Source organism: Centroberyx gerrardi, chromosome 1 (assembly GCF_048128805.1).
Source record: "Centroberyx gerrardi isolate f3 chromosome 1, fCenGer3.hap1.cur.20231027, whole genome shotgun sequence".
NCBI lineage: Eukaryota > Metazoa > Chordata > Actinopteri > Beryciformes > Berycidae > Centroberyx > Centroberyx gerrardi.
Genome location: NC_135997.1, coordinates 15,820,352 through 15,892,273, shown reverse-complemented (window position 1 = coordinate 15,892,273; position 71,922 = coordinate 15,820,352). Strand labels below are relative to the sequence as shown.

General features: G+C 43.9%; 2 protein-coding genes across 3 annotated transcripts; one reads left to right on the top strand and one right to left on the bottom strand.

The window, feature by feature from the left end:
• Positions 1-41,356: 41,356 nt before the first annotated feature.
• On the bottom strand, positions 41,357-58,545 carry dhx38 (DEAH (Asp-Glu-Ala-His) box polypeptide 38). 2 transcript variants are annotated; one of them, XM_071909933.2, is made up of 27 exons: positions 58,297-58,545; positions 57,716-58,050; positions 56,970-57,184; positions 56,696-56,857; positions 55,978-56,140; positions 55,651-55,769; positions 55,485-55,561; positions 55,246-55,401; positions 54,918-55,079; positions 54,623-54,730; positions 53,978-54,102; positions 53,675-53,812; positions 53,151-53,337; positions 51,930-52,115; positions 51,577-51,717; positions 50,585-50,695; positions 49,996-50,112; positions 49,779-49,886; positions 49,546-49,658; positions 46,771-46,979; positions 45,868-46,022; positions 45,430-45,585; positions 44,874-45,008; positions 44,301-44,426; positions 44,114-44,209; positions 43,836-43,957; positions 41,357-42,271 (listed from the first exon to the last, which is right to left on the bottom strand). In XM_071909933.2, the coding sequence occupies exons 2-27, from the start codon at positions 58,045-58,047 to the stop codon at positions 42,190-42,192; spliced, it is 3,801 nt and encodes a 1,266-aa protein (XP_071766034.2). In that variant the 5' UTR covers positions 58,048-58,050; positions 58,297-58,545; the 3' UTR covers positions 41,357-42,189. The 2 variants fall into 2 exon arrangements, with proteins under 2 accessions (XP_071766034.2, XP_078138452.1); XM_078282326.1 differs by having other exon boundaries at positions 56,970-57,181.
• Positions 58,546-61,135: 2,590 nt separating this feature from the next.
• On the top strand, positions 61,136-68,005 carry cyb5b (cytochrome b5 type B). Its single transcript, XM_071909936.2, has 5 exons — positions 61,136-61,512; positions 62,096-62,224; positions 65,756-65,782; positions 66,032-66,063; positions 66,175-68,005. The coding sequence occupies exons 1-5, from the start codon at positions 61,312-61,314 to the stop codon at positions 66,263-66,265; spliced, it is 480 nt and encodes a 159-aa protein (XP_071766037.1). The 5' UTR covers positions 61,136-61,311; the 3' UTR covers positions 66,266-68,005.
• Positions 68,006-71,922: the final 3,917 nt, after the last annotated feature.

The following is a 71,922-nucleotide window of genomic DNA, read 5'->3' as shown; positions in this document are numbered from 1 at the left end:
GAGTCAACAGCCATCCTTTTGCACACTCATTTGTCCTTTAATGTGTCTTCTTACTGAGTTTCGAGGCAATCAGTAATGACCAGAGGTCTTGTATTGTTTGGTCCTCCAGTGTGTGTTTTGTTTGGGCTGAGGAGCTTTCGGTGATGAATTTCACCCATCACATTCTCCACTGTGGTTGACCAATGAGTTTTGTGAAAGCATGGCCTGTGGTGTTTTTCTTTAATAAGTCCAGAGGTGAGGCAAAGCAAGCAGGTGATCAGTCATCCTGTCATGATCTTACCCTCTGATTATCCCAGTATATTATTGGGGATATTTGACCTGCCACAGTCGCCTGTGTCATGGACCAGTCTTATGCGCCGTGTAATGGCTTTTTTTAGTTAGTCAAAAAGTAATATTCGTGGCCTATTGCCAATCTAGTTTGTTTATCAGATACTTCCTTTATGAGAAGCTGAAAAACACCACTGTCTTTGTGGTGGTATTTTCAGTGTTGGCTGACGATAAGGTGAGGTGAGTAGACATACCAAAATACCAGTCACCAATAAGAGCGTACTGTATTCTGCCATGTGGCCGGTTTTATCGTGATGACATAACGGAAGTTTCTAGAAGACAATTGAATGTGTCTATTTTGGGTTTCTGTGTTGACAGTATCTCACCAATCCTAGATGATCCAGGGCCCTGTAGACCTTAAGCCTCCTCACACGTTTCCTCCTTTGCTCCCTGGCTTCCCTGGTCCCGTGATCCAGACAGTTGTGTGTCCAAGCCAGCGCAGCCTGGGCCAACGTGAACAGTGGCACTCTCCCCTTTGGGCCTCCGTTACACACCTCAGAATGGATCTTTATTTACAGCACAGAACTCGGAAACAGCTGGTCAATCCATTTAGCCTAAGGCCACTGATTTGTTCGTATTTACTACAACAGCCAAAGAAAAGCCAGGGTATTTTTTCCTCTCTCCTTCCTATTGATCCGGCGCTTAGAAAATCTGCCCTGCTGTCTAAACACTATTGATCCCTCCCTCTCGACGGCAGGCTCTCGCACCAGTGTATAAAGGGACTGGATGAATTGAAATTTCATTTCCGACAACTTGTTCCTGTTATTTTTACCCTTTTTTCAATAGTAGGGAACATGCGCTGGCGGGCCGCCACTCACAGAGAGTCGATCGGCGGTTGGCTGAGGGAGGAGAAGAGGGGTGAGACGGTTCAGATCACCCCCAACCAGGTCTCACTACCGCTGCACCATAGACAGGTCGGCCCCACACTGTCTCAGTCGGGGAAGGCCTCCTCTTTTACTAAGATCCCAGTGATCATTAAGGGCCATTAGGGCATGTTCACAGCCAGCATGGATCTTTGAGCTTTCACAGTGGGCAGCTGATGAATGGGCAGGCAGGACTGGAGGTATCTTTCTCCCAGATACATTACAGGGCTGGTCAGAGTCAGCGAGAGGGCCCTCGGCACCAGTGGCCAGACTCACCAGTCACCATGGCCCCAGCTTCAGCTCCTTGCAATGTGATGCTGTTGAGGGATCCAACATGTCATAATCTTAATCTGTTGTGTTCCCCACGCTGTCACCAGATCACTTGTTTATGTGGTCGTCTTGCGTTTTTTTTGTGTTTTTTTTTTCTCCTAGCTTGAGGGCAGGGAAGCGAAGCAGCAGCGGGCCCAGACGGCCACAGCTGAGCTACATGAGAGAGAGAGGGAGTTTGAGACGGAGAGAGCCGTTCTGCAAGGCCAACTGAACTGCGCCAGAGAGGAGCTCCGCAGCGCCACCCACAGGGTAAACCCACCAATAATGAATTCTGCTCCATAGCTCTCCATTGTGTCCAACTCTTACCATTATGCCAAGATAGAGTGTTACATAAAAAGGGAGGTTCTGTTTTAATTAACATCAATATTCATGTAATGACCATGAAGCCAGCCCACATTCCATTTCAAGCTCTTAATGTTAATGCATATTTTAATACATTATCATTGCCACCATCATAATTCTTATTATGATAACTGTAATTATTAGATTTATGACAGAATTATGGTTTTGTTCCCTGAAGGCATATTTTTTTTGCAGCAAATCCAATTTTTCCCCCGTGTATAACGCTCCCAGGCTTTCCCCTCCAAAATATTGAGCAGACACTGATAAAGATAAACACACAAACACCCTAGTGTGTCTGCTGCCGTGCCTGTAAAACACTCAATCTGAATTGCATATCCGCCTTGCCACCGAGCTTGTCATAAGCTGTATTAAGAAAAATGGTCACACGGTTTGACATAAATTGGAAAATGACATTTGGAAAATGGGCGCTGCTGTGGAAATTAGAGATATTAAAATTATAAATCAGTGTCTGGAAGTGCAGGGGGGTGTGGTGACTTGCCTTTTTCTCTTTTTCTGTCTCTCTGTTCATCTCTCTGTTTCTCTCTCTCTCGCTCTTTCTTTCTCTCACACACTTTGTCTTTTGCTCTTTCTCTGGAGGCAGAGTGTAGGGTTTGAGCCTAGAAGTCGGTCCAGTAAAAGTGGTTTTGATTGCAGCCAGACTTGAGTCTGCTCCACAGGGACAATCCCTCCCTCTCATTTGGCAGTAAAAAGTGGAGGACATTGTGTGTGTGTTTGTGTGTCCGTGTGTGTGTGTTTGTGCGTGTGTTTGTGTGTCTGCTGTGGCAGCATCTCGTCATCTTATTTCTAAGCTCTTATGCTGTAACCTGCTAATGGATCATTTCTGAGGTGTGATATGTATTATGCAAAAGTAAGGTGCGCCGACACCTTTACAAACAGACGGCTTCAATCCTCTGTATGCCTCACCTCTGTGCCCTAACCCCCTCTTTCTTGTGTGTGTGTGTGTGTGTGTGTGTGTGTGGGTGTGTGTGTGTGTGTTGAGCAGGGGGAGGCAAAGAGGCAGAGGGAAGAGCAGCTTTCTGAGCTACAAGTGGAAATAGACAGGCCAAAGGCACTGCTGCAGGATGAGAGACAAGAGATGCAAAGAAAGGTCAGTACCCTGCCTATTGACAGAGGGCACACACACACACACACACACACACATGTATGCGTATATCCACATAATTCTTTTCTCCAGTAAAGAGTGAATGCTCTGCCACTGCATATAAGCGCTCATGTGTACCTTTGGCTGCGCTCATGCCCCATTTTGCCTTCCCTGAGTGTTCATCCCTTCTTTTGATTGAGCTCAAAGACAAGAGCTAAAAAGGGCTGGGAGTGCTGTGGGCCTCCGTGCCTTGACACCATTGACCTCCTGCTTTTGAGGGGCCGCTATAAGAGGAGCTGCAGCTATGCCACATATGCTGCCTTTAAGATGTGGGTCAGAGGCTCTTTTCATCGGTGGTGCAGGAAGAAAACATTCAATCTTTGTGTCCTTGAAGGATGAATGTTACATTCACATACACCCTCTTTGTATTTAGAGAGAGGTCCAAAGTAATGTCTTCTTTCTTGGATGTGAAAGAGAAGAGGTCACCCATTTAAGAGCAATCACCTCAGAGTCTTACTGCGTCTCCCCCACCCCCCACAACAACACATTCACACATCCGAGAGTTTCACCCTTTCCAGATTGAAATATGCTTTCAGTTGCAGGGACAGTTCAGTATTATCTGCTGTTTACCGTTGAGGCTCCTTCATGCCTGCAGTTACCTGAGCTTAATTTCCCTAAAACTTCGGGCCCTTGGATGCCACCTCTAAGGGAAGGGCTGGTTTGGCTAGTGTTAATTAAGCCCAGGACTCCCAGAGACGAGGGGTTGGAGGAATCTACGCCAGCCTCATCCCACCACAGCGATGTAGCATTGTCACTCCCACCTGCACACACGGCTTTGCTCCCTGCCCTGCCACTCCACCGCTCCCCAGCCGACCACCAGCCTGCCCTTCAATATTTCAGCACTTTTTTTTACTCTTGCTGTAAATTTCAGTCGCACTCTCCTAATATTGAAATATTTAAAGAGGTATTCCTGAGGAGGTCAAGTAAAGAAAAGAGGCACTTTGTTTTATTAAAGTTTCAGATGCCTCTCACTGTAGGTCTAGTCGAGGAGAGGGGTTAGGTAGGAGGGGTCAGTGTTCCTGGCCTTACCGCTCATGAAAACTGAAAGGAAAAAGCTGAAAAGACTTGTCTTCCATGAACTGTGCACAGTTGGTTTGTGCACAGTTATCAACCAGATCCTGCTAGTGCATTTTCCACTCAGTTCTGTGTCTGTGTGTCTGTGTGTCTGTGTGTGTGTGTGTGTGTGTGTGTGTGCATGTGCTTCTTTGTGGGTTTGTTTCAGCTTTGTGAAGCAGAGGAACAAATGAAGAGGCTAAAGGAGGAGCAGCAGCAGCTGAAGGACAAGGTCTGGCCCTCGTCAACATGCATAGCTTATACACTCACACACACACACTCACACACACACACATGCACACACACGCATCCCTGACTGCCGCCTGTCACCTTGATGCTCTCAGAAAAGTCAGTTAAAAAGAAATACTTTTAACTAAAGTAACGCCTCTCCCTTCTGCAGTAAGGTGGCAGAAACACTGTGGATGTCTTCTGTGACCGCAGCCTTACCTTTCAATACTACAGTTTCCTATGCGGAACCCTCTTGAATTGTCGTGGATTAGCAGAATTTCTGACTACTGAAGTTGTCATGTTCTGCTATTCTTCTTAAACTCCTGTCTTTTGTGTGTGTGTGTATGTAAGCATGCAAACATTTGTGTGTGTGTATGTATTGGGAGCGAGGCGACACAGGGCATGGCCTTGATAGTCTTCATTAATGGTGAGCTCATTCTCCTGTGGGAAGAGGCTGGGAAGGACTGCCTGGTTGCATAGGGGTGGAAAAACGACAGAGTCCAGCAGCGGACTGGAACAGAGATATATACTGTATGTAAGAGTGTGAGAGCGGAGCAGAGGGCAGGAGTGGTTTAGGTGGTCTGCAGGCCCGTGCTGGATCGACGTGTGTGAGGTGTATAACCTCAGGCAAGTGTTGAGCACCGAGATGATGTGTTTTTACAGCGCAGCCTTGCTGTGCTTTGGGACGGCAATAAACCACGGCCTTCAAAGCACAGCCAAGCGCCACTTACTGCTGAGTGCTTCTCTGGTGGTTGGACGAGATTACTCTCAAAACAAAGTGCAGACAGGTTGATTAATAGAAGGGTCTGCAGAGGTGCGCGCTGCAGTATATTTTCACACCCAGCGAACACTCGTTCATTTCATTCGCATGGACTTTTATGTGCTGATCCTGTCACTGTGTGAGTTTGTCAGTTCATAAAAAATGGTCTCTCTCTTTGAGTGTCTTTTAGTGAAAACTCATCAGAGCTGTTACAGACGTGTTGTTTTAATGTCGGGGGAGCACGCTGTGACTCGGGAGGGCAACTCTGTTCGCAGACCATATTAGTCTATGGCAGAATCTGGGATGAAGAGAGCTGGCTGTGTTTCCACAAGTCTGCACTGTATACTCCACACATCTTTGTACTGATTTATATGAATGCGAATGCTGTTCATTAACTGATACTCTATGTAACCATCTGACTGACTAATGGGATTATTGAGTGATGCTGCACTCTCACTGACTGTGCCAGGACTTATGCCATTGATCACTGCTCTGCCCTGCTGTAGTAACTCTCATGCTAACCCTGGTCTTCTGCTTGTTGTTCAGGTGACTCTGGGTGAGGTGCAGGCTGAGAAGGCTGAACAGGACCTGAGGGAGGAGAGACGGCTGCGGGACGGGGAGCGGAAGGAGCGGCGCCAAGCTGCTTCTGAGGCGCTGAGGCTTTGGGAGGCCGAGCTAGAGGAGCTGCACTGGGCCAGAGACACGGCCCTCAGGAGCTGGCGTCTGCAGGAGGAGAGGAGCCTGGTGGCCCAGAATCAGGGGCTGCAGCACAGCCAGGGGGAACCGCAGGACAGGGTGAGACACAGATGAAGATTGTGAATGGAAAAGGGTCGAGGGAAGGGTAGTAGTGGAGACAGCGACAGGGTGGGACCTGCATCTGGATGGGGCCCATTTCCAAGCGGCGGGGTGGAGAAGTCCAGTCTGGGGATGTAATGAAGAGTGTAGACTCAGGGTGATTGCAGTCAGGGAGACTGTGGTGGGAGGGGGTGTGGGTGGGGAGCTGGTGGCGGCGTGCAGTGCGGTCACCCCGTCATCACATCAGATCACAGGGTTCTAATTAACTTCAGCACCACATCAGACTGCAATCAGCAGACCCACACGGGAAATGAGATTTTTTTTTTTTTGTCCACGGCGTTCAAAAGCATGGCGTTAAAATGCATATTAGCCTTGTGTTTTTAATTAACATTTTGTGCTTAGGAAGCATGTTAACAGTATCCCTTAATGAGCTTTGTGGAAAACGAGCCACACCGAGGACAAAGGGCAGCTTCCCTCTGTGTTTGCTGATGTGCTATTCTTCATTCTAATACACTGAGATTAGTAATCATTGTTTAAGGCCTCCCCATAATCCCCACCTCTGCTTCTGTAAAATAGAATTAGCTGGTGAAGGAATGAGGCCTGTATTTATTAGGAACTGCAATGGTACAATGGAGATCTGTCTAGATTTAGACTCAGTTTACTCTGCCTTTGTTGATGCTGGAATTGTCAAACATTCACCCGGACAACATTAGCCTCACGTTGCACAACCATTCTCTTTTTTATGGTTATGTATCCCTTTGTTGTTAATTGTCATATCCTAGTCAAACAAGCCCAATAACTACCTTCGCAGCTTTATACTTTATACATCCAAAAACAAATAAATGTTTTTTCTTCCTAAAACACATAAGAAAAGCTGTTTTTTAGATTTTGTTTAATTTCCACTCATTTCACAGTGACTGAATAACAGCTGTTGAAATGTTTCTATAGAAGCCCTCATTATCCAATTTGCTACAAAATGGAAAATACCAAAAAAGCGGTGTTCTTAAAATTGTACCTATTAACCCAAAACACAGAAATTGTCCTAGTCATATGGTACAGATAGTGATTAGTAATTTGGCTGACATTTCCTGTGCTTCCTTTAAATGGACAACAGCCCTTTATTGCTTTTTTTTTTATTTCTCAATCCCAGAATCCATTCTGGGATTGCTCTCTATATTTGATTTGTACATTACTGGAAGTGCTGATTGCAAGGGCCAGTGAATTGTTCTTTAAAATGTTTGCCATATAGCGTAGCCATCATATTACAGTGCAATACACACATGCTAAATTTTGACATTGCTGGTCCAAGTGTTAGAGAGCATTTTCAACCATTCCATAGATTGTTCAGCGAGAGGAGACACTTGGGGCTATCAGAGAAAAACTCCGGCTCCAAGAGAAAGACACCCACATACTGCGCCAACAACTCTCCTCCTCCCAGGATGCACTGCAGCGGGTGGTGGCAGAGCTTAGGTCTACCAGGACAGAGAGACACAAACAGGTAAGGTCATTTGAAGCTCCTTGAACTGTATTTTGTTGCATTTTGAAATCAGGATGTAGTGACCTTTCATACGCTCTGTTGCATATTGCAGGACACTAGATGTGTTGAGACAGAAGGGAAGATGGCTGAGGTCAAAGCTGATCTGGTCCAGTTACAACAGCAGTATACTACCTGCTATGCACAGGTACTTTATAGGTCATCAACCTAGAAACTTATTTTCATTATCTGGTGAGATGTTTTAGTGACAGAGAAGCCTCATAAAACACAGCCACGATAGTTCCAAACAGTCAGGACAATTGCAAGCAACATTTAGCATTATTCATACACATCTTCTCACCTATATAATACCTCATGTGCCTGACATTGACTTTACGGCATTTCCTCCCTGTGTATGTGCTTTTGTGTGTATGTGTGTGTGTATGTCTGTCTGTGTCTGCGCGTTTCTGTGTGTATATGTGTGTGTGTGTGTGTAGCTGATCCAGGAGGAGGCGGAGGTGAGCAGGCTTCGGGGGGAGTTGCAGGAGGTGAGCAGCAAGAGGTGCATGAGAGTCACAGCAGGGGCCTCAGCTCTCAGGACTTCTCTCCACATTTACTGTTGCCAATCATTTTATTGTTTACAAGTGATTTGCCGCTAGTTTTGAAAGCATTTCATGAAGTGCAACAGCAGTGATGTTGTCGTTGTGTGCCCATGCTCCCTGGTTGTCTGTTCAGGTTGCAGCCAGAGATGAGACGATGCTAAAAATGACGATGGACCAGGTAAGGCCTAGTCCTGGACAGTAAGTAAAGTTACTTACTGTCCAACAGATTTCTGTCCAGCTCTTTGTCCAACTAACTCTTTATCCTCATCACCTTTTTCTCTTTCCCTGTTACGATAAGTCAGAAAGAAAACTTGTCCAGCTGTCTCAATGGCCGTTTAACTCGCCACCCTGTTAGTGTCCGCTCTTTCCTTTACCACGGGACTGAGAACATCTTGTCTCTTTCCCTAACTGTTTGAAGTTTGCAGGTTATTTTTGAATGTATTGTATTTATTTATTATTTACCAGAAGGTGTAGTTGTGGAGAACCTGTCGATGGCCGCCAGCTTCTCTGCTGGTTTATTTATTCCTCCTTGCATCTGACTGGTCAGTTATTTGTTTTCCAGAGTGTCCTTGTGTGTTATAAATGGGACAGGCCTGTCACTTCAATGCTGAGAGGATGTTTTGAGTTCCTTGAGAGATTTTTATTTATTTAATTTTGGGTTAGAGCAGAGCGGTGAATAATGCATCTCAACCTGCTACATGTACTGTTTTTATCATTAGCATGCAGCCCGAGTTATCTGCAGAATACTTATGAGTGCCGGCGAAATGTTTGTGATGTTATTTATTTATGTTGCTCCTTTCAATTATTCATTTGTTTATTTATTCATGGAAGAACTAACTGCAATTGGAAAATTCATTTTTGCTGAAGGGCACTTGCCCCCCTCTATCCCCTCCCTACACAAAGGGAAAGGAGGGGGGGCACATCAGGCTTGTTAGTAATTGCTTTATGTGGCATTTCCTTAGACTCACAGAGAGATGTCATTTTCATCCAAGCAGACGGGTTGGTAGAGAGAGGAAGACAGACACACGGAGAGAGATTAGTGAGTGGATGTTTAGAGGTGGAAAGAGTATGGGAGAGAAAGGAGGATGTCTGTAACTTTTTTTTCTCCCAAAACTTGCAGTCAGGCTTGTTCGGAGGCTGAGCGAAGGTAACACGCAGCCATATGAGAGGAAATCAGATTCTCTCTGAACACCCAGACAGGACTCCACAGGTTGGACTGCAGGCGGAGACTCAGATAGAGAAAGAACATAATGGGCTGCGGTTGCCTTCGGTTGTATCCGTGCCTTCACGCTCCCCTGGCCTCCCCGTGTTATTGTGTGCTCGCAGTGTTTTCTTTAATTATATGGAGTGGGATTTTGTTCAATTTCACACTTGCACACACATGCAGCAATTATTCCTGATAAGTGATAACGATTCACTGAACATTAAATGAGTGTGTTTGTGTGTGTGGGCAAGCATGCATATGTGTTTGTGTCTCTGTGGCACAGACACTAGCCTTGTGTCACAAACTGCTCATAGACGTTGAATTCCAATTAGCATCAAATGTGCAAGAGATGTATTTGTGTGTCTGTGCGTGCGTTCACAATCCTCTGCCCTAAAATGTGCGTGTGGGTGCATCATGTTCACTGTTCATTTCTGCACTGTTGTGTCCTTGACCCTTTGGTTTGCCCGTCTCTCTGTTTGCGTGTGTGTAGCTGTCAGTGCAGACAGAGCAGGAATTTGCCCTGAGGGAGGAAGCGCTGACCCTGCAGGAGGAGGTGAAGAGTCTTCAGACCGGTCAGAGACAGAGAGACGAGGCCATGGAGGCAGAGTGCCAGAGAAACAGCCAGCTGCAGCAGGACAGGGACAGCCTTCTCTCACAGGTTTCACACACACTTTACCTACACATACACATACTGTTGGGACAACACAACATATGCCAAAAAGCAGTGGTTCTCAGTGAGGTACAACCTGTTCTGAGTTCTGACAGCGGGGCAGACATGTCCCCCTAAAACAAGTTCCACCAGACTAGAATTAGTAATATTCACCGTCACCTAAACCGCATTTATCTGTCATTTCATGACCGTTATGAAGCTCCAATATGAAAACATTTGGCATCATTCGAAAGATAAAGGTCTTATTTTTGTTCCTTTGTTCTACTATTTCGCTCCTTTCCCTAACCATTGTCTGTATCCTGATGGCTTTCTATTTGTTTATGCCACTGTCCTCCTCTTTGCTTATGTAATCTTGTTTCTGTGTCTTTTATTTGTCTTGATTGTAAAGCACTTTGTTTTATAAAAGTGCTATATATATATAAATATATCTTTTTATCTCTCAGTTCCTATCTTTCAGTTGCATTTCACATGCCAGATGAAAGCAAAGGTCACTGAGTTCTTGGATGTTATCCAGCCCCTATTCCTTATTTTTGTCTATTCTTTTCTCAGACCTCCTGTTCTTTCTTGTAAATTTCTTGTAAATGCTCAGAACATCACAGATAAAACACAGAAACTTCAGCAAACCCACATGTTCCACATCGAGCATAAGCAGAGCATGTAATCTCATACAAGGGAGGTGTTTTAGACATATGAAGAATAGAATATGATTTTATTTTTTTACACTTTTTCTCAAGATGTAATAGCCACAAATTATATATCATAAGCTGGAATGATTGAGTAATGTGAGGATTTCAATTACGTGCATATGCCTCCAATCATTTTACATGCACACCACTTACAATATGGATGAGTTAGAGACATCTATAGTTGATATAAGATTATACCAAAGACACAGATATGTCTTCAACATATGAAGAGTTACATTTCAAAATGCACATGGTACCTTCTGTTTCATTTTTTCTAACTCAAGTACTTGGTTGACAGAATGAAAACACTTTTGCGGACTGAAGGCCGTAGATTTTAAAAATACTCAATGATGGACGTCAGGTAAGCACTATCCAAAATGGATACAGAGCAATTTGGAATAGAACGCTTCATATGGTCTGTGCTTTCATTGTGGCAAAAGGTTTAAACCATTCACTTCACCCACAAACCAAATTTTAGCTGACGCTGACTGAATGATCAAGGGAACAAACCTTGGAAGAGTGGACCATCTGAGTGGGCCAGGCTGAAACTTTGTGCATATCTGAGAGAGAAAGAACTTTTGAAGAGCCGGTCCTCCGCTGGGCCCTGTGTACCCTCAGCCTAATGAATTCTGTTAAAGATGTGGTAGGAGTGGGTCTCATGAGGCTGGTCAGGCGTGTCACGCTCTCTTCTCCACGGTGTCAACAAACAGCGCACAGCCATGGAATGACAATTAGTATCATTTAATTAGCAGCGCGGTGCTCTCGGCACAGTTCATTTATTTTAATCTTGTTTATGCACCTTGATTGTTTCACAATATAGCTTTTTTTAATTAGCTGAGATTGATTAAATTGCATTGATTCTGTATCCTTATTAAAAATGAAGCCCCCTCCACTCTCCACTGTTATTTTTCATAATTAATGGTACAGTGTGGTGCTTGGGAGGACGTGTGGGAGGGGGGTGTATTAGTGAAAGCTTTGCACATTTTGTAATCGAAGCAATGTTTCGAATTATTTATTGTGGGGGCTGTCAAAGAGTAGCACATTGACAGGTGTTTTATGAGTTTGTGGAGGTCTAGTGTGGGGTGATGGATTCACATCGGTGACAGTGCTGCTGCTGACTTAAAGTGTCAGAAGATGAGGGAATAAGCTGAGCCCATCTGTTGCAGCTATACCGATCTTTTGTTTCAGCAGAGTTCAGATCCAGCCCATGGACCTCACCCCACCCATCCACCCAGCACTGACCTTGGTTGGTAGGCCTATTAGATGAGTGCATATATGTGTGTGTGTGTGTGGGTGCGCGCGCTCGTGTGCATGCTAGTACAGAATCTCATTCCAACCCTAGTGCTCTTTTAATTTTGATTGATGACTCCGTTTATCTTGGGGATAACAACCCTCTGATACCCCCCACCACCGCTGCGACAGCCTCCCTCTCTCCATTTCTTAGCCGCTGATTCCTCTCCCCAGCACACCCCCAGTATGAAAATGATATTAGAAACAAAATGAGATTTGAAATTTTGTGTTTGACAAGCAGCTTGATGAAAGGGTTTCATTGCTGGGCCTGATCTATGGAAATTTTATGCTAATAATACTGCTGGCCAAGCGATCTAGTTGGAAATTAATCAGGGGGCTAGAGCTGTTGGAGAGGGAGAGTGAGGGGAAGGAGGGGAGGGGAGAGGAGAGGAAGAGGGGAGGAAGAGGAGAGGGAGAAAGGTAGGCCGCTCTATAAACACCCGCCTCCCCCCTCCTTCTCCCCCCTGTTCCCTCTCTCCAGCTCTGAATCTCATCAGAAATAGCCATGGGGTGTTGTCTGTGTGATGGGGTTGGGAGAGAAATAGGGAGTTAGAAAATTACACTGCAGCTTAGCACTGATTGATGCAGTAATGTATGCAGTAATGTATGCAGCCATGCAGCGAGGTGCCGTATTATGGATTAGACCTCTCCCCTCCTCAAGCAGTCCTCCTCTGCATGAAAGAGGACACACGCACACATTTATAAACACACACACGCACCGCTCTTTAGCCATGTCTGTCCGCCTGTTATTATTCTATTTATCCTGTTCAGCTGTCTGTGCTGTCTTTGCTGCATGTGCCATTTCTTCCATTTCTGTGTGCGGTAGGCTGTGTATCTGCATGGTGATTCAACAGACAGCCTCAGTGCATTTGTTCTTTCCTCTTTCCCTTCACTCTCTCTCTCTCTCTCTCTCTCTCAGACACACACACACACCCTCTCTGTCTGTATCTCTTCCTCTTTCTCTCTAAACCCTGGGAGTCATCATTACACTGAGTCACTAATGAAGTCATTATCAGATTTCACTTGTTTAAAACAACACAATTAGTGCTGAGGCCTTAATGATGTTTGCAAGTTAAATGCAAACTAATCGCTTTTTTTCCCCATTTCCCTCTCTCTCATTTCCTCTCTCCGCTGGGTTGCTGCTCGGCTGGAATACAGAGAGTAAATGAATCACTGAAGTGTTTCATGGGTGTGGGTGTGTTTGTGGGCGCACATTTCCCAACCATGTTACAAGTCTGTGTGATTTATTATTTTCACCCCGAGAGACATCTGTTACACCATTCCTTATTTTTGTAATGCATCATCAGCCAGAGGAAAAACAATATTATCCCGTCTGGGATATTGTACTCTGGAGTCTAATAATCTAATGTACAGTAGAGCTGGTGTCATTAAAGCGCCAGTGGAGCTGTAGGGAGATGGTTGGCGCGCATCTGTCTGTCTCGGAACCCCCAGTCGGCGCTCACACTCAATCCCGCCACCCTCCCCAGCACAGATACGCACGCAGCGATGCACGATGACTACACTCACACACACACACACACAAACTCAGCCGCTCACAGACTCATTCCACTCTGTGTTGCAGCGGTCCAGCCAGCAGGAGGCAGTGGATGCGGCGCATGGAGAGCTGCAGCGTTGGCAGGCAGAGGCACGGGCGCAGCAGGAGGCCAGGGAGGAGGAGGTGGCCGGGCTGCAGGCTGAGCTCCGGGCCGCCCAGAGCAGGTTGCACCAGAGCCGGTTCACCATAGGACACCTCCGCTCGGACCTGGAGCACACCCAGAGACAGCACAAGCTGGCTGGGGAACAGGTGACATACTGACATCAACCTGTAAACCTGTTTCAGTAATACAATTATTTGGCAAAAGTTTGCCTCCTGTAGTGTTATACCATTACAGTGTGTCAGCTAAGTGAAAATACCATTCTTCTCTCTCTCTCTCTCTCTCTCTCTCTCTCTCTCTCTCTCTTTCTCTCTCTCTCTCTCTCTCTCTCCCTCTCTCTCTCTCTCTCTGTCCAGGCCTGTCAGAGGGATAGCCATATTTGGGCCCTGGAGGCTGAGCTGAACAGACTGAAGGCTGATCTGCAGGAGGCAGAGAGCAGAACAGGGGACACAGAAACCAGACTGCAGCCTCTCTCCCAGTCCCTGGAGCTCTACAGAACCAAGTACCAGGCTTGCCTCAGCAAGCTGGCCCAGCAGGACAGCACTCTGCAGGCCGTACAAGAGGACGTGAGGGAGGCCAGGGCACAGGTCAGCAGCCCACACCAGCCACGTCTAAAAGTTCTCTGAAAGTGTGTCTATGCTTTTGTGTTGCTTTGTGCTGTGTTTTTTTCTTCTACTTCACAATTTGTCCTCATTTGTTTGGTTTGTTGGTGTTTGTAGCTGGTGGAGCGTGAGGAGCAGGTGATGCGTCTGCGTGGCCAGGCGGTGGCGCTGCAGGGTGAGCTGAAGGCCCAGGCGGGTCAGCTGGAGTGCGGAGAGGAGGCACTGAGCGCCGCTAGCCACCGGCTCCGTGACACTCAGACGGAGCTGGACAGCAGCCGCAAGCACAGCCAGGAGTGTGAGCTGGTCACTGGCACCCTGCGGGAGACCAATGCCCGTCTCAGGCAGCAGGTCGGTCTGGTTTCTTAGACCCTGGTTGTCCGCTCTCCCTACATAGATAGAACCTGGCATGTCAGTCTACTTACTGCCCCAGCCCTATATGACTAGTTGTTCACCTGTTCCCGAATCAGAGGCCAATCAGGTTACAGTGTTGGTCTTTATCCATAGTTCAACTAGTTACCCTGTCAGATGACTAAAGGTTATGAGCCTCTTATACAGAGGTGAATCAGAAAGGCAGTGCCTGTCCCCTCAGTGTATAACCCTGGGGGCCGGGGACCTCACTAAGTGTTTCTACTGATTCCCATTGATCACAGACATGGCTGCCATACAGCAGGGAACATACTGAGAAAACACTGACAGTATAAAAAGCCGAGGCCGTAGTGCCTGGCAAGAGAGAGTTCTACAGAGGCAGGGAGACAAAGACGGGAAGGGGAGTTGGTGTTGTCGGAAGGCCTTGGATTATGTGGTTCGATCACTGAAGAGGAAGGGTTGATGTTTTGATAAATGGGAAGTTGTATTGATGTGTGTGTGTGTGTGTGTGACACACAAGTGTGTGAGAGAGACAAAAGGAGATGGACTCAACGCGCTGATGGACTAAAGTGGAAAGTCATGCTGAGGGAGAGATGTGAGTGTGTGAAATAATGGGTGTTGTGCCCAGCAGAGCCCAGTGGTGGAGCAGTGGAAGTGGCTGGAGGTCTGATGGGGCGCTCACCTCCATCTGTGACTGAAGTGTGGAGGTGCTGCTCCTTACTCGTTCTACTATCACACACATCTTCTGCTCCGCCATCAGTCCAGGAAACACACACACCAAATCCCCTGGTCCTCGGCCCTCGCCAGCCCTCTTCCCTCTCCAGCCCTCCAAGACCACACAGCCTGGGCCGCTCTGCTGCACTGTGGATGCCACCCTCTTATGCCAGACCTCTGTTAACAATACATAGCTTCTTAACATTCATGAGCACATCACACACACACACACACACACACACACACACATAATCCTCGGCTGGGTACACACAACCCAACCAGTTACTCATTTGTGTCTCTGACCCACAACCTATGGCCGGTCTGTCTGTTGTAATAGTGTGTGTGCGTGCGTGCGTGCGTGCGTGCGTGCGTGTGTGTGTGTGTGTCAAGAGGTGTTGTCGGACCAATGTTTCTCTACTTGATGTCTAAACGTAGTTCTAGTGTGTGTATTAGTACCTGTGTGTTTAGAGAGACACAGAGTGAGTGTGGTTATGTTTAATGAGCCAATAGCTGGGAGTGTGTTGAGAGACATCAATAGGATCTTATTTCTCAGGCTGGCTCACTCCATCTTCTTTCAGTCTGTACCGGTGTCTGGTACAGCTCTCTTTATGAGCGTGGCTAGGATGCACAGTAAAGACATCCAGCAACAACAGAGTGTCATTAGAACAGAGTCATATTCAGATAGGTCTATTGCAAACTTACAGCCCATTGGTCTTTCCTGTGATAAATCACCAACAGATATTCTGTTTCATTAGAGTAAAGTCAGCCTTTTACTGGTACTGCGGACACCAGACTAATACAGATATAAAGCCTTTCAGGGTCCAAGCCCTGTTAATCAATGTCAGGCTTCAACTGTTTTGCATTCCTGTCATTCTCCACTGTTAACCATAGAATAAAGTAGAAATGACACTAAATAATATATTCTTTTTTAAAGTGGGCATGACATTCAACAGTGTTTTTCAAAGTCTAGGTCAAGAGCCAAAGGTGAGTTTCTGCAAAAACTGAAATTCAACCGGAAAAATTGGTATCCAAAGATACTGACTGTAGAGAGGTGCACTGAATAAAGTACCTATGCTAGTAGATTAGAAGCCTCTTCAAAAACAGGATCAAATGTGTTAATTAGACTGAAAAAAAAAAATGTTGGTTACAAGAAGAATATTTTGAAGAACATGGTCTCTGAGCAAAACCACTGATTTAACATACTGTACATGCTCACCATGAGAATCAGTGATTTTAACTGTGCATTTGACTGTTTCCACCAGGTAGAGGAGCAGAAGGAGAGTATGGTGAAGATCCAGGCTGATTTCTCAGTGTACAGAGCCTCCCACATCCACTCCAACAGTGACTATGAGTGCCAGCTCTCCAACATCCAGGAATCACAACAGGTACAGTGTAAGGCCTGTAGTCAACTTTACATAACAGTTACAGTTACCATGCTCAACAATACATAGGAATGGAAGAAGCTTGGAAAGAGTTGACTAGCTGCTGAGGCTGAGCAGCGAGGGTTTGCCCTGTAGAATTAAGTTGCTGTGGATTTGCGACATCTCCTACCAGTTTACTTAGGGAATTAGGGATTTCTGGTCAGAGGGTGTCAGGTCAAAAAGGCAACCAAAGTGGCAGCTGTGAAGTGTAGCCAGTGTCTCTAGCTGAAGAGGAAGACACACACTGAAGGCCCAGGTTCAAGCACCATGAGAGCAACCGCCCTGCTGAAGTGTCCTTGAGCAAGACACTGAATCCCTACCAGCTCCAGGGCTGCTGCAGTGTAGCTGACACTGTGCTCTGAGCCTCCTGTAGGGGGAAAGTGAAAAGAGAAATTCCCTTCAGGGATCGATACAGTATTGCAAAAAAACAGAAGTCAATCTCACAGTTTGTTACTGTAGACAGCTACCGAGATGGGATTGGGTTGTCATACTCCATCCATAACTGTTGTTGATGTAGCTGTTGTTGATGTACAGTGCAAGTATTATATGATGCACAAGTATTTAGACCCTTTGACTTTTGTCATATTTTGTTGTGCTATTAAGTTATTTAGGATTTAGAATTTTTTCAGGATTGTGTGAATTTTATGCAAAGCACTCTACTCTGTCAAAAAGAAAACGAAACGGAAGAAATGTATGTCAGTGTATAAAATTAAAATAACAGAAATCGAGCATTCAACCTCTTTGCTTTGTTTGGGCTAAATTGCCACACTAAGAAATTTGCTCAACATTTTTTATCATCTGTTACTCAGATGTCATATTTAGATTATATTTAGCAGTTCTGAACAATGTTTTCCTTTCAAACTTTATCTTTCTTGCTAACAAAGCTGAGACCCGGTCCTTTCACTAGATCTTAATGGGAGCAGTTCTTGAAGTTTCAGAGAAAATACAATCATCACTGTTTGGGAAAAGTTTGGGAAGACTTTTTCCTGTCCAATTTTTCCATTGACTTCCATATAGTAAAAATTGTACTGGAAAAACACACTGAAACTGCACCTTCTGCATTTTCAATTATAGTGGTTGGAAAGGGATGATTTATATTGTCTTTTAAGTCTCAAGAACTGGACTTTATTGTCATCCATAATTGAACCATATATCCCATACTGTGCTTAAGTATTCTGATGGAGAGTCCAGCCTGCACCCTAAAAGAGTCCCATAAAGATCTAGGTCTGAAGGGACCTGGTTTCAATTTTGTTAGCGTGAAGGACAAAATAAAAAAAAGTTTGAAAGCAGAACAAACTAAATACAATCTGAATATGACATCTGAGCAACAGATGATGAGAAATGTTGGCAGTTTAGCCCAAACAAAGCAAAGGGGTTGAATACTTATGCAAAATAGATTTCTGTTATTTTAATTTTATACTTTGACATAAATTTCTTCAAATGTGTTTTTCTTTGATAGAACACAGTGCTTTGCATAGAGCTCAGACTAAAAATCCGGAATAAATGCATTTTGAAATAACTTAATAGCACATCAAAATGTGCAAAAAGTCAAGGGGTCTGAATACTTTTGCAATGCACTGTAGATACTTTTTCCTTTGACAGGATTGTTTCTTGGAGCCTGTATTACTGGGCCCATCTCATTATTATTCATTTATCTGTTATCGGTTTGGCACTAATGATACTTGTGGTCCACATTACAGGATCCACTTTGTTCACCAATGTTGAGAATGAGGTAGATGTTAGTGATGTTAGATGACAGTGTGCCCAACAAAACATAGAAAAGCTTGTGTACTTGGTTGCTGAGTACTGACATCCAATCCTCTGTATTAGTAATGAGAAAAATCATCATGACGGCCACAAATCATTGCCTCAGTCATATAATCATGAATGATAGCACTGCTACCACAGAATGTAGCTTCTTGACATCACAAAAGAATCAGGGGTGCACGGGACCTAACGTTCCTCAGCACCCAAGACAGGAAGCGAGTGCCCATCACCAGGCAGGCCCTCGGCACCCAAAGTCCATACCCACAGCAGTGACTAATTGTTTGTTATGTCAGCGCTTGTCGTGCCCGTTTGCCTTTAATGGAGTGTAGTGTGGTGATCCATCAGGCTGTCGAGCAAGCCCCATGTCAGTTGAAGTGGCTGTGTGTCAGTGGAGCGACCGTGCCGTGCAGATGTGATTTACTGCCCCGCTCGCTGCAGCGCGCTGCGCCTCGGCTCCTAGCCACGCAACGCAACCCACTCCTCTGCTCTGCTCTTCTCCCCTTTCCTCTCCTCTCACCCCAGATTGATTACCAGCGCAACTGGCTCACGACACCCGCCATCTTCTGGCAACCTTTTAGTGCCGTTTTATAGATGGTTAGCGCACCTCATTTGGCTATTTATACATCTGTAAGTGGCCATGAAATATAGATTTGTCTTGACGGGTGTCAACATTGGAGCAGTGGAAGTGGAGCCCGGTGACACCTCGTTATTTTAATGGTGTGAGATGAAGAGGCCGCGTGGCAGGACCTATTTTCCAACATGGCTAAATTATACTATTTTTATTTTCATTTAATGTTTACACTCATATTTTACTCAAAGCAATAAGCCTGTTTTCCTGCAATGTTTGATTGGTACTGAGAGAGGGAAATGGGGAGAAGGGTGACTGGGGATGGCAGGCACACCCACACACACACACACACACACACTCGCACATATACACATACTCTATACCACATGTTCTATGCGAATGTCTAGTTAGTTCAGAGTGAGAAGAACCCTCAACAGTAACATGATGTGTGACCTGTCATCCACACACACGCACACACATCGCACTCCATTCACAGGCGAGGTCTCATAGGTAATTAGGTGCTGGCACCCACTCAGTGCAGTGTGCTGGTTAATTGAATAGTTAACACATCAGAAGCAGGCCTGTGCAGATTGGAGGTGACACCTGTCAGGAAGCTGTTCTCTCCCGACCCAGGACATTTCCTTCTCTGCCTGATACATATGTCATCTTTGTGGAAATACCAAATTAGGGGCAGGCGGCTGAGTGAGTGCGGTGCAGCAGGTGTGGAGATAGCTCGGGGGCGGAGGAGGGCAGGCGCTCCTCTGCTCTGTCCTTCAAGAGGATCTGTAAAGCTTGGGGCAGCCATCCTTACTTCACCTCGGGCCATTGCCATGGGTATGTGACAGGAAAGTGACAGCTCTGTGTGTTTGCATGCTTTGTGTGTGTGTGTGTGTGTGTGTGTGTGTGTGTGTGTGTGTGTGAATGTGTGTGTGTGCATTTCCAGGCTCTCTCCCAGGCCCGGGAGCAGTGTGCCCAAGGCGTCCAGGAGTTGAGTGTGTATCAGGCGGAGGTCTGTCAGCTGAGAGACGAGGTGTCCAGACTCAACCGGCTCAAAGACAGCTGTCTGGCAGGTAGACTGGAAATGCCAAAAATTACCAGCTTATCAAACAATGCTTTTTATCCCCACCTACCGTGAAACCGTGTGAGGACACTTATGGCTCCATATGTGTCTTGACTGGGTGCTTGCGTTCTCGTGCAGAGGTGTCGCTCCTTCGGGAGGCAGGGGAGCAGCTCCAGGCAGCGGTGCTGTTAGAGGGCCGGGGCAGGCAGCAGGAGGCGGCGGCTCTGGAGCAGAAGGTTGCCAGACTGGAGCAGGACCTGGAGGCTGCCCACAGCCAAACCACCGACAGAGAGCAGGTACTGTCTGCGCCATGATCCCACATTACAGGACATTACAGTTATATGTCATTCCTACGTATGAATTATGCAATTAAGCTCACACACACACCATACTCACTATACCCCGCACTCACGTCCTCCAAGGCAGTGCAGAAAAGGGACGGGCTCCTGCGTCAGTCAGAGGCGGACCTGTTGCAGGCCCGGGACGCTGTGCGGCGCGGGGCAGCGGAGGCGGAGCGGCAGGCGGCTGCAGCCCGCGGCCTGGAGGCAGAACTGCAGCGCTGCGGGACGGAAAGCCAGCAGAGAGAGGCCCAGTGTGGCCTCCTCCTGGCCCAGCTGCTGCAGCGCACACAGGAGCTCAAGGGGGCCCAGGACCGCTGCAGGGACACCGGTAGGACAGCTTCAGGGAAACTGGGCCAGAGCGTTGTCATGGTGTGGCTCGGCGGACCGGGACATGTGCCATATTTTTGAGACGCCGTGTGTGGGGGGGGTCCAGCTTATCACTTGTGCTACACCACCCCACCCCAAGTCTCTCTCTTTCTTTCTCTCTCTCTCTCTCTCTCTATTATTATAGTATTTGCTATATGCTATATATAGTATTTGTCTCTCTCTCTTTCTTCCATCCTTCCTGTCATTCTTCTCTGTCAGATGGGGTAGAAATGCTCCTGAAATGTCCTGAAATCTTTTTAGAGAGAGAGCTGTCACATGCATTTGGTTTATTGTTCTTTTTCTGTACTGTCAGCTTCTTGTCAAGTCTTTCTCTTTTTTCCTCGTGCCTTTTAGGAGAGCCTATTCAAATTATGAAATCAAGACATGAAAAGGACAGAGTGAAACAGAGAGAGTATGATCGAAATGGTATAAGTTTGGGAGAGAGGGATGAAGGAGGGGAGTGACAGTGACAGGTTTTCAGTGTCAGGTCAGCTAGCCTCCAGTGCCGGCTGTAATACATTGCGTGAGACGGTCACCTGTGTGTGTGATGTCCCAGCTGCCTCAGCCACTCGCCTGCAATGAAACTGCCCATCAATTCACAGCCCCGGGCCTTTTGTGTGATGCGCACACATCCACACACCCTACCCGCTCACAGAAACACACTCACAAAACTATGAAAGCACGCACTTATACATATTAACAGATTCTTAACATATGCACCCACATAGAAAAAACCATACATTAAAAAGCAGATCCAAGTAAACAAAGTGGAGTCTGAGCCAGAATAAGGCCAAACAAAACACGGTAGTTAGAATTTATTCAAGTGGTAAGTCTATCCTGGCAGGAGACTGCAAAACAGGTGTGTGAATACTTTGTGAATACTTTAAGGCAACCGTTCTTTAAAGTTTCACCCCAGCACAATGGATTTACAATAAAGTGTTGCTGCAGGGACAACTGTGTGTACTGTATATGTGTGTATGTATGTGTTTTTGTACATGTTTCCTTTTATATGTGTCCGTTTACTCCCATATCCCAGCCCAGGAGCTGGCTCGACAGGAGGAAAGGGCTTTGCTGTTAGAGGGAGGGCAGCAGCAGGCGCAGGAGCAGCTGGCAGAGCGGGTGGCAGAGGTGGTGAAGGCAGAGCGGGCCCGGAGGAAGCTACAGGCAGAGCTGCAAAGGCTGAAGGAGAAGCTACACACAACTGAGCATGAGCTGCAGAGCTACAGGTGCAGTATATACTCTACAGTCCTTAGAGCTCAAAGTACTGTAGTAGTACCTTTCTGCCCAAATAAACACACCCAGAAACACCCAGAACAAAGTCCTATAAACACACTTTTGTATTCTCATAGAAATGACCTGAAATATTTGCATCTGTCAGTACTATTACCCTACTTTTAGTCAATATGAGAAGACACCGGGAAATCTTCTGAGTGTGAAAGCTTTTAAAATCCTGCTGTACCTCACACACACACTCTCTCAGTCTAGTAGCTGAGAGAGTGTTTTGGCGCTGCGACTCTTGGTGCGCTGCATCCTCGGCCCCCAACAAACCCCCACCCACCCCCTCCATTCCGCGTCATCCGTCTGGGCCGTGTGCGGGCCAGGCGCTCAATAGGCGGATCATTTCGGGTCGGGGCCCTCTTGTGAAATCAGATGTTTAACCGGCCAGGAGAAGAGGGACGGGAGCATCTTAACCAGCACCTTGCCAAAGGTCTCCTGTTCACTCAGCCGCTGGGGCCACTCTGAGCACGCCCGCCACCTGCCAATAGGCATTAGGGAGGATTTAGTAATTAAGTGATAGGCTGAGGACTAAATTGGGTGTTTGTGGGCTGGCGAGCCACCCCAAGGTCCCTACAGCCATGCAGATAGGGGATTCTAATTGCCAGGAATATTGATCAGCCTGGTGAGGGGGGTGCGCAGGGAATTCACTGGCCATCGATTAGCTGTTACTGCGGCCCACTTGTCAATGGAAGAGGGAGGTGAGCATTGGAAAGGCTCGGGGCTTTTCCCACAGTCTCCCTCACCACCACCAGCCGCTGACACACACACACACACACACAGTCAGTGACACAGCATCTTGGGTTCAAAGCTTTCTCTCACCCACCTATATAAACATACAAACATCCTCTCCAGATCGCTCTCAGACAGTCCAAGGGTGTTGTATCTCAAAGGGGAACAGAAAGGAAGGCTGCGCAAGGGGCTTCTTGGTGGTATGTGTAATGAAGTGACCATCTCTCTCCCTCCCTCCTCCTCCTCCCTCCCTCTCCTTACAACTTGCATCCCTGAGCTTGCAAGGGCTTTGACCCGTGGCTGTGGTCTTAGTTAACGTTGGCAGGAGAGAGGGGACTGAACGGGGCTGCCCTTTAAATTTAATTAGTTGCTTCACCTGGCGGTAAATAGGCCCTGGTCACCCCTCACACACACACACACACACACACACACACACACAATTCTATCACTTATGCTCCAGTGACACGTCACCATCATGAAACAGCGTGCCGTACCAAGCAATACTGAGCAGGCAGAATTAGTGAACATCCTCTCATTAAATGTTAAAGCTTGCCTGGTCAGATTAAATCCGTCACACATGCACACATTGCCTTCCATTGATTTAGTTCCATGCATGAAATACTTACAGCACTTTAATTTCCTATGGCTGGGCTGAATAGTGGAAGCAATCAAAGGAGGGGTAGAAAAGGAGTATAATTTTGTTCAAATTTGAATGTAGACCGTGAGTTTGAAGTTACTGTTCAATTTTGGTAAGCTGGTATTTTACTTACTGCCCAGCACAGTCTCAAACCTGAGTATTTTCTAACCTATTAAACACGTCAATATATTGATTGAAACAAGTCTATGGTAAACATGTTCCTAAACAAACTCAGGTTTCGCTTAACAAATAACATTGCCATTTTGTCCAGGCTTTACTGATAGTTTGCCACAAACAATCCACCTTTTCTGAAACATACCTTTCATAATCATGAGAAATTAGCAAAAAAGAAAAGATCATATATACGAAGCTGCCCATTTCTGAGTTTGTCATGTAAAGGACAGTAGAACATAAGATACATTTTATCAAGTCATAAATCAATTGACCATTCATAAACAAATGCCTGATCACTTGTTTCAGGACCCAGGTGGAGCATCTGAGGAAAGAGGTTGAGGAGAGCAGGCAGGCCCAGCTCGGCTGCCAGCAGGAGGCCCACAGCCACAAACAACAAGTGCTACAGCTGGAGGGAGAGCTGAGGCAAAGCAGGGAGACACTAAAGACCAGCCAGCAAAACGTAAGCCCTAATCACACTCTGGTAGCATAGCAAATTATATGAGATGATATACCATCCATTTGATTGATTGACTACTGAGGCACCTTCATTTTTTTTTTAATTTCCATCTCCCAATAGACACAACTGCATTATGTTCAGGTAAACGGGATCATCCCCTAAACCATGTTGTAAAGAGCAACTTACAATCAGTGAGTAGGAAAGTGTTGGACGTCTTGCTCAAGGACACTTTGACAGGACATGTGGCTGTTGTGGGGATCAAATCCCCATGGGATTTGTTATGGGACAGCCTCTCTAACCACCACTCTGCTGCCTCCATGTATGTCATTTAGATTAAAAAACAAGATTTTCTAATTATCCATAGTTAGTTAGCCGTTGGACACAGTTTAAGGTTAAGTTTCCTAGGTCATCTTAGCTGGTGTTATACTTTCCTGGTGGAATGAACCGGAGAATCACTCAGAAGAGGGTGAGAAGGGATGCTGCACAGCACAGTCTCTAACCTGAGTCATTTAGAGCCTATTACAAAACATCAATATATTGATTGAAGTAAGTGTCTCAGTGTACTGCTCTGTAAACACATGGTTGGTTCGGTCGTGCATGTTTTATCTGCTTGAATCTTATCAGGATTGGAATCTTTTCATCTCCAATTTAGTCAATCATGGTGACATTTGGCTTTAGATCCAACAAACAGATTTGAATCTGTTTAGAAAATCCCATCTATGCTGACTTCTGAATTAGTTTAGAATAGAATATAAAAATAATCTACTGATTTTATTTGACTTGTATGGATTGAAGGTTTTGCTAGCTGAAGGTTTTGCTTTTATAGCTCAGTGGGGTAGAGCGTGGCACTACCACTGCAGGGTTAGGTGTTCGATTTCCACTGGGTGGGCCCCATGCTATAAATGTAAGCCAGCATTCCCACAGGCCTTGAAAATCCTTCAAAGTTTGTGCATTTGAGAAAAATAAAGTAAGGCCTTGAAAGTTTTTGAAAATGAATAGATGGCCCTAAAAGTACATTTATTAAAATATAGCACCCAAATTAATCAATACACCTCAGCTGGCCCTCTCTCTGTCCTGCGATCAACACTTGACATCATGAGGAAAACCCTGTGATGGAGATTTGCGTTGATATAGCAGCAATTTTAAAATGATTTCACCATGACACGATCATGAGGAAAATATGAGGCCTGTGTGATGTCTAATTTTGACCAATGTCCTGTCTTACCCCAAAACATGCCAATTAGAGTCCTTGAATTTCATCAATCAAGGCCTTGAAAGTAATTGAAAAGTCCTTGAATTTGACGCCGAAGTGAGTGTGGGAACTCTGGTAAGCGTTCATGGTACTGTAAGGCACTTTGAGTTAGAGCGTTCACCATACGGTAAAGCCTGTCCTCTGTGTGGCAGTGTCAGGAACAAGCTGAAGCCTGCATCCTGCTGCGGGCGGAGCTGTCCCAGGAGCAGGACAGGCAGCAGGCGCAGCAGGCCAGGATGAGCAGTTCAAGGAAGAGAGAGATAAAACTGGAGGCGGAGAGAGAGCAGCTGCAGACCAGCCTCGCCTCAGCTCACAGACAGGTCAGAAGATGTTTGCTTTACTTTACTGTACTTCTGGTCTCTAGCTGCAAATAATCTGGTGTTTTATTGGGATTAGCAATGTTATCAATGTTGTGTTGAGGTGCCCTAATACAGTATTAATAAGAACATCGATGTTGGTGAATGAATCAGAAATGAATCTTAGTAGCTTCTCTAGTTGTTCTGTTTGGATTTGATGTAGTGTACAAGGAGGTGCCTATTGGTCTGCTGCTCAACACTATTTTCTCCACATGTTATATTTAGTTTTGACACAGAGAATATAACAGGTAAACACATATTTCATTTCAATAATTTGTTTTACATTTTTTAATGTAGTATGTGAAATATTGCATAGTATAATCAATGGAAACAGTAATAGATCAGTGTCGGGAGGCTTTAAAGCCCCTTCTGTGAAAATAAATATTGAACATCAAAAAACAAACAATGGACGTCCCATAACAAAATATTGTTTCAAGATTTGAAGGTTAATTTCAACATGAATTATGGACTAATTAAGTAGACATGTAAGACACATCCGCATACACACACAGACAGACACGCACACAAATATTAAAATGTTTCCATCACTCAATGAGACGTAATGCGCTCATTGGATTCAGGCCTTTGTGATGAGAAAGCATTCATTCATCACATTAGTGTTTATCTGTTGATATTCATAGCATCCGGCGGCACCAATCTTTAAGGTGAAAGTCATGATTTGAATCCACGTTCCCATCTGACGTCTGAACATTTCCAAGGTCGTTTTGTCATCTCTGAAGTGTGATTGTTCTCCATTCTTGTCTTCTGATTGAAGCCTGGCTACACCCGTTTCTACGCCACTCAGACTCACCCTCCAGCCATGCTCACAAATTGAATTAGTTTCTGTCTGAATTTGTGTTTCAAAACTAGTAATTATTTTTTAACCCCAGAGGAAGCAGAGAGAAATGAGTCAGATCTGCACAAGTCATGAAATTTGACGATATTTGATTTTGCACCAACCAAAGGGACACAAGCCTGAAGCACAGCAATTTACCAAGCATTCATCTGTTAGCAAATTAAATCACACCACATTTGACATCTTTTAGAAAGTTAGATAAATCTGATGAAAAAGTTTCTCTCTCAATTACCATCTGAAATTAATCTCCTTAATCCCAATTTGATCTCTTTCATGCATATAAGGGGGTATCTTTCATCTGCCCACCTGTGTGCTTTAAATCTCTGCCACAGAGTTAAGATGGCACGTGATTGTCAAACTTAGTGCTACGTGAAACTCCAACACCCACACAGTGGCATGAGATGGGAGAGCTGATTAGGGGAGATGAGGAGAGAGGAGCGTAACTGACAGCCGCCCATTATCTCTCTCTGTAGCTGAAAGAGCAGGAGAGGACCGCAGGCGGTCTCCAGGAGTGTGTGTCAGAGCTGCAGAGCGCCATCCAGAGGCAGCAGGAGGAACAGATGGTGCAGCTGCAGCAGTGCAAGGCAGAGCTGGGAAACAGAGAGGCCCAGAGCCAGAAACACAGCCGTGAGGTCAGAGAGCAACACATCACTTTGACTGTAGGACCCAAAGTGTTATGCTGTCATTTGTCCTATACTGTGTGTGTGAAGTCAAAATGGCTAGATTATGGGTTTTGTATGTACAATACTATACTACATGTACTAGAGCTGAACAGTTAATTGAAAAAAAAATTTCAATTGCAATATGAACTTCTGCAATTTCCAAATCGCAGAGGCTGCAGTTAATTGCTTAAGAGAGAGAAGTGTCCAGATTGGATTTCTAAGGTGTTTTAGAGCTCCAGGTAATCTTTGGTCCATGGATGAAGTGCAACATTGGTGAAAACCTTTCATCATACTCAAACTCAGTAAATTCTGCACACTGACATCTATTTAACAAAATCATTTTTCTTTAAACAATTTAAAATTTCTACAAAATGTATGACAAGAAAAACCTGAAATCGCATCTGCATTACAAATACAAATAATCGCAATTAGATTTTTTTGTCAATATCTTTCAGCCCTAATACGTACTGTATTTGATGTTGGGTGTGTGTTAGGTGGCCTCCAGGTTATGAACGGACTTCTCTGTGCATGTAAACGCAGCCAGGCTCTCTTGTCTGTTTGGGTGTGTGTGTGTGTGCGTTGTACTGTGTGTATTTGTAAAGGTCCAGTATATTCACACAGAAGCATGCTTTCCATAAATGTGTGTATTTGTGATTTTTGTATTACTATCATATTGCCACTTACTGTAATATGGCAACAATACTGCCGCTCCATCTATCTCCTCAAACCGCTCCCAGCATCCATGCTGCCATTAAGGAACGGTCCGTGTATGATACTGATCAGACTGATCAGGCCTAGTTACGCACCAGCTCTCCCCTCTTTAAGCAGCACTTTGACCAGCCGGTTGCCCTACGAGCCCCAAGCGCAGCCATGATGTGAGTACTCGATAATAGGAAGGAAAAAGAGTCTCATCTCCTCTCTCAACAGTGGGTATTAGTTTAAGATCACCAGAGCTGGGAAGGGGCATAATGCTCGCCCCTTCACAGAGCGTTCTGGTCATTAGTGTGGACCACACAGACCCTCTCAAGAAGAGACGTAACCTCCAGGGGTCGCGCTGTTCACTAATTGTACACTACAGGCGAGATCAGGTTCTGTTGTCGAGAAAAGGGGTGAGACTTGTAGTGTTGCCCTTTCTATGTATTCCTAAAGCTGATTAGATAATGAGGTCTCTTTCCCAACTCAAGGCTTGGATGTACAGTAGGCTTTACTGCTGCCTTATATCACCAGCTGGCTAGTGCAAGTTTTTTTATTTTAGCTACTCAGATGTGCTACACAGTTATGCTCCAAAATGTCTTCTGCTCAGATAGCCTCTTGTATTAGTTTTTTTTTTTACTAGTTCCATATATTTGTTTTGGTATGGAGCTCTTGGTGTACACACTGTTACTTGCTCTCTGCTCTGCAATGCCATTCCTTTTATTGATGTGTGTGTGCATAAATGCATACATGTGTATTTCTGTGTGTGTGTGTGTGTATGTGTATGTGTGTGTACTGACTCCTAAGCCAAGGGCACATCTCTGGCTCATCTTTAAGGCCTGGCGTCAGCCTCCTTAAGTGCTGTCAATGTCACATGGCAACAGCAGCGCTGCAGCCCTCTTAATTGGTTTAGGAAAAGCATCCTTGTCATTTTGCGGTCAGTAAACTCTGCCAGAGAAAATGAAGTGCAAGCTGCTGCCACCTCCTCAACCCCCACACAGCCAGACTAACAAAAAAATAATGATTATGTGCCGTGTATGTTTGTGCGTAAGCTGTCTGTTTTCACTTTTTGCTTTTAGAAATAATTGCTGTTGGTTGTGTGGCTGCATCAGAGGAAGGGCATTAATGATTCTCACTGGCCGCGAGGAAACACTGCGCTGCGGAGGGCTGGAGGAGAGCAACTCATTTTCTAGACCTAAACATGTGTGAGTGCGTGTGTGTGCACATCTGTGCCTGACTGTGTTTGTGTTTCGTAATTTATTTTTGGTTGTTGCCTCAGTTTTTTAATTTTTGTGCAGCATATATTGTATGCAGCCTACAGTAATTACTGCAGCAGTGTGTGTGGAGATGTACGTGTTTCTATGAGTGAGTATGTGTGCGTGCATGTGCGTGTTCATGTGTGTGTGTGTGTGTGTGTGTGTGTGTGTATGTGTACAGTGTGTGTGCATGGCTGTCCTTTTGCACGGATTAGCTGGTGAATGCTGCGAGAGGATGATCAGACTGGGAGCACACCGGGGTTGCTCTGCGATCACATAGGGATTATGGGGGATATGGAGCTGTAGTGCATTCTGGGGCCGCCTCCAGTCAGGCTCATCTCCGCCACGCTCCCCTCACACACACCACTTTAATTGCCTTTGCTTCTTTCATTACTTTTATTGCCTCTCCTCTGCATTGCGTGCTCCCTGGGCTTGTGGAAAGGTCATTGTGATGGTGCTGGTGTGCACACAGTCTCCTGACTAGCAGGATGTGGCTGTGGGGCTGGAGCTGGGGAAGGGAGTGACAGGCAGCACAGCCGCTGATAGGCTGCACTCTGATTTTCATCAAGAAATCCATAATTTATTATTTCCAACCAAGTTGGTGAAGTAACTGCACCACAATTATATTTTTGAATGCCAATAGATGAACGTGTGCAACACACATAAACAAGGGGGGGATTTTTAGGTGTCGGTCTCAGTGGTGGAGATATGGAGATGGAGATCCTCATTAATCTCCATGAGATCCAGGCTGACTGGTTGTGCACTAAAACAAGTAAGGCAACTACATATTCATTCATTCAAACTCCTTCACCAACTAACAAAAGAAGGCAAGCAACTGGGTAAGCAACAAAAAGTGGAGTTTGTAAAATACCATTGGCTTGGATGCAGTGAAGAGGGGACAGCCCTTGGTTGAGGGCAGAGTTTGTGCCTGACATCCCCTCTGCACAGTGCTGAATAGAGCAGAGAGGAGATTTTGGTGGTAAGCAGTGGGTTATACTTTGAATGGAGGTACGATAAATGGGGAAGAATCAGGTTTGTCCTCCCTGGTGAACGGAAGACGAGGTACGGGGCAGAACTGCACACTGGTGCACAAGTGTGTGCTATGATGGATGTAGTTGTTCCGTCAATTAAAAGTCACTCTCCTCCCAAAACTACTCCAAACTCCAAGTCTAGACTATTACTTGTGCACAAATGCTGTTTTTTTTTTGTTGGAGATCTTTTAACTGTGAATTAGAGACCCTAGCGTATTTTAGCATAGTATATTTCATTATATTCTGACAATTCAATAATTTCACTGATTGGATTGGCCAGCGTTAATGAGGGGTTCGGATCAGCGAGGTCCTGCAGTAAAATAATTTGGCAACAAATCATCACGTGTGCCAAGTCATCCGAGTTCAAACAAGTAGGTCTGCAATGGTCTCTTGTTAAGTTTTCGGAGCGGAGCAGAGTGCCCAGCTGGCACAGTCTGAGCGCTGGGGCCAAGAGCAGCTGGCATGGCTGGCAGCCGGGGAGGAGGAGGTGCTGCTAATGAAGGTGGGAATGGCATCACTTAAGGGACAGCTACCACACTAAGGTGGGCCAGGTCAGACAAACACACACACATAGGCCTCGTCAGTCTAACACCGTAGCTGATGATCCAGATGCCTCCTTGATTCTGTCTGTGTGCCCGTCTCTTTCTACAGGTCGAGGCTTTACACTCCGAGCTCGAGTCTGTAGAGCAGAAGTACAGCGTAGCAGCTGCTGAGGTATAGACCCATAAAAACTCTAGAAACTGATCAGAGCCTTGAGATGTGGAAATGTGTTTTCTCTGACCCTACCTGCCTCTCTCTCCTCTTACCCGTCTCTCCATCTCTCTCTCGCTCTCTGTCCCCGTCCAAGGTGGAGGTTTTGCGTCGGTCCCTGGGCGGCGCTCGGTCAGACAGCTCTCGTCTCCACAAGGAGAGTGAGCTGGTACTCTCCAGTGTCAACCGGTTGGTCCAGGAACACAAGTAAGGCCTTAATGCACTTAATGCTCTGATGTCTGTCTGTATTTGCACTATATTTGGTTTCTATCATAACAGCAGCACAGCATAATGTTTTGTTATCATATTCTAACTCTGTTGCAGGCAAGCAAACGAAAAACTGGCATTGAAAATGAAAGAGCAAAGCAAGAAAATCATCCATCTCACAGCCGAGAAGGAGTAAGTGGGCATAGGGAAGTTGTATTTATGTGCTTTGTTCTCAAATGCGACAGTGTGTGAAATACTGTGCATCGCTGTGTGTGTGTGTGCGTGTGTGTGTGTGCGCGTGTGTGTGTGTGCGCGTGTGTGTGTGTGCAGCCACCTGCAGGAGAGTGCGGAGGGTCTGCAAATTGAGGTCAGGAGAGTAAAAGCTGACCTTGACGAGAAGAGGATCGAAGCGGAGAGGTTCCAGGTATACAGTATACCACAAAAATAAACACACTGACCAAAATTCACTAATATTGTGTGCAATGTCAAATTGCCACATGCATTTTCACTTTTCATTCATGTAAATTAGGTCATCGCACATACATACATCGCAACATACCCTCGTGCCTAGATTGAGAAAGTGGCTGCACGTTTTGTGATGGGGTATATTCTACCAAAACCCACAAGATTTACACAAGATTCCTTTTGCATGGCCTGCACGCATGCCAGAATCTGGCTGCTCAATTTTCATTTATGCACATATTCATAGGCATCAAAACCCTTAGAGAATTTGAACTGAGCTGCTTCTACTTATATATAATAAGCACACAGTAATGCCACGTGTTCCTTTTGTTAGGCCTCTGAAGCCAGTGTGCATGACCAACGCAGTGCCCTTACCAAAGTTCCCATCCACTTGATCAATACAGAGTGAGTATGACTGATAGCTACCATAGACACAGTCCCACCATCCCGATGTACAGCAGTAGTCTGTTCCTACCCTCTGTGTCCTTTGACCAAGTTTACAAGCGAGACATTGCAGACTCTGACCTGAGACAGTCGGTGGATCCGTGGCTTTGGCTCTGATCATTCTCCTCTGCTCTCTGTGAAACTCGGTCCTGGCAACGACCCCAGTTCTTGAAAAGAAAGGCTGCAAATCTATACAGGCCCTGGTGACTGCATGTTCTCTGCTTTTCCTCTGCCTGGCTCCAGAGACAGTGTCAGTGACAAAGCAGTGAGCTTTCAGACAGAGCGTGAGTGTTTCTGGAGTGGGTCATCTAAAACATGGGTCAATACAAACACTCACCAGCACATCACAGACAGTATCATTGAAAAGCAAAGCTGCTGCATAACTCCCAGGATTTTATTGGCTGTCATGTTGATTTTTCTTGTTCTGGGATTAGCATAGGCCTCGGTGTGTTTCTGTGGCTAATGGCCTGTGTTTTCCGGCTGTGAGATCAGCAGCCTGAGAGCCCTGAACAGCCTGCACATCGGTGTTTGAAGTCCCCCGCCCCCCTGCGCTGTGCCTCTGGGCCCCGCTGGGCCCTGCTGCTAATGCATCTCAGCCACTCACTCCATCTCCCAGACAAGAGACTCTCCTTTACATACAGCCATGTTTACCACTCCTCTCCTTATGCACCCAGTATGACCCCCACTGCAATCTGCTCGACACCGGCCAACTGTCTCATCCACCACCTGCCTGCCCCGGCCTTAGTTGATGGCTATAGCTTGTTAACACTGAAGACACATTTGTGCAGTTAGCCGGGAAATCTTGAGGGTGGCCGAAGGAGTCGTGGATCAAAGGAGCTGGCACGGCAAAGGACAAGCTCTAAAAAAAAAAAAACTCTGTTTGGGCCTCTTGGGAAGCCAAAACTTCCACCCGATCGACCCAAGGACGTTCTCCCCCCTGGCCAGACACTCAGACAGGCAGAAAGACAGACAGGTGTTAGTCATGTCTGTTTACTGAGACCAGATAGGATGCTCTCGGAAGACATGTCACTCAAGCATCACCATGGAAACTGCTATCTTTTTCTAAATCGAATATGAATTTTATATGTGTTGCTTGAGAAAAGGTTATTTATTGGTGAAATGGTGTTCCACATCGTTGTTTGACAGTTGAAGCCATCTCATTTTGCCCGGCCAATACCAGCTTGCCTCAAAGTAAGCCAGATTTGTGTTCACCGGCATTTGCCTGTAATACATTCCTATCTGATATCCTCTCAAATTGAAACGAGGGAAATTGGGGCTGATTGAAGGGATAAGTTTTGGCGGTGGAAGGGAAGAGGCAGAGGCAGAGCAAGGGAAAGAGATGTGGACCCAATCAGAGCTGTGTGTTGACTGTACTGATTAGGAGCTTGTGCTAAGAAGAGCCTCTCTATCCCCTCATTCCTTCTGTTTACTTTGAGCCTCAGCAGCCTCCTCCTCCTCTTCCTCAACACAACTGTCACTGCAACCAGAGACCCCCCTTCTTTTCCTCGTCCTCCCTCCCTCTCTTTTCAACTTAAACTATATCACCTGCATCACAGGAGGCATAAGTGCTGCTTTGTAGGCCAGAACTAGCCTGATTTAAAAAAGCTTAACTAGGGTTAGACAGGGCTTGGCTGAGTTTGTTAATACATTAGAGGAGGTGCAGTAAACCGTGAGCTTGATAGTTTAGAGGAGCACTGTGGCATCGGCTGAATAATTGCTTTGGAGACCATACAGTAGTCTGACAACTCTGCATGTGTGTATATATTTGTGTGTGCTTTGCCCGGCCTGAGACCAGCGGAGGGCAGATGCAAACTCAGCCCATTAGAGCCCACAGGGTGACTGGAGTGAAGTCCAGCTAATGTTTTGGGACGTACAAAAAGCCTGCAGGGAGCTGGGAGAACAGAGGTGGGCTGAAAGCAAGCCAGAGAGCCGGGGAATAACTACAAATAAATAGATAAATAAGTGGATGGCATGAGAGGAGCTGGGGGAACAGCACATCCATTCTCACGCAGCACGTTTGTTTATTTATGGCGTCTGAAGGCCTGTGCTGAATGCGGGGTGGGGGGTTGGGGAGTACACGCACGGCCCGGCTCCCCAGCTTTCATTAAGTGTCATTACCAGTACTTTCAGAAAGCTGGCCAGGCTGAGACCTGACATCCTCTCTACAGATAGTTGGGCATGCATATGGATGGACTTCTGATCCCTCTTATCCACCACTGAGGAGGGGGAATTAGGCCAGCGAGAAGGAGAGCAGGGGGTTTAAGGGGTGCATCCATATCTGACTTTAATGGCAAAGATGGAGCTATTACTTCAATTGAGGGACAGCGCGTTCATGCTTGATTTGCTGTCGTAAATATGTCACGCAGGTTATCAACATTGTGAGTGTTTTCACTCACTTAGATGTTTTTTTTCTCATGATCATAAGGGTCATGTACACCCCTGTACATACGATCAAATGGGTTTTATGCTCTTGTGAAGAATTGTATTTTCATTTTGGCCAATTGTACAATATAGCAACAATGCCATTTCAAGATGTGCATTTCCAGCAGCATGGTGTTCATTAGCAATTTCCTCTTCCAGTTGACTTCCTCCGAGAACGTCCCCTGATTGATGGGGGGCTTGTTCTGTTTATTTGTATATCAGGGAATGAAATATTCATATTGTACGCTTTTCCGAGCAGAAGTTATCTAGATTCAGTGTAAATGGTACTTGGGATTAGATTTTCACAGCAGATTGCTGTTATTAAGGGGAAAAAGCCAACCCCTTTGAGCAGTCATCTTCCTGGGAGGCAATCTATTTCTCTTTCACGCAGCCAGAGTGCTGGACCAGGCTCTTAATGCACTGAAGCAAAAGTGCTTCGGTCCACAACCTTTCACGCCTTCAGCTCTCCTTTATGTGATTGAATAGTTAATAACTATGAGTCGCCTTTGAAAGCCTGTGCCGTTGGTCCTTCTGAAGCACTTCTCTTCTCTTTGTCTGTCTGGCTGCTGTACCTGCCCATTGCTCTGTCTGGCTGCATGTCTACTTGCCCCAGATGCCAAGTCGACTGATAGCCCACCTCTTCTCCAGCAGCCCGTCTTACTTTTATCTTTGTCTCTCGCCTGACTTGCCGCTTGTGTGTCTGGCTGTCTTAGTCTGTTCATCAGAATTTTGAGGGCTAGGGATCAGCTTTTTCATCTCTTACTTCCTCTTTCCCCTTCTTTCTCTATACACATTCGCACAAATAGACACACACAGACACACATGCGGTCTCACACAGCTCATTAGCGCACCCCACGTTCACAGCTCTGGCAGAATGTGACCCTGCCTAATTGTGTACCATGCTCATTTGTTCTCCCTGCATGATGTGACGATTGCTTATTTATTCTCCTCAGGGCTCCCATCTCACATTAAAATGATTGACTCATTTCATTCACTGCACATTTTCAAGCTTTATTTGATAAGCTCATTTCCCTTGGCATTCAAATCCCTCCTATTCCCATGCTTAAAAGTTATAATGTTACCGAGGCGGATTATTATTCATACTTGGGATTGTTTCTTCAGCTAATTATCTGTGTTAGGAAATAATTTTGCATTTGTGAGTCTGTTTATCCCGGTGGAATTAAGCGGCACAAAAGGGCAGACATTAACGATGCAGTTGGAATAGCTGAGGAGCCAATTGTGTACACAAAGCTGGCAGACGTGGTCAACAAGAAGCTTAAGAGGGATTGGGACATTGCGGAAGCTTGGCCAGAATAAGCAGAGCAAATTTGCATTCTGTTAGAATTTGCATCTTGTTTGAGACCTGTTTACAAAAAAAAGCCATCAAACCTTTTTGCCCAATCATGTAATAAGGGGAGGCTGTGTTTTGACATGGAAAGAAGCATAACAAGGGGTTGCTGATTGGAGATGGGGGGGGGGGTGTCTAGCTCCTTGCGATTTTGCCAGCTGACAGTCAGTAACCTTTCCCTCCAGCTACAGTGACCAGGCCTCAGTGACAGAGGGCTGCAGAGATATGAGGAGCTCAGACAGAGACCGGCTAGCTGCTGGAGACCCGATCAGTAGTTCGGTTCATACTGAGCCCATGTGATAGTAACAGGCGAGGGGCAGTAGGGATGGTAAGGTCGGTGATATAATAGATACGAGGCATCAACTAGCTGCTTTTATCACGAAGCCCCGCATGCCGAATAGAGTTAAGTGCACTGTAACTGTAACATCCCATGTTTTTCACTGACAGGGTTGGCCTGGTCGTCTTTGAGCCATGTATTGCATGTGTTGTCTGAATGAACTCTCCTGTGCTCTAGATCTGCTCTGATTGGTCAAGGAGCGAGCCCGCGGAGGAGGAGGAGGAAAGCCTCGGCTGCCGACCTCCCTCAGCACATTTAGCCTGCGTGTTCCCAGCGGCCACGCTGGCTGCAGAGAGATGGCCCTCGGCCTTGTGCGAGCACCCAAGCAGACTCAGGCTCCGCGCTCTACGCTGGGAAGGATGGCACCTTCCTAATCTCAGGGAGGGACACTGATCTCCTGATGATAACCAGCTCTAACCCGTGAGAGGGGAACCTGCTGAACTTAAACCTCACAAAGTTGTCATGAATGATGGTATCGAATGAATGGTGTTTTGTTTACTTCACTTAAGTAAACAAACAGTTTTGTTATTTTATTTCTGTGGAGCTATGTTGCTGTCTCATTTTGGTTATTTAACTGAGTTTTCTGTTATAACTGTACCTTCACTGTTACTTCACTGTAATTCTAATCTTTTCATTGAACTATTTAACTATTTCAAAATATTATGTTAGATGGAAGAATCTTGCAATTTTACAGACAATCACAGACTGTATCTAGGTATCAAGTGCTGTAGGAATAATTTTGGACCCCACCTGTTTGATGTTAGTCACATATACATTGTTTTCCGTTTAAAACTATTGAATCATGTCAGGGTTTTAGCTTCAACCCTTCAACTGGATATTAATCTATTTTTTATGATGAATTTGCTATTTATGTTGATTCCTAAAAGAGAAAATACAAAGTGCTTGATATTTTTTTAAAGTTTTAACCGTGATTCACATAACTAGTCCTAGAGCGATAAACCCACCAGTCCATGTAGCCAAAATCTTAATGAATATGGACAGACAGACAAGAAATTGCAGCCAAATAAAAGAATAATAAAGGCATCTAAACCCTAACAAGTCTGCCTTTGTTCTTCCACTCCACCCACCAGAAGTTGGCTGTGTGAAAGCAGGCATTGTTGCAGCTTTGAGGGCAGCTCTGAGAGTTCCATGCCCATCGGCCTTCAATCACATGGGATGTCTGAGTTTGACAGTATAAAGTCTTTCTTCTAGAACAAAATAAGACCCCTAAGCAATAGTGGATGAGCTGTTAGTAAGCATACAGTCCACAGGGAGATAGACCAAGCATGGTAGTACACAGTATACAGAAAGCGTTGGTTAGGGATAAGACAATAGAACAGTGAAAACATTACTGGATGCTGCAATACTCTAAAATTTCTTACATTTGCTAAATAGTATCTGTTATTTTGCACTGTAAAGTTCTATTTGACTTAATACCAACCAAAAATCAAGTTCATGAAAGCATAGTGAATACTGTTCCAACTGGAATACAGTTGAATGAAAACCCCCCGTTGTAATTATTGATTGATACAAAAGACATCCAAAGCATTCCTCCTTCTCATGCTCTCTGTAGTAATTGCAGCTATTGTCTTTCCTCTTCTTGCAACGACCTGTAGTTCCAGGCATTTGGCTGCGCCCATGCCTTGTTTTGTTTCACTTTTCAGGAGGCATCGGTGAGGAATGGCCGTGCGCTCGCAGAGAAACTGCGAGGTGGCCCTCCAGTCACTTGGATCGAGGGCAAGCTGTTCGCTCACTGGGAGCCTGTAAGGATTAATCCCAGCCTTACAGGAAGAGGACACCATCGGTTTCTGCCTTGGCCAAATCAATAGGCAACATTCTTTCCAGCATAGCAGTCAATACGCAACACTTAAGGTGTCTGAGGAAACTAAAGAACACCAATAATTGTTATTAATGCCTTGGATATCCCCAAGCATTGTATTTACGTGTAATTCCTGTCTTACAGACGTTCAGCCATCACATACATATCCCACTAATGCCCTCCAGGCTTCAACAAAGTGTGTATGAATACATACTGACAGGAATGTAAACACATAATGTGTGGGTCTTGAAAAAGTATTTGAGATATCCTGTTTTCTTCAGATTGCCTGATGTGTCTCTGGTGTGGATGTTCAGGGAATTTTTGAACATTCAGGTATGTGTTTTTAATGACAGGTGCTATTCAGACCGCATGCTGAGAAGTGGATTGTGTTGATTGTGTAGTGTTATCAACCTTGAAAGTGATTTAAAGAAGTTGCACATTTCCTTGCCTCCTTGATCAATTGCATTTTTCACAGCACAAGGCATTGAATATTTTTTTTTTTTTTGTACAATTTCTCAGTTGCACAAAGGACTCAGTGCCACGTTCACCCGCTGTTTCAGGAAACTGAAAGCTAATGCACAATCAATGTACAATAATTTATGAATATGAAGAAAAATGTTTTATGTTTTGTTAATGTTTCAGCTGCCTAACGGTGTTACCATTTCGGTTCACTGTTGATCGAAAGAGAAATTCCTTGAAGCAACAAAGAGCACAACTCCCAAGATCGACTCACCATGAGTATCTACTTCAGTGTGGACCCACACTGACCTGAATGGATTCTTAAATCATATCCCATCATAGTGTTTAATCAATTTAAAAAGCATAAGGTTACAGTTCACTGGTTTTAAGCCTTCTTCCTCCACAAGGCCTAACACAGACTATATGTTGCAAGGACATGATTCTGTGGGGATTCTCAGCATGCTTTAGTGAACCAACCCAAGCGGCCCATTCCACATTGTATACAAAGCCACTCTATCAGTGGGAAGTGAAGGACAGTTAACGGCAAGCATACATTGCCTCCTGTTTCCATCGTAAACAACATGTGGGTTGAGGACCGGTGAAGGTAGGGGACTGAAGGAGGGGGGGGGGAGCAGGGGTTAACATTAGAAATTCAATCAAGTGAAGGCCATCCCCAGCAGGGTAGGAGGGAGTGGAGGGGGGAGATGAGGGGAAACTCAACTGAAGTTTCCACTGGGCCTGCTGCGCTCCTAATGCAGCCTTGGATGTAATTGGGTCCCAGAAGGCTGTTCATTATCGGGGGTGAGCGAGGCAACAAAACAGAAAGGGGTGGAAAGAGAAAGAAAATGTCTCATTCTTCGCTCCATGCCTCTGTCCCAGCACTATTATGGGACAGGAGTTAATTAAAAGAGCAGTTGATGCCACTGTTTTTCTCATCAATCTCACTTGTGCTCTTATTAAGTTTGTAATGACAGCAGAGCTTGTCCCTATCTGCCACCAGACACGCACAGCGAGGGGGGAGGAGAGAGAAGAAGGGAAGGGTGGGGCAATTAATGGGAGGGACAGTACATCTCAACAAATCTCACAGCGGTCAACAACTAGCATACACCATAATCCTTCTATCAAATCTCAGGGTGAGGATAGATGTGAGAGCTGTACTCTTATAAAAAAGACAGCTTGCTTGTATGGGGTGTGGCGGTGGAGGGGCTCATCTGAGAGGCGTGGCTTTGCACCCTAATCCTGCGGCTCCTATCTCCATCGCCTTGGAGGCCATTTTAATTCCCTCCATCATTACAGGGACCTTCCCTGGAAAGCTTTGGTAAAGGTGACTGCTGACACTGTCATTCACAAGGACTATTTCAAAATGTCAGCCCATAGCCGAGATTTGTCTCATTAAAGTTGGTGGAGTCCATTATATCCGTCCCCTCCTCCGCCTGCCATACTCAATCAAGGCGACTTGGCGAATTGAGGGGTTCGAGGGAACACTCATAATCATCCCTATTTGCATAAGGGTTACAGTGAGACAGAGAATAACACTGACCAACAAGAAAGGATTATTGCAGAGGGATTCTGCCGCTGCACCGCTCAGAGAAATAGACGGCAGCCAGTTGTTGCGCACCACTTATGAAGAAATCACAACCAAGCCAGTTTCTTTTTGTCTTGCCTTCCAAATGGTTGCCAACTAGTAAGAAAGGTTTCAGCTAAGAGACATCAAGAAATGTCAGCACAAACATGATGAAGACACTGGCGCACCATCCAGGCTTTTGTTCAACACTCTTGTGACCTGGTGATTTACATACAGCTTCAATAAAGCCAGACACAAGATCCACCCACATAGCTTGCCTCTTCATCTAGAGCACATCAACATCTTTACAGCTGAGAGGATCCAAAGCCCTGGGATCACTCATGTAGATCTGTGACGTGTGTGTGTGTGTGTGTGAGTGCCTGAATAAGGGAGGGATGGACCGAGTCTTTTGTTTGTCTCTGATCAGTTTCACTTGCCTCAGCTCACATCTGTGAAGCTGACAATACAAAAACAACCATCGTCTACATTTCATAATGACCAGCTCAGTTATCTTGCTTAACAAAGCTGCTGCGTCCCGCTTACTGAACATTTCTATTTGAACCTTGTGTAGCCAAAACATTTGAACTTTTACCCACTGGCCAATCACATGAATGGAAAGGAAAGACCCAACATAGACCTATGGGTGCTAGTCGGCTGGGAGGGCTGTTTAAAAAAAAGAGTGAAGGACCCAACTTTTTTGACTAAATAGGATCAGCCTTCATACTTACGTTTAGAAAGTGTCACTTCACCTCTCTACCTGATCAGTGCCTGAGTAAATATTGTCTGGCTGTGGCAAATAATTGAATTGTCTGAGTGTGTGCGTGGGTGCAAAACCAAAGAACTGCAAATAAATTAATTAGCCAGTTAGCACTGTTCTTTATTTGTTCACCTCTTATTGATCTCCCAAATCCAAAGTGTTCATATGCCATACTAACTTAAAAATATGCCTCTAGGTTTCCAAACTATACACATATGGACAATTATATTATGCACTTGCAGTGCACAAAAAAGTCAACACAGCAGTAACTACAGTATCAGATGAGAACACCTTGGATTAAAAAATAGCGACATTTATTTTTCCGTTTACAAAAGAAGTTGAGAGGAAAAAAAAAATTTGCAAGCCACTGGCCAATATTCAGTCTGTCACATGTGAAAAGCACAAAACAGAACCACTATCACTATTGAAAATATGGCCTTTGCTAAACAGTTTTGTTACAGATAGACCACTTAGAGTTGTATGATATTCTGACCAGTTGAAGAGGGCTGAAGTGGGCACACATACAAACACACAGCATTTCCCCATGTAAAAGACATTTCTGCAAATGATCACTTATAGGAGAATCTCGAGGGAAACTGGTTGCTATTTTAAAACACAAGGACCATGAAAATGAAACACTGCTTATGAGTTTAATCCTGCATAGTGACGTTCACATGTGTGGAGCAAAGCTGTGGTACATTACATTGTTGGAGCAAGGTTAACGGAAGCTAGGAAAAGGTCAATTGCTTAAGCTTGCATGAGTGTGTGTGTGTGTGTGTGTATGTGGGTCTTACAATACAACTCTAAGGTCTGAAGACACTCATGCCACAAGCACAGTTTGAATAGTGCTTCAGCCTGTAGAGGAACACTTCATGATGGCACACACGCTGCTCAACCCGCAACACAACACAGCAGGGAGCGGGGTCAGTCAAATGCAGAATGTGAAATTGATCTCTTGAAGGTGAGATGAGAGCCGCAAAATAGCCACAGAATTCACAAAGATCCAAAAATGACACAGAAAAAGCAATCGCAAGGACACAAAGGCAAATAACGCTAAAAGTGGATCATTTACTATCAGTTGCCCGCTGATAATTAACTCAAGATGGAGATTGTGTGAGTGCAACAGAATATGGAAAATTAAACATTTCCAGCTCAGGCAAAACCACTATATAGTCCTACCCATCTATAAAAATACTTTTCAGTGATGATCACATCCAATGAGTAAACCAGGGAATAAATAGTGAATGTACACAAAACAACGTCATTGTTCTTTATTCTTTCATAAAACATCAAAGAAATGAAAGACTGCATTGTATCATGGATACAGCTGTGGGCTGATAACGGTGGAGGGACGCATTTTGATGGAGCTGAAGGAAGGGTTGTCTTGGGAGTCTTAAGCCTTATACAAGTTCTCACTCTAGTGGTCTGTGGATGAACTGCAAATGAGTCTGGCCATGTTGGGAGGGACAAAGCCTGGTCCCAGTGAGAATGCGTTTGCTTGCGCTCGTATGGTTCGGGTCCGGTGTGATACTGAGCCAGGAGGAGTCCAGATGGTCGGCGGGTGTTAAGGGTTTTTTAACGTCCAGGAGGAGTTCTACAGTCCGAAGCGGGCCGGGGTGCGCTTGGGGGTCATGGGCGCCTCTTCTCTTCTTCCTGGAGTGCAGATTTTCACTGCCCTATATCAAGAGAAAAGCCAGAAGTTTCATTTGCTGTGCGAATTTGTAATAATAAATACTATTCTTCTGCTTCATCTTGCATTCTATTGCTCTGTAGAGTCAAACGGCACTCATCATCTGTTCCAATAGGCCAGCAGCTGTGGTTTGAAGCTATGGTTGGACGAGGCTAGTAAGAGAGGCTGGGGAAGGACTGGCCAGTGCTGCTGGAAGTGAGCATGAGAGCAGCAGGGACGGGAGCAGAGTGAAAAGGCCGGTCAGTGTCTCTGTGGAGAGCGGTGGTACGCAGAGCCTGACGCCTCTGACAGCACAATCTATCATCTTTAATTACAGCAGCGTGACACCCTGACACTGCCCACTGTTCCCTCATCTCTTTCTCTCTCTCCCTCTCTCTCTCACACACACACACACACACCTGCAGCAATTACAGCCATCAGGCCATAACCCCCCTTTGTCATTGTGTCCCCTTCAGTCCTGTCCCCCCATCCGCTCACCCTCGTCAGGTAAAATTATAGTGGTTCTCTATAGATAAGGACACCACTGGCTTGATAACACTGATGCACACAAATGTAGACATATATGTACAAGTGCTTGCACGCACACACACACATATACAGGAGTAAGGAGGAGATGAGTGGCTAAGACGGACACACATCTGGCTCTACAGGGTCTTAAGTGCTGCGCCTGAGGGCCACTCTGCTCTCCATACGCAGCTGCACCGGCTCTCACAGCAAAGCCAACTCTCTTACTACTGATGCGGTTACGAAACTCTCGCTCACTCTGTTCTAATGCACAGTGAAATCTCAGAACAATGACCGGGCCTTTTGCTAATTCACACCCCTGATGTGTGCTGGCGAGAAAGGGAGAGAGGTGATAGGCAGCAGGCATATGAGGGCGTGCCGGATGGAGCGCTGCATGCTGGTCAATGAACGCGCTGTGTGGCCCGCCAGAGGACAAAAGGCAGCCAGGAGCCCAGGAGAGCAGGCCGCCTTCATTATCGCACATCCAACTTCCTCTGCTTAATCTAATTCTTAATCCTGCACCTCGAGTGTGATTATTTTCAACGGATCTGTCACAGATGTGGTCACACAAACTCGGATAGATAAACCGGCCGATTAATTAACAATAAAAGTTTTTTTTTTTTTATCTACGTCTTTATAACCTTATTTCTCTTCTGCAAGGCTTGAGGATGGGTGTGAAATTAATTTTTTGGTCTAATTTGAAAATGAATGTTCCCTCCTTTCACTGCTCTGCTACGGCACAATTTAAATTGCTGCAGTAATGGGGGTCAGCCAGGAGTCAATATTATTTCTTTTTGTCTCGTCTGGAGGGACCAGAGGTGAGAAAAGCTCATCATGAAGAGTGAGAGAGGTGGAGTAGAGAGAGTGCGAGAGGAGGGGAGAATGAGAGAGAGGGAGGGGTGAAGATATGGACGGGCAGAAAGCTAGGTAAATTAAACAGTTTCTATCTTGGCTGCGTATGGAAAATGAGGGCCACGGGGAACCATTGTTAGATGAGGGGATGTGATGGGCGGAGGCGAGGGGAGGAGAGATGGCCGCTTGCTTACCTAACGCTGCCGGCGTTACTCTTCTTCTCCTGCTCCTCTCGGCGCGTTCGCAGCTGCTCCTCGGCCAGAGACATCTCCTCCTCCATGTTGGTGATCTCCTCCTTGGCCCGGCGCCGGTTCTCCTGGAGGAACCACACAAACACACAGATGAGAGGGAGGGAGTGGTGAATGAAGAGAAAGAATAAAATCTGAACAAAAGCAGGGGAGGAGAGTATGAGGTGCGCAAGGTACAGAGATATAAAGTGCAATGAGCGGCTACCAGCCTCCTGTTGTCTTACCTGTCTGCTCTTCCCCGCATGTTTGATGCTGTAGAACATGGGCCCAAGTTCTGCCAGCCACTCTCCATCCACCGCAGTCACACACTGCATGTACTCCTACAAGACCAAGCACGGGTTAAACATCAACAACACAGATATCACAAATCTTTTTTTATGCCGGCCATGTGCTGCAGTCAACCGTCTTTACCTTGGTGGTCATGACCAGCTCGTGGTAGGTGATGTAGTCGGGGGTGTAGCCCATACCAAACAGGGAGCTGGTAGGGTGCAGGTGGCACGGCATGCCGGTCCTCACGTTCACATACTCGCCGATACCCTGGGAGCAAACACACACGCAAATAATAAATTAAATATTCACCGCAGATTTTGTCTCAACTAGGTTAGGAAAATAGGACACAACCTGTTCTAGCTTGCCTAAGCATAGGTCTAAACCTGTGTGTGTGTGTGTGTGTGTGTGTGTGCAAGGTTATCTGGGTTAATTTGTTTCTCCACCTGGCCGAGACAACAGAAAAACAAATAAAAAGTATCTAATATTGCTGCCATGGGCTTGGGTTAGCTGGCTTCTCATAAGTCAAATGGAGAACCCTTGATTAAACAGTCATTTTTTCAATTCCCTTTCAGATTTTAGCACTGTATTAATGTAAGGGCCAGATGGGATATTTCACGACTCTGTAATTACGCTGCTATAAATCTGCCACAACCATGTGTTAGGCCTGGTGCCCTAACACATTAACTGGGGAAAACCCTGGAGGGCGGGCGGCACCTTGAGTTTGGCGGCCTGGTGGAAGTAAGCGGCGCAGATGCACTTCCTGATGATGTCCCAGTCGGAGCCACAGGAAATCAGGTTCATCCTCTGCTGCACCATGATGTCCTTCAGCTGGGAGCGCACCTCACGCACCTGCACAAAAACAATACGCATAAGACAACAAGCCCTAACTGCTGAGAGCAAACTAAGGGTGGGCTTCCAAAAATGTATTCACATAGAAAATATATCACCGCTGTCATATGAAAACCTTGTATCTCCCAGAATTCAACTTTTCAGGAAATAACATATTCTGTTATATTTGCCGATTGACAGCCATAACATTTTGAAATAATACAGCAGGACTATGAATAGATCTCATAGGGCCTGGAACTTCAATCTGCAAACATCAATCAGACTTCAAAGGAAAAACTAGCATACAACCAAAATTTGAACTGTGAGGTTTCCATGTGACAACGCCGATATGCTAGAAAGTATCTAACGAAAACAGAACCACAAGTTTCCATCCGGGGGACAGAAAGGAGAGGCAGCAGTGGTCTAGCGGTGGGAGTCGGACCTTGCGCATGGCCTTGGTGTGGATGAAGTGCTCGTTGCACCAGATGCTGGAGTAGTTGTTGTTCTTCCACTGCATGTAGACGTTGAGGTAGGTGAGGTGGTCGCTCTCAGGGACCGAGAACTTCTCCCTCACCTGGTCGCTCTCCTCCTCACGACCCTGGAGGGACAAACACATGGAGTTTCTATACGAGTATAACGGATTCAGTTCAGCTAAGGGGTTCATTTTTAAGTTTGCTTTTTCTTCCACTGTAGCCCACTGTAACATCAGAATAACATTAAACATGACAAAAAATACATCAATATAGATGCAAATAAATGGATAAAACTTCACTGCTGCACCATTTCATCCATTTCTCACCTACATTATATATTGTCATGATAATACTGAGCACAGGTACATGCCTCAGTTACGTAGGCCTGGCTTATATCAACTATGTACCTTAGGTCTGTAGAAAATGGCCGGCACGGACAGCATGGAGACGATGATCAGGATGTCAGCGCTGCAGCCCATGTCGCAGGACACGATCAGCATCTTGGACAGGGCGGGGTCCAGGGGAAACTCCACCATCAGACGGCCCGTCGGTGTCAGAGCACCTGAAAAGACGAGTGGGGCGAACAATTGCGCGGTTAGACACAAAGAATACAAAAGTCTATGAGACATGACGTATGGAAGGAAGGAGGAGCACAAGACAGGTGCAAATCTCCCTGTCCTTAAAGAGCCTGTTGGCATGAGGGAGAGGGCGACGCAATGTGACACTTGTTTGTCTAGAGAGAGGAAGATGAACTGCTGACAGCTGAGAATACTTGTAGAGGGAAAAAAAAAAAAGACTTCGATCAAAAACTTTGCCAGTTCTGATTTAAATGATTAGATGACAGAGTGTAAGAAGCTTACGAGAAGGAAGAGCAGAGAGGCAGAGCAGCCAGTTTGGGGCAGGTAAGCCTTAATCAGAGATAATCTGCTGTTAACACACCATACAGGGAATCATCAAAAGTCCCCCCTTATCCCCAAATCCCTAAATCCCTAGGAATCTGGCTAAGATGAGACAGAGAGGAGACCCAACCAGTCAAATCAAACACAGGATCAGGTACTAGGCAATTACTCCACTGGCTAAACCTCACAACTTCCTCTTCCAGCCTTGTTTGCGGTGTCTGTATCATCACTGCAACAACCTTTATAGAAGCTAGTCTCCTGCCTGTGTTTGTGGCGTCAGCATCACTATGGAAGAGGAAAACACGGCACACATAACAATATTCTCTGTCACAGCTTCATCTTAAATGGAGGAAGATCTATGTTGATGCCCAATACAAGACTGGTCTAGTCCAGGAGAAGCCCGCTACCCACCTGTGTTGTCCAGAGCTCCCAAGATCCAGAGCTGGTACATAGAGTTGAGCATGTTGTCCTCGGGTGGCGGGTCCATGAAGTGGAAGAGCAGCAGGTCCTGGACGCCCAGAGACTTGAGCAGCAGGACGACGTTGGCCAGGTTGGTCCTCTGGATCTCTGGTATGGTGGTGGTCAGCATCTCGTTCTTAAAGGCGCTCTGAGTGTACAGCCTGAAGGGAGACAAGAGCACACGGACAGACAAACACACAGACACAGTGAGAATATTACGTGAATCTAATGAAATAAGAATGATGTTATTCTAAAATGTAATTATTGTAAACTGAAACACTGCACAGCTTATAATAAACCATTATTTATTATAAGCTGAAACACATGGCCATAAGGAACGTGCTCCTCTGGGCCATCTCATTAGGACCAATTCTATGAGACTCCAATGTGAATTATTTTCCTCTCCAATATGTGCTAATATGTCAGTGCGAGTGTAATTGAGAGGCACAGGTTAGGCGCAACCCTGGTGCAGAGGAAAATTTTACCAAGCTACAATCTATTTGGGTAAGGGTAAGCCTAACTTAAAGTGAACGACCTAACTTAACAACGCCGCTCTCAGCCATTAAAGATATCTGATGTCTGCGCTTATTATTACAGAATGATTAGGATGTGTGTGGTTGTGTGTGTGTGTGAGGCTGGAGCTTTGCGCGTGAGCGTCTGTGGTCACAGCTAAGAGGGTCTTTGAGTGGGGAATTCTCCACGCAAAGCGGAGCAAGCCAGCGTGACTTACTTTCTCCTCTCTCTACATCAACTGCCACTCAAACACCTTGGCTCCACTCGGTGTAAAGCTCCACTCACAAACTGATTCTTCACAGATTTGTGCGAGCTCCTGTGTATGAGCGGGGGTAGGATTAATCCTGAAATATGTGGGCTTTCATAAGCATCCTAGCTCATTAGCAATGCAAAATGTATGAGTGTGTATGTGTGTGTCACTCTATCTCTGCTTAAGTAAATGTGGCAAAGGAGGGAGAGAGGTCATGTGAAACCTCTGACAGGGTCTTTTGTGGCACATTTTCCCTGCTGTAAACAGAGTTAAACTGCATGAAATCCTCTGGAGATTAGGATTCTGGCCCTCTCTCTTCCCCCTCCTGCCTCTGACTGTCTTGAAAGCGCGGTCATGTCGCACATCAAGAGCCCTGGGCAAACCGTCTGAGGAGGGCGCTGATCTCAATCGGCTGAGGGATGAAAACACACTGACAGCAGCATTACCAGCAGTTATGTTAAAATGTTGCTACATTTTTTGGGGGATGCAGAAGGGCTTCAATGAGATAGGAGGCTAAATGGAAAAAAAAAAATGTTTAATTCAGGTGGTTTATTTCTGCATGTGGGCTAAGATAGGCATGAAAGAGGGAAGATAATGTGCATTCAAGGGGTTGTTCCAGCCCTCAGCAGGAGGCTGTAAAAGAGAATGACAAAATGAGAATGTCCTCCCTTTCTTTGAGACTCTTGATGTTGACAGCTACCAGCTAAGAGAATAGCCTTGGACAGTGGGACTTAACACCAAAACCTGCATTTGGCAGACCTGTGAAAAGTTAACGACAGGATGACTGCAACTTGAAATAGACACAGAAACCTGTCTTGCCCTCTACGGTTTATTAGGAGATCACTAGCTGAGATCACTGATCAACAAAAAATATCAATGCAGGGCTTAAAGCTACACTAAGTTGTGATTGTCCGACCACTAGAGGGTGACAGAAACCGCAACACATTTGTAAACACACACAGCAAAACTGCTAGGCTACAGAAGCCCTTTAGGACAAACCGTGCATAAAGGCCTAATGGCTAAAATAAACGTACCTATGGAGGAATGTCACCAGTTACCAGTCTCTCTTTGCCATATTTTTCTCCTGCTGAAGGCTACATGTCCCACAAGGACAAGTGAAGAGGTAGGTAGCAAGTTTACTACTTGAAAAGGTTTACTTGCTCGCTTCATCGATTCCGCCATTACGAGAATTTTTTTCAGGGATGGGTGGGGGAGAGCGCCGCTTTCAAAAAGCGAGGGAGAAGACGAGCTAGTTTTAAAAAAAGGACGAACAGGACAACAAGCTTTAGAAAAGAGGTGAAAACAACAACACAGCTGGCCCGTGTGTGTGGCTGTTTGTTTATATGATTATGTCTCACGGAAATCTCCACGTAGCACGCGTTAGTTTCAGGATTGGTTATAGGGTCTGAAATCGCTTATTGCAGGTTTAATGTTTTTCTAAACACGCTACTGTTTGATAAATCTGAAAATGTCACTATTGTGCAAATAAGTGCATTGGAGAACATGTTTTAGAGAGCTGCTCATATGAGACCTCCTTTACATCTAGCAATTGCATGCATCCTGGATGATTGGATTGTATTCAGATAGAGCTTAACCACATAAAAAAAGATGCATGGGACATCTGATCATCCAAACCACCACCTGAGGGGGTCAGAGATGCATTTGGCCACATTAGTGTATAAAAGCAACTGTGTTTCTAATCCATGCTCAAATAAAGTCCCACTGACTCCTGGGTTTGCATGCTGACGACCGATAAGCACTGAACACCGTTGACAAGTGGTTCGAGAGGGGAACCATACACCAATTCCAGCTTGGGACTCTCGGCATGTGTGTCTCTCTCTGTGTGTGTGTGTGTGTGTGTGTGTGTGTGTGTGTGTGTGTGTGTGTGTGTGTGTGTGTGTGTGTGTGTGTGTGTGTGTGTGTGTGAACGCCTGAATGTCCTGACAGCAGACAGGGGGCATTACCTGTAGCACTGCCCCGGTCCTGTACGTCCTGCTCTGCCAGCACGCTGGTTGGCATTAGCCTGGCTGATGGGATAAACCTGTAGAGCGTCCATTCCAATGCGAGGGTTGAACACCTGGTTACAGACACAAAAGGAAGTGAACAATACAAGGAGAGTGGGTCAGCTTGGTTAAATATTGTACAGAAGAAAGGACCTATGATGAAAGTAAAAATTCAGTGAGGGCTGAGGGAGTACCTTTAGTTTACAGTATCCTGCGTCCACGACAAACATGATTCCATCCACGGTGAGAGAGGTCTCCGCAATGTTGGTAGCAACGATGCACTTCCTCACGCCATCTGGAGCCTAGTAGTGGGCAACACAAAGGCTGTTAGTAAGAGGTTAACTAGAGGTTAAGTAAGATCATTCACACGTCAAACAAAATAAAATGCAGGGATGTTTTGTGGTTAGAAACCTTCTGGAAGATCTTGGCCTGGAGGTCAGAAGGCAGCTGGGAGTAGATGGGCAGCACAGCCAGAGGAGGAGCGCTCTCCAAGTCCTCCAACCGCTCAATGATCTGATCCGACGTCACCTGGAGGGACAGGGGGACAGGGACATGCCATATTTCCAACGTGACTTGAAGGCAGGATAAGACGAGGGGAATCTTTCGATTGACATTATGCCAATAAAGAGGCTAGAGAATATAACGCAAGTAACGACCTATCTGTTAGATTAGTCATGTGATCACTGTAATTGGAACAGTAATGCCTTACTTTAGTCCATTAAAAGAAAAAGTAATGTGATGTAATGTTACAGTAACTAATTACTTTGTAACGCATTACCCCCAACACTGCTTATTTTAACACAGTGAAAGCTAATGGTATATACAAGTCATGCTCTAAAACAACATGATAGTGTGGCGCACATGCAGTGTTAAGTGGTTGAGGACAAGATTTAAGACTCCTAATGTACATGTAAACATTTCTATGACGGTGGGGTTTGTGCCTATATACACATGAATATGTTAGAGCGGTGTGAGCGGTATCAATAGACAGGTCCCTCACCTCGATGTCCTCCTGCCCGGGCATAAAGATGAGGATGTCTCCCATCAGCCCACTGAGGTGGATCTGCAGCGCCTGCTTCACTGCTGCCTCCACATAGTCCTCCTGAGGAGTCTGCACAGCACACAACACACCAAGTCAGTCCACTAGCTAATCATACGGAAAGATTCAAAACAACACTAAAAGAAAATGGTCTATAACAACAGGAATACACTCAACAGAATTATTTAATTAATTTAATTTCTAAAACAGAAATTGGTAACCTGGTGCCTGTATAGGCCAAAAAAAAAAAAAAAACTTGTTGTAATATAAATTATCCAGTAGATGTCACACATCAACTTATACATTGTGTATATGGTGTTTTATAAATAGAACAGCTGTGTGTTGTAGTGAAAATTTGACTAAATTTGATACCAAACATAATTTTCTGTATTTGTCTGCCATATAGACTGCTCTTAAGGTTAAATATACATTTTAAAGATTAAATACACTTATCATTCCTATACCAGTTAATATTATTTTGAGAAAATATATTTTACTTTAAAGACTTATGAAGGCGAATGAATGACGTATATAAATAGAATTTAGACACAAGTCTTTAGAGATCTTCAGCATCGGTTTCAGTACATTAGGTGCGAGCAGTAGTAAATGAATTTGGATTAATAAGAAGCATTGTAGCTGCATACTAAATAATTAGGTAAGAAAAAATGACATAAATGTTCCAAAATCATGTGTTAATTTATGTAACTATCCTGAAGGCATTCAGAACACCTTGTTCAGTAAATCATTATGAGACTACTATTATGATTTGTGTTGGTACTGGGCTCTACTGCTGCATATAGAGGTGACAAATTAATGTAGGGCCATATTTTAGGGATGGCCAGTTTGGTGGCCGTCCACTGCCCATCACTACACTGGTGCTACAAAGAGGCCATGTAGCGCCTTGGCCAAACATGTGAACAGAGAAAGGAAGCACAACAGAAATAGAAAGATACCTTGCTGAACAAGATGTCTACTGGAAATGTTCTTCCTGGAATGTGGAATATGGGTACGTTGCCAAAAAATGCTGCAAATTTGTCTGAGTCCATAGTCGCAGAAGTGACTATGAGCTTCAAGTCAGAGCGTCTAGATACAACCTGGTAGAGAACAGTAGAGAGAGGAGAGACAGGGAGGAATTTAAAAAAGGTTTTATGACAATAACGTATTTACACCACAGACAGAAAAGGAAACAACGACTTCTTAGAGACAATAATTTATCATTGCAAACATACAGCAGAAATAGCTATGTGTCTGTTTTTGACATAACAAAAAAAAAACCCTCAGCGGGTGTTGGATAGTGTGCCCTTACCTCGCGTAGCAGGCCAAACAGCACGTCAGTATTCAGGGAGCGTTCGTGAGCCTCGTCCATGATAACAGCACTGTAGTGGTCCAGGTCCGACTCCCTCAGGGACTCTCTCAGCAGGATGCCGTCTGTCATGTACTTAATCACCGTTTTCTCTGATGTGCAGTCCTCAAAACGGATTGCATAGCCCACCTGCAGGAAAAATTGTCAAAACAATCAACTAAAAACAATCTGTATGGCTGCAAATTTAAAGAACCTCATTACAGTGTGACATGCTTAGGCATCAGAAAGAAAGGCAAACAAATTACACCTAATTAAAATCAAATGTACCAGTTAACTCCAGTCATCCTACCAACATTGTACTTTCTGACAAGTTTAAGTTTAACCTTCTCCAGTGTGACCCCTTATTGTTGCTCCCCAATGTTCCTCATCTCATGTCTCTGCCCCACTCCAGGCCACACACAAGACACCAAGTTAAAATGTGAGGCTTTATGTCTGTTTTCACTTTGGCCACTAGATGGCAGCGTTATACAGCGTATGACTTGCTATTCTGTTCCTGAGGGAGAAATCTGAAGCTGGACCCTAGGTCAGTGACAGTTAGACAGTAACCACTGTAAAAGCCTGTGTGTGTGTGTGTGTGTGTGTGTGTGTGTGTGTGTGCGTGTGTGTGTATTCAGACTGATGATCATTAACTCAAAGTGGGTTTAATAGTACTTATGAGTATCTAACTAATTGCAAACCTTTCATAATCTCTACAGAGCTATGGCTCTGAGCTATGGCAATCACTATGAAAGTCAGAAAGGCTGTCAAAATCAGCGATCAAATCCTATATTTCAGACATTTCCATAAAGCTATTGATCCCCTATAGCCTGAAATCGTATACTATGCATCAATCTTGGATTCACTGCCTCTTTTTTATGTGATATTCCTCACTGTCATAGCAAACACAGAAAGAGCACATGGTTTAGACGAGAATATGCCAGAATAGGTGAGAATAGGTAAAAACAGACAAAATAGACAAATGAGCAAGAGGGCGGGGGGTCATTTAAAATAGCTCCAGTGAACTCTTGTAATCATATCAAATAAACAATTCAAAAGTAGAAATTCTTTCTACCAATTCATTCATATTGAATTGGTACCAGATGTTCATAAGGGTCCCACAATCAGAGTTCCTAAGTATTCCCAAATGAAGTAACCGCTCGCTCCAGCAGCAGCCAACTGTCTCACCTCCTCTCCCAGGTTGCTGCCCATCTCCTCGCTGACTCTCTTGGCCACGCTCATGGCTGCCACCCTGCGGGGCTGAGTGCAACCCACCATGCCGTAGCTGGTGTAGCCATCCTCATGGAGGTACTGGGTCAGCTGGGTGGTCTTCCCACTGCCCGTCTCCCCCACAACGATCACTATGCTGTTGTCCCTGCAGAGAGATACGGGCAAACATGGAAGTTATAGTCAAACGTTTAGAAATCAAACCTCAGGGGAAGTTGATGAAATTAGTGTAAGACTAATCTCAGAAAGGCAAAATGCAATCACTTTTTTTACACAGACTGTCAAGAAAAATTTGTGAATGTGAAATTATTATTGCATTTCTATCATCTGTGACCTGTCAGGGAGGTCCTTCTCTGGGCGAAAGGTAAATACTCAAGGGATACATCCAGGTATCATAGACCTGGTATCATGTAAAACGCTTATTAAGTGACGATGGGGGATGAAAATGGGTATGAGACCAATGAACACAGACCGGGTATCAGTACCTTATGATGTTAAGAAGCTGCTGTCTGACGGCAAAGATGGGCAGGTACTGCCTCTGCTCCAGGAGGCTCTTCTTCTTGGCAAACTCACTGCTGGCCTCACTCTTATCTTTCATGTGGTCTGCAAATTTCTGCTCTGCTCTGTAAGGCAGACAGAGAAAAATCAGTGAGAATTGATACAGGCAGGCAGGTTACCAAACAGTTCGACTAATAAACACCAACCAATAAAGTTTAATCTAAATAACATTTAGCTAAAACTGTTGTGTGATTTAGCAGGTGAGGCGAACATCATCAGAATTTGGTTACCTGTAGTCTACTTTGCCATCCTCGCCTACCGGCTTGCTCTCTTTGCCGTCTGCATCCTCCGTCTTCTTGATACCCATGATGTCCCCCAACTTTGTACCTGCCAGTTCCCAGTGTTTGTGCTGTGCCTGAAAACATAAGCGAACATTCAGACAAATTCCATCATGTGATTATGAAGAAACACAAATTTAAAAGAAAGTACTGTAGTCTAATCCAGTCTCTATCCTTCATTAGACAGCTCTGTTGAACTCCACAAATCCTAATTCACTGTGACAGTTCACATGGTGTGCGGTCAACTGTACTGTGAAAGGAGTATTACAGTAACCACTATTGCATATTGAGGCAATCAGTCACTAAATATAGGCCGAAAGACTTACTAATTAAGTAAACAAAGACTGAATTTCTGTGAATGAGTCCTACCAAATGACTTTATCCTGCAAATATTGAAGCAGTATCAACATGTTATTTTATCAGGTTTGATGCTTGTAAATTTACATGAGCAGGCGAAAATTTAAGACTGTATGTATGGGAAACACTGCAGTATCCCCTCTTATACTGGTGTACATCCATCAATATTTTTATCAGTGTTAATACTGTATTTTTATTAATAGCACAGTTAGGCCACTGACGGTCACAAAGCAAGCCTACCTTCTTGCGTTCTTTCTGCTCGCGATGTTTACGGACAAGCTGGCTGCCCTTACGAGAGATGATGGCCATGTCAGAGGTCGCATCTTTCACGGGGATGATAGGCTCTGGCTGCAGTGGACAGACACACACACACACACACACACACACCAACATGTCACAAAAACAAACTCCACTGGTATAGTTTTGACATAAATGTGACATTTAACCCACTTACTCCACAGAATTATTGCAGCAACTTGAACGTCTACCTCAACGATATAAGCCTTTCAACATGAACTGTTCTGGTCTTGTTTACCTGCTTAGTGAAGACTATTCTTCCGTCCAGGAAGGGAGGGACCAGGTTGTGAACCAGCAGGTGAACCTTTGCGGCATTATCCTCCTCAAAGTCCTCGTCCACCTCCAACCTCTGCACCACCCCGCTGGTCAGCATACGGTTAGTCTCCCACCGCTCGTTATCCTGCCAGAAGAAACACAGCCCGTTAATACAGAAATACAAACACAGATAGATGCACTAACAAGACAAATACATGAGTAAGTACACAACCATAGCACACAACACACACACACACACACACACACACAAAGAGTTCTGATGAGGCCGACATATAGCGCTGTTGCTGTACCTCGTTGATCTGTCGTTTCTGGGCAGATATCCGTTTCTGTGTCTGCTTCTGGAGGATCTGCTCTCTCTTCTTCACATATTCATCAGAGGTGGCAGTCAAAGGGTTGTGGAACTCGTCGTAGCCTTCATCCATCATGTACCAATCTCTGTCAGCTTGCTGCAAAAACAGTCGGAGAGTTAAAAAGACTTGAAAAACGCACAAGAAAAACTTGTAGCCAAACATAAAATACATCTACTCACCTTCTGGTCCTCTTCCCACTGTTCCTTCTCATCCTCATTATCAAACATAATGCCCTCCTCGCCATCTCCCTTCTTACCTGAAGCACAGAGACAGAACAAGAAATGTTATCGGACACATTCAAAACTTTCGTGTCAGTACAGAATGGCTTGTTTTTGCGAATAGTACCTTTTCCTTGTGACAAACGAGGCGTAGAACCTAAATGCTTCCTGTCATTGGCCCACTCGTTATACTTGTAGGAGGGGGTGGGCAGGGGCGTGTCGTCAGGGTAACGGCCTCTCACTGACCTGAGAGCAGAGCAGAGAAACATTCATCATGTAGGCCAAGAGTAACACTGATTCCTCACAAGCTATGGGAAGAATAAGATGAATAATCAGGACTTCTAAAAGCCTCTGAAATGTCTAATGACCGCTGTAGATCTTCGAATAGAACTAAGGCTTTGAGGCCAGGGGGATAAAAATGCAAGATAAAAATGACTGAATGACAGCTGCCTACCTGTCCCTCCTCTCACTGTCACGGACAGAGCGGTGGCTGCGCTCCGAGCGGTCCGACTCTCTGTTTGAAGGGGCGGGGGATGGAGACTCCCACTGGGAGTGCCGTGAGCTGGCGTAGCCGCTGTCGTCCTCATCCCAGTTGGAGCGGGACGGCGTGAAGGAATCTGTATTTTAAAAAAAAGGTAGGTTAGAGGGAGATAATGTTCTGATTCAGGGTCCTCAGTAAGTTAGGCCTTACATAAGTAGGACTGCAACTGATGATTACTTTCGTTATCGATTTTTTTTTGATTAATCGATTAATCATTTTGTCTATAAAATTGCAAAACTAATAACAAATACCCATCACAAGTTACCAGAGCCCAAAGTGATGTCTTAAAATTGCTTACTTAGTCTGACCAGCAGCCAAAACCCCCCCCCCAAATTTTCATTTTATAATGATATAAAACTGAGAAAAGCAAGCAAATCTTGTACCTGTAACATTGAACCTGTAACAAACAAATGTTTGGCATTTTCACTTGATAAATTAATAGTCAAAGTTATAATATATAAGCAAAATTATAATTGACTAATTGACCACTTGTTTCAGCACTATACATAAATTGTGATTACATGGATTTGATTTGAATCTTTACTACTCTGTGGATGGAACCTTTCCTATCCCACATTATTTCACTGTCTACTGTCCAATTAAACTTTTGAAAACTGAAAAAAAAGCCAACCTCTGGGGCGCTGCTGTGGCGTAGGGGGCTCGTCTCTCTTACTCCCCCGGCTGATGCGATCGGACCAGCCGTCTCTCTGTGAGCGCTCACTCCTGTCACTGCGCTCCCCGCGCTCCGACCGGCCGCTGCTGCTGCCGCGGCTGTGGCTGCGCTCTCGCTCATCTGACAGAAAAAAAACCAGGACAGTTACTCTCAACAACCTGATTGCTGCTCTACGAGGTGAAACAGCAATGCTACTATGCAACCAAGTCATCCAAAAGATCTTTTCAATCACCTCTTTCGCTCCGTCGGTCTCTGCCCTTATCCCTGCTCCTCTCTCTCTCTCTGTCTCTCTCTCTGTCCCTTTCCTTGTTCCTGTCCTCTTTGGAGGAGGCGTAGACTCCATGCTCACGCCTGTCCTTCTCCCTCTGCTGGTGTTTGCGACGAAACTCTTCGCTGACCCCTCCAGGGTTGGAGGGCGTCTCAGAGCCAGTCACACGATACTTCCTGCTGTCAAGAGGAAATAAAATATTGTACATTAGGCATTGCACAGTAGGAACTGAGCTTTTCCAGAGTGACCCGCAATAACTAAAATAGTAGTCTAAGTATGTTTGTGTCGATTCATTTCAGTCATCCAGGTACTAGGATGCCCAAAACTAAAAACCAAAATCCACTGGACTTAAAACTGAAGAGTTGAAGATGTTTCGCCACTCATCCGAGATGCTTCGTCAGAACAAAGCCTCCTGGATGAGAGGTGAAACGTCTTCATCTCTTCAATTTTAAGTCCAATGGATTTTGTTTTCATTTCCTGGACAGTTGTTTAAGTAATAATCTGTACATCACTTCAGGGAGCCCAGTAATAAATCAGAGCAAGGGGAAACAAGAAAATACTGAAAACACTATAACAATAAAGATAAGGGTTGTTTTTAACACTCCATTATGTTGACAAATAATCTGCAAATGTTAAAATGCTCAAGTTCTGCTTATGAGGGTCACAATCAAGTTTCTTGTAACAAGCTCTGTGAGGACACCCAGTCTTACCTCTCCTTCTTAGCACCCTTTTCCTCCTCATCGTCTTCATCATCATCATCAGACCCAGAATCACTTCTACCTTCTTCCCAGTCCTTGTAGGATGAAACCTTTGATTTCTTCCTCGCCGTGTCATCTCCACCAGCATCTGCCTGCTCCTTGCTCTCACGCTCCTTCCTCTTCTGGGCTGCCAGCAGGTCCAGGCCCAGTAACGAGGTGCGCGGAGTGGGCGCCCTGAAAACATGGGGCTCCGCTGCAGCACTCTTCTTCTTCACTATCAGCCCACCGACCTGAGCAGTTGGATCGCTTCCTTCCAGTCTGTGCATGGACACGTCATCGTCCATTATCTGTGGGGAAATAACAACATGTGTAGGCAGTGAAATCATGTAATGTTAGTGAATATGAACTTATTATGGAACTATTTGGGTCAGCTAATATAACGTGAAACTACTTCCCGGTAACGTTACACGATAGCATTTAGCCTACATTAGCCATGTTGCCCACGGCACCGACAGTAAAACCTAACGATAACTACCCAGTTGTTTCTAAATAATGTATTTAGCTTTTAGTAATTTAACATAAACGGCACGTACCTCAGTTGGAGCAGCTAACTTACCGTTAGCTAGCCAGCAAGCTACCAGGCGCTATCCTGACAGGGCCGAGCGGCAGTCTCTGTTTGCCGCGTGTGTTTTTGGCTCCCAAATCTAGAAATTGTTACATTAAGTTAATAATTTGAGATCAGATACGTTCCGTTAAGTAATTCAGGAAATACTGAATTGTGTTTGTCACTCGAAATGATTTAAATTAGCCAATACTGTGGCCATCGTACACAACGCGTATTTGTTTACAGACCAGGGGGCTGCCATTGCAATCCCACAATTCCACGGGATTACGGCAAAGAAGCTAAAAAAAAGAAAAGAAACTTTATTTAAAATTGTAATAAAAATACACACAGAGAGAATTACACACGCATATTTATTCTAAAATACAAATGTGAACAAAATAGGAGAAAAAATAATGAAATACAAAAGGGCAACTGCACAGAAAAATTAAAACGAGAATAAAAACAGAATCAAATCAAGCCCAAAGTGTGTTTTAAAAGTTTCTTATAGACTGGATAGGGGGATCTTACATAAAACACATGCTATATCACTACAAAGCTTTAAATAGACAACCGAAATCAACTCAATGGTATAGCCCAAGAGATATTGATTGTAGTTTCTATTGGAGAGGAGAAGCCAGATCTCTCATTTGATATAACAGAGGAAACCAGAACAGCCTCAGAAAACTGAAGAATATACTGTATATCAGGTGCAGTTCTTCTGATAACCTCTGCCAAGAACTGTAAATTGATTTACAGTGCGATAGTGGAGTGGTGGCACACCAAATAAATCTTAAATTAAAAAAATTTAAAAAAGACATGAATTTAACTGAGTTGTACCAGATCTTTATTGATGGTCACATCAGGCTAATGTAGCATAAACCTTGTGTGCATAATACTTGTGATAAAAGGGCAATTTTTTAAATACCTCTGGATTATTACAGATTGCCCACACAGTGCTGTGAAATTAAAAGCAATTACATTATGACCAGTACAAATCACATATTGCAGCAGCAACATCAGTGGAAAGCATATACATTGATCACAGTTAGGTAAACATGACATTGGGAACCTTGATGAATAAATAAAGAAATAACATGTAGATTGCAAACACACAGACAGCACCATGTTCAACACAAGAGAAATTAACATTAACACCGTCAGCAGCAACATTTTGAGTGATGGTGTGTGTGAACCCTCACTGACCCCGAACGTTGCATTGAATTATTAATTTATCTTTGTGACAGTAGTTTAGGTAGATTGCCATCTAGTGGGGTTACAGTGAGGTGAATTAAATCCAGACTCAGGTCAGATGTATTCAGAATCAGACCCATCTCTGAATAGACAGCAGAGAGGCTGTGATCCGGCACTTTGCAGGGCCGGGGGTGGGGGTTGAACTTCAAACCTTATACAGCCAAAGTTTTTGTGCTCCCATTCCACGAATAGAAATAATTTAACTGATGAGGTGGCTGTACCGAGCGTTGTTTCTATCTCCAGTAGGTGGTAGGTATCAGACATACACACATTGTGTTTTTGGCAGGGGCAGAGCGTGAAACACAGATATTATATATGCAAAGAAACTTGCTGTGGAATTATATAGCTTGGTGGGGCGTTTAGCATACATGTCTTACACTGTTATCTTGTTATTGAAACCCTGACTTATCAGTAGTGTACATATGCTTCACGGGCCCCTATCAGTGCAGATCACATCAAACATAGTTGGATGGCACAGCAGCAAAATACACCACCAAAGTTATCTCCATGTGTTAAAATGTAAAATCACTGAAGTATAGCCTACAGTATATGTATAGTACATCCCTAAACATTTATAGCAATGTGCAGCCCCACTATGACTCCAAAAAATAAGGAAAAGGTGTCTGGGACTGCAGTCAGTGTGATTTTATGGTTTTATGGGTACACTTTCATGCCCAGAGCTTGTTAGTCTGTTAGTCTCCCTGGGTGGTATGTAGGCTACCGGACAAACATTTTAGGCATCACAACAAATTCAACGTCAATGGAGCAGCTCCAGTAGGTATGCACATAATTGATGACAGCAAAGATAAGCTTTTGTTCTCTGTTTTCTAGCTCTTAGAGGTGTGCATGGTCACAAATGGTTTCATTGCCCCAGTTCATACAAATATACACAGGTCTACAACATAATGGAAACTCTTCAATTACGTAGTATTCCCCTTCAACAGTTAAGCCAACTATGTGTCCTTTTGCCAGCCCCTTTGCAATAGAAACAATGATTTGTTCATTTGATCTCCAACAAATATCTCCACATACTCTTGCTTCTTGTTTACTAGAGGCTTTTGGCTTTGGAGGCTCAGATGATGAAAAGAGCTGGCATTCGCCTGTCCACTACAGAAGACACCGAATAAAGGTATCAGTCGATATGAAAAATTATAGCACTGCTTTGAAAACTCACCAAAACAGTATGGACTTTTATTTATTTATTTTTTCACAAACTCACACATACATAAAAGGCATGTTACATCACTGAAAAGCTCAGGAAATAATTCAGTGGCATGTACAGCTAGCCAACCTTTTCCATGGAATTAGGCTATTATATTATTATTGTCCTTTTCCAATTAAAAAAAATATATATACATTATAAATGCGCAATGAAAGCGCAAAGTTGACAGCCTTTGCATGCTACACGAAGTCTCGTGATCATCAAGTGGTCGATTTTTATTGGTTACCACTCTGAATCGCTCTGTTTCATTGGTCATTTGGAAAAGTCGGCGCGTTTTCATTGGATGGCAACATAAAGCTAATGTCATTGGCCCGTTTCACATGTCTGCTGATGTGCCGGTTAGGGTGGCTTTGTGCTAACATTGGTGTTTATGTTAAGTCGTTCCTAAGGTGTAATTACGAGCTTTACCAGGTAGCATTTGAAACTGGGTAAATACTGATCTAACGATAGACGTTGGGGGCATATTGATATCTGGCTAACACAAGCTAACGCTAGCTAGCTTCTCAAACGAGAGACTTGCAGGCTGTCAGGATGGGTGAGGAAATCAACGACAACCTTATCAACACAGAGGATGTATCTGCCACTAACGCCAATGTTGAAGAAAACGGTGAAACGATAGAAAGTGGAGTAAAATGTTACACTCTCGAAGAAATAAGAGCACATAATGTGAGCAAGGACACATGGCTTATCATCCACGATAAAGTATATGACATCACAGGTTTCCTTGAAGAGGTAAGAGACCATTTCTGCTAGGTGGTAACAGCGAGTTTAGCTTGCTTTGAGGTTAACGTTACCTGTAATAACCTTTGCTGTTAACGTTACCTGTAGTAACCTCAATGCGGCTAGGACTATTCCCTGGAATTAGAAATCGATCCACGTGACGTGTAACGTTTGCGTAACCTGACAGTCTGTTTCCACTCTAGCTAGCTGTTTACATTTTGTCACAACAACACTGTGTTAACATAGACCCCGTTACCATCTCGACCTCGGGGTTATAACGTACAAGGTTACGACACGTGTTACACTGCTTCATATTGGTAATTAGCATAGCTGGCTAATTAGAGAAACTATACACTGCTAGCAACAGAATTTATGTGTGGGTTCCCACTCTTGAGGTACTGTTAGCTAAAATTAGCTAGAAGTGCTATTGTTGTTGCTGAGAATTCAGAGATACTAAATGTAACGTTAATCATGCTTGAATTTAAAGTCAACTTAACCAAGCAGTGAGATCTGTATTGATATACATGATGAGGAAGAGTTGAGTCAGGTCATTAACCAGCTAACTATCCTACATTGTCCCGTTCTGTGATTTCAGCATCCAGGAGGTGAGGAGGTTTTGCTGGAGCAGGCAGGTGCAGATGCCACAGAGAGCTTTGAGGATGTGGGCCATTCCACAGATGCCAGAGAGATGCTCGAGCAGTACTACGTTGGCGAGCTTCATATGGTAATGTCAGGCCTCTTTTAGCCCTGAAAGACCCTACAGCCAAGGTATAGGCTCTTCTGAATGGCTTTGTCGTCTGTAGCGTCTTGACATGATGTCCATTCCACATCAGAAACAGCAGTTACATTCTTAACAACTAGCAATAAAGTCGCCAAGTTGACGTGACAGTGGTCATAACAGATGGTGCTAATTCAGTTTTTAAGGAAATCATTTGTAAATATATGGGGCAGCAGGATGGCCTAGTGGCTAGAGGGTCCGCCCTTCAACTAGAGGACTGGGGTTCAACCCCCATGTTGCTGAAGTGTCCTGGAGCAAGACACTGAATTTCAGCTCGAGAGGAAGTGTTGTGCAGCTAACCCTGTGTTCTGACCTCACTGGAAAGGGCAAGAGAAAAGAAGTATCACAGTATTCTAATTTTCATTTATCTACCATTGATGTGTCCATATGTTGCACTGGTGTGCACATACAGACAAGCACATGGGTTCCCTTTTCAGATTGAGAGAGTGAGATAGAATTTCTAAAGGGGCACTGCTAACACTGATCATCTGAGGAACTATAAGCCGAAAGGGGCATATAACCAGTCAGAAGGGCATTTATACCGCAGTATTTCCACTATATGCAGGCTATTCAACTCTGCGGCAAACTTGCAGCAGTACTTCAGACATACCATCAATAGTCCCCAGTCATAGCATTGTAATCAACCTAATCAAATTCATATGATCTTTTTTTTAGCACGTATGGAGTACTAGCCGCAACTTTGTAGAATAATGGCCGATAATGTCCATGCGTAAGAGCGGCACACGCAGCAAACTTATTCGCACTTTCTGGAATATGTACATGCGCGAAGTGACGTTGGCATAGACGGTAATGCATGCCTTAACTTTCTTCTAAAGCTTACACAGGTCAGCAGTGAGCATTTAAGAGCACAAGGTTGTTTTCACCCTCTTGATAAGCCTCCTTGTCTTATCCAATGTTTGCAGAAAAATATCTAACTTCAGGTGAAAAAAACCCCCAGTCAAAATTGTGAGAGATGCCATACTGCACTGAAAAACAGCTATTAGAGCTGGCATGTAAACATAATTTTACACCTAGGCCTTTTCACACTATTAACCCTCTATTAACTAACTTTGGCCTGAATATAGGCCATATTTTTAAAATAGCATGCCACACTTTCACTAAAGTGATCCTCAAAACTTCTTCCAGGGGTGCATGCCCAGGAAGAAGTTCATTTTGAAAAATAAAATGCTGACTGGAAGTTGATTTGGCATTATTGCTGGCTTGACAAGTTTAGAAATAGTCGTTTTTACAATTGTTGTTTGGAGGTGTTTATTTGAAGACTTAAAGACGGACACATCAAAGGTAAATAAATACATGTGCTCAGCTGTAGAACTGTATTAGAACCATGTTGTGACGTGAGGTGTAGTTGGAATTTCTGATACAGAGAAATTTTCATCCTGTCGAGGCCCATGGGTAAACAGAACCGTACAGAAGAGCCTGTGCTTAGGGTCTTTCGGCACCAGGCTACCAGTGAGGCACAGTCTCACACCTCAGCCTTGATTACATGAAATTGCTTCTGCTCAGCATAGGAAACAACACAGTGGCTGATAAGTGCCAAAACTGATCAGACGCTTTCACAATTCTACCAGCCAACAACATTTTTAGAATAGAGACGGACCTCCAACTGATGGTTAGTTACTTGCCAGAGTGTCTGATAGTGGAGACAAACTAAACATCTACAGCCAAAATTTCCCAGCATTTGGTGGGCGGCTGTTGGTAATTTCCCACTTGCTTATGCTGTGTTGTGCCTTAAAATGTTAGCTTAAATGATTTGGCTCAGTGAAAGGCTTATTGTTTTCTTGCATAACTGCAGAAAAAATATAGCTGAGGCATGATTCAGCGCTCTTGATTTTGTTATATCCTTCCTTCCTCACAATGGTAAATGCAAGGATTTGGAAAGTCAAGACAGGAATTCACTAATAAGTCAACATATGAAATAAAACATAGCATAGTTTGATGAATCAAGTGCTTAATCATTGACATCTTGTTACATAATGAAGCTAACTGCACAACATTGTTGAATACATTTTCTAGCTAAACTTGTGCACCAGTCACTATAGTTTTTGTTGGTGTGTTACAGATATCTAACATTAGCTCTGTTGTAAATGTGTGTGGTTTGTGGGCGTATGAGAATGATAGGCTGGACCCCCAAACTAATGCACAGCAAGGCTAATATATTCCTGTGGCCAACCAGCCATAGTCAGAGTAGAAATGGGAGTAGCTGATCATATCAGCCTCAGATCAAATAACACAGTCAGAGGAGACCACTCCTGCAGAACCAAGACTAGGTCAAAACCTAGTATATGGCTGGACCGTGTATGGGTGTGCCACGTGCCACAGCCGACCAATGGTGTAACTTCATCACTCAGTCAGTCAGTGACAGACATTTGCGTTTATAGGGCTGGCCCCGCTGTTGCGGTCCAGCCAAAAAGAATAGAATGTTACAACAGCACCTTGCTTTGAAGAGGCCAAGCTCCATTAAAGCAGATGGACTACGAAATGGTTTAAAGTCCAAATGGTCTATCAGAATGTTATCTGTTAAAGAGACCTATGTGCCACAGATTGTGCAGCTGTTAGTTTGCCCATTTAATTATTCATTCATATTAATATTATTTTATTTGTTACAATTTTACTGTCAGTTTATGTTGTCCTACTGTAAATTGTTCAATATTTATTTCAGGTACATGCACACAGTCAGAATGTTGGTGTCAGTGATAAATATAGGTCTTTTATCCAAAATATATTGTATGCTTTAGGTATTTTAGCAGCACACATAATATGAGCTGAAACAAAACAAGGTGCACCTGCACACTCCAGGTGGTACTCCCTGGTGGTCCTTCCCATGGGTGGCAGGTCCTACAGACTTCCTTAGCTGCACTGGGAGATCTTGCCAGAAGGACAACAGGCAGTGCAGCACTTTACAAGTCTAGTGGCCAGAATGAAACCATTCCTGGAAAGAAGGCACATGACGACACGTCTAGAGTTGCAAAATGGCACGTGGAAGACAGAGAGCATGGGGCAAAAGATTCTGTGGCCTGATAAAACTAATGTCCCAAGCTGACACAGACATATCCAAGAAGAATGTAGCTTTGTATCGACTCAAGGGGTTTAATACTTTATTTAAATTAGATTTCTGTATTTTATTTCCAATCAATTTGCAAAAATATCTAAAAACATGTTTACACTTTGTCATTGGGGAGTATTTTGTGTAGATTGTTGACAAAACAATCCGTTCTTTCCAAAACAATTCAATCCGGTCCATTTTGAATTCAGGCATCACAAAATGTGGAAAAAGTCAAAGGGGTTGAATATTTTTAGAAGTCTGAGTAATACAACATATTGCTGGCTGTTGCATTAGCCTACTCAGAAGTAGGTCAGCAATTTTGATCATATCACATCAAAATTCTGTCTAACATTAAAGATAGTGTGAAGATAGTAATGCTAATCGGCTAATAATTAATTTGATTTTCTTCTTAGGATGACAGAAAAAAGGAGAATTCAAAGGTAAGCTCCATTTTACGTTAATGATTTATTCAGTTTACGTACCTCACCTCGTCTTTACTGCAGTAGAAAGTGCTTTAGAATAACATAAAGCACTAATATTGTAATATTTGTGTCTGCTATGTAAGTGAATTTCATTTTTTGGCTAACTCGTGGTTGTAGCTGATTGTTTTTCATCAAGTGTCCAACTCAAAATCAAAATATACTCTATCTCTTTTTAAATCTGTGTTCCTTTTTCATTTTCTCCTACAGGACGTATGTAATTCGTCGTCAGGAGAGTCCAGGTCAGTCATGATGATGAAGCCCATACCAAATTCATATCTTAGTTATCATTGTTGCTGTGTCTTTTTGTTTCAATTATCCTGGCCCCAAAGTACTTTCTGTTTTTTCCATAGCTCTTGGACCACGTGGTTGTTGCCTGCTATTGTTGCAGTTGCTGTGGGAATCATATATCGCTATTATATGCTAGAGCACAAGTCCTCTTGAGTGCTGGCTTTCTCTTCTCATCTCATTCTTTTCATCTGGAGGCCTTGAAATGTTTGACCAAAACCTCCTCACACTGAACGCACACAATTAAGGAGTGTCTGCATCCTTTTGCAACGAGGAAGGGAAGGGAGCAGATGATATACTTTTATCCTTCTCCGTCTACGTAGACCTCATCAAATCAGCAGTTGGGTAGAGATGTTTCATAAAATTGTCTGCCTTCAATTTCTTTGTATTTTTCTCTCACTATGCCTGTTGTCACACTTGTTAAAATGGTGTCTTTAACTTGCCCATTCATATGCATTCGACAAAATTTGGTCTCTCTATGTTCATTTCCCATTTCCCCACCTCAAAGAAAGTTAATGTTTTTGCTAACAGCATGGTATATCATAAACCAACTCTACACAGTTAGACAAAATGGAAACATTAAAGGAGACGTTAGTATTGAGAAAGGTAATAGAATCGGGGGTAATATGTAAAAGGAGCTATTCTACCTTTACAAGCTACTGAATTATATCTTTAAATGCATTTCTTAAGTTTTAGTTGAGTGTGAGACTCACAAAATACTACTAACTGTTTGTTTAATAGGAACTATCAGTTTATTCCATTCACTCATTACAGCACAGTTCTGGTGTTATGCAATGGTTGGTTCATGTATCACTTGGTTGTAAATTCAGTATCTTTCCAATATATATATATATATAAAGGCAGTGTCAAATCTTTCTGTCTGTTCTTTTTTAAATTAGTGATGAATTATATTGTGTCAGTGATTATTTAAGGTAAAGCGTGTTCTAACTTGTTTCTTTTTTCTGCAGTTACCTTATCAGGAATCAAATGCTTATTTGTGCATGTGTTAAAAAATACCAGATCATGAGATCAATATAAATTTATGTAATATTTAATTAAACAATCACATATTTTACTTTCTGAATTGTTAACAGAACATCTGTCTCATACTATGCACACATTGATTTAATTGGTATTCCATGTAATATTTGAGAGTGAATGGTTTCTGAATGCAAACCCTGGAAGGAAGAGAAGCATTTGTTTGATTATTCTGTTTGTAAGTTGTATTACTGCTCACTATGCCATTCATTACACCTTATTTAATTCTTTTTTTCACAACTTTGTTTCATTGTTATGCAGTCAGCTTAATCGTATGTTTAGGATGAGTGGTACTGACAACACTGTCGCTGGAGGGGTTTGAATTGTATTGCATCAAGTCTGATGGGTGTTTCTTGTTTCACTGTTGTTGGTAAACTGCGGTGCTTGCATAGATAGGTATCTGTCTGTCAGTTTGTCACCATATGTGGTTATTTCAATTGCTCAACCACTTGAATTTTTTCAACCACATTGTTTAGAGCTAATGATATAGCAGCACCATGTTTTTGGTATTGGTCCGTTTTGCATAGCACTAACAAAATTGCTCTAAACTACTGAATTTACCATTATCTTATTCCATTTCACGATCAGAAAAAAAAAACATTCTTCCAACTACAAAGACCAAAACAATTTGAAACCCATTTCCCCCTTGTATCCACCTACATATTGAGCCTGAAGTTCTACAGCCAGTCAGGCTCAAGATTTGATAATTATGACATGCTGCTATTTTTACATGCTTCGAGAACATTATTACTTACTGATTGACATCAGAATTTGGTAGGTTGACCTTTTAGGATACATAATTGTCATCTTAATACATTTCAACTGCCATTTCCTGTCAAAATTACTTTCAATAAAATGAACCTTTTAAAAACTATTGGTAGTCTGACTTGTTAATTCCTGTTGAAATCAGAAATCGCTGTTGAGTCTTCTGGAGGAGTTGTGGGTCTAATTCAGTGAAACATTTGTGATGGGAGGAGCCCACTTGATAACCCCACACTCACACACCCAACCCAAACCTGATGTCCTCTATGGTCTCCATTGGTGGGTTACTGCATCATTCTCTTAACATCTGAATTGGGCTCCTGTATGAATGCTCACCTTGGATTTTGGCACAAGGGACTGTTACTGATCATATCCTGTGTATTGGTAAATGTCTCACCTTTATGCAACTTTGGAGGTTTCTACTTTTCCTTTAAATATTTATGAACTCGATAATGGATAGTATCCCATGACACTATTATGCTAATTTGAAAAAGATACACGTATGAAAAATTGAACAGCTGGGTTGAATTCCATGCTTAACACTTCTTCTGACACTTGGGTCAGTCTTGGCAAAAGTAGCTGAGATATGTGTTTATGAATACTTTGGCGACCAATTGCTATCAGCTCCCTTGAGATATAAGATAAGATGGTATGACATTTTTGAATAATGATTGCCTAACATCATAAGAGAGTGTAAAAACAATGGTAGGCAACAAACGATTAAGGGTGAGAAGAAAACCATTCTGCTGTTTTACTTTGTAGGGAGGCGAGTGGCTTACAGAAAAAATGAAGGAATGAATTTTCATGATTAGGTTTAATTTTGTTCAGTGTTTTCATCATCGTGTCGTGATTTGATGTTAAAATGGCAGAGTTAATGAAGTGCTTACCCACTTATATTTTGATTTGTTTTTCTTAGGTAACCATTTCATAGTGCGATATGAGTACAGAGTGAATGATACTTCAGGCCTGCATTTGCTTGCTCCTTTCAGGCACTTTGCTGCGGAAAGGAGCAGGTAGCAGTGATTGAAATTAAAGCCTTTCCATCCACATCCTCCACAAGAGCCCTCACAGGGGAGAGTGCCTCTGCCCAGCAAACCACTGAAAGCACAAATCAACACCTATTGGTTTATCCTCTTTAATCAGGTGTGACATATTTAGAATGTGATGCCCACTCAATAATATGTGAGTTACATAATCGTTGCAAAATTACATTAGTTAAAAAGAAAAGACATTTCAGTTGATTAGGCAAGACTCTTATTCACCAATTGTATTGGATATCCCATATGTACATTAACATCTTAACATTTTCAGGGAGAAGCAGTCCAGCTTCAGTCCAAATTCCACCTGTGCAATAGCTTTATTACCATGCAGTTCCAAAACAAGCAATACAATTACAACTATAGAATCTCTAAATCATGTCATGTTGCTAAATGCACCTTCAAATTGCACCATGACACCAGTTTGTTCTACTCAGCACCGCAATTGCCCATAAATGCTTAAGAATTGTTTGAAATTGTTCAAAAGGTCTCCTCTCCTCTTGCCATCCTTACAGTATGAACACAAGATGGCACTACAGCCTCAAGCAGATCTCATGATGCCAGTTGTTTCATTTAGCCATTAAACAGAAACACTGAAAAAAAAAAAATATTCACATGGCTAATCTGATTTATGCACCCACTCTAATAAATTCATCACGGAATTTAGCAGTGTGTATCTCCAGGGTTTCATGGGCATGGCACATCAGTGAACACAATAAACACAATGCTGTCACACGTGGTGGGAAAGACATTATGCAACGATCAAAAACAGCAACCTGTAACAGTGTTTGTGTGATGCTGATAAAGAACATGTGCACTGAGATGGTTTACTATAAAACCCAGAGACAATGTTCTGGCAAAACTGATATGGGGCTGCTTCTCGCAAACACCTGGAAACTGTTTTGCCACCTGTGCTTAGTAATTCACTGGAAGAGTACCACATTAAAAATGCCTGAGCAAAACTGGTTTGCACTGCTTTCATTTTAGTAATTGGACAACAGATTTACACTATTTTTCATGGGAAATTTGACAGCGTTTGAATTCCATTGTATCTGAATTACATTTTGCATGAGCTCCAAGAGAGTTGCAGATATTAGCTAGTTTTATGACCCAAGCAGCATTGAACTACTGGCCAATTTGCGTCAATGTCAGCTAGGATGTGGCAACAATTATGACCAGACAGACTGCTGAGTTCTTATGAGAGCGAGATCAGGCCTCTGTACTGTGTCTGTGGGAGTGTATGAAGCCATCAGATAGACATCATTCCCCATGACTGAATCGCCTGTCAGTTCTATCGGCGGCCATCCTCAAGGAGAGCTGTGGCTGCTAATGCACAACACTCCAGTGTCCTGGGAGACTGGCTCAGTGAAAACCTCAACTGCCTGGAAAAACACTTATGGATGCTCCAGGATAAACATGATCTCTGAAAGTGGTTTGAGTTAGTTGAAAAGGTCACCTACTCATAGAAGACTACATATTCACAAAATAAGTTTGGTTTTGTCCGAGAGAAAGTTAACATCAATTTCCATATCTATCCACAGGCACAATGACACATGTAGAGCAGTAACCACTAAAAAGATATATTAAGAGAGATGTATCAATATATGGTTAGAGAACCATGTCAAAATTGCTGTTCAGAGTCAGTATCTTCAGAAGATCTAGTAGCTCTAACAACTAAGGTTCACTAAAACACTCAGACTCACACTGAGAACACTCCAAACCTTTTTAAGTTATTTTCTGAAGGATTGTATCCATAAAAGAATTAAATGTATTCACTGAACAAATCAAAGTCAAGTCTCAAGCAAAGTACAAGTGATTTTCCTCTCTGCTAAGTCAAGTGTCTTGACTTCAGTCCCCACATCACATCACATCACATCACATCAATATGTATTAATGAAGTATCCTAAATATATTGGCTTTGGTACAAAGAATGTCAGATGGAAAAGCTACTCTAAGTTGCTGTCAAATCCATTTCTACCCAAGCAATTAAGCATTGTTGAGTCCATGGCCTGGGTGAACACTCAATTCTAATCAAATCTGCCTCATATCAACATTGCATCACTGATTGTCACACGTTCTAGTTATAGCTTTACATATATTAAGCAGGTGTTGGCAAGCTTAACGTTCAAGTTTGTTAGTGTTGCTTTCATTCTGACTGCACTTGTGAAACTACTCATATATGGTCATTTCTTAAACATCATTTTTTGAAAATAGTAAATAGACGGAACTGATTTTGTAGGGAACATTAGGCACGCAATGAAACTCATTATCACCCATCCACGATGCACAGGCTGGAGCATTATGCTCTCATCTTCTCTCATTATTTTCAAGAATCTACTTTAACTCTATACCCATGGTACAACCTGTTATCCAACATTACACTGGTAGGTAGCAATTAGCATAATCCAATTCAAATTATTCATCGTAACACCTTTTATCAGATGCAAATTTGTATAAACTGAACATTGAGAGTAAACATTACCAAAATTCAATGACATGTCAAATGTTTCCCCATAGACTAACATAATTGTAATCCCAGAGGTCAATTGCTTAATCATATATAATTGCTGATGGTGATATTTTTCAGTTTTAATAGTCACATTTCATATCCAGCACTTCTGACTCATTGCCAAATATTCTTTCTGCTCCTACAACACTTTTAATACAACACTTTCCTCGTGTCAGAATAGTCTTGTGGAATTATGAACCCCTCTGCTAGCTGTCCAACCCTTCACAGAGAGAGATAAGGTACTGTACTTCCAATCTGGGATTGTTGGCCCTGATTTGTAAGTTATTCTGTGAATATTATATCAACACTGTAGCTTCTATGCTTTTGTCATTTTTTACTGCTTTCAATAATATAATGCCTACAGTATATTACAATAGAATGACTACACATGAAGTCATTTTAAATCTCTTTCTACCCCACCACAAAAACACACACATATATACAGTATATATATATCTACAAATTCA

What these genes read in the sequence shown, in the direction of transcription:
- dhx38 (XM_071909933.2), bottom strand. Translation starts at nt 58,047, where the DNA reads ATGGACGATGACGTGTCCATGCACAGACTGGAAGGAAGCGATCCAACT. An exon ending in GAATAGTCTTCACTAAGCAG is followed by an intron (nt 54,731 to 54,917) that starts GTAAACAAGACC and finishes TGTCCACTGCAG; the next exon opens with CCAGAGCCTATCATCCCCGT. An exon ending in AGCAGAAAGAACGCAAGAAG is followed by an intron (nt 54,103 to 54,622) that starts GTAGGCTTGCTT and finishes TTATGTTTTCAG; the next exon opens with GCACAGCACAAACACTGGGA.
- cyb5b (XM_071909936.2), top strand. Translation starts at nt 61,312, where the DNA reads ATGGGTGAGGAAATCAACGACAACCTTATCAACACAGAGGATGTATCT. An exon ending in ACGTTGGCGAGCTTCATATG is followed by an intron (nt 62,225 to 65,755) that starts GTAATGTCAGGC and finishes TTTTCTTCTTAG; the next exon opens with GATGACAGAAAAAAGGAGAA. An exon ending in TCGTCGTCAGGAGAGTCCAG is followed by an intron (nt 66,064 to 66,174) that starts GTCAGTCATGAT and finishes TTTTTTCCATAG; the next exon opens with CTCTTGGACCACGTGGTTGT.